This window comes from Coffea arabica, chromosome 4e (assembly GCF_036785885.1).
Source record: "Coffea arabica cultivar ET-39 chromosome 4e, Coffea Arabica ET-39 HiFi, whole genome shotgun sequence".
NCBI lineage: Eukaryota > Viridiplantae > Streptophyta > Magnoliopsida > Gentianales > Rubiaceae > Coffea > Coffea arabica.
The window spans coordinates 15,304,576-15,376,664 of NC_092317.1; the positions used below are offsets into that span (position 1 = coordinate 15,304,576).

The 72,089-nt window shown below is 35.3% G+C and overlaps 2 protein-coding genes across 5 annotated transcripts; one reads left to right on the forward strand and one right to left on the reverse strand.

Annotated features, from left to right (window-relative positions):
* The first annotated feature begins 1,374 nt into the window (after nucleotides 1–1,374).
* Nucleotides 1,375–7,534, forward strand: LOC113741987 (rac-like GTP-binding protein 3). 2 transcript variants are annotated; one of them, XM_027269664.2, is made up of 8 exons: nucleotides 1,375–1,619; nucleotides 2,041–2,128; nucleotides 2,289–2,398; nucleotides 2,485–2,548; nucleotides 3,557–3,621; nucleotides 3,702–3,767; nucleotides 4,768–4,862; nucleotides 7,094–7,534. In XM_027269664.2, exons 1-8 carry the CDS (start codon nucleotides 1,515–1,517, stop codon nucleotides 7,131–7,133), a joined length of 633 nt encoding a protein of 210 aa, XP_027125465.1. In that variant the 5' UTR covers nucleotides 1,375–1,514; the 3' UTR covers nucleotides 7,134–7,534. The 2 variants fall into 2 exon arrangements, with proteins under 2 accessions (XP_027125465.1, XP_071903811.1); XM_072047710.1 differs by lacking the exon at nucleotides 4,768–4,862.
* Nucleotides 7,535–10,916: 3,382 nt separating this feature from the next.
* On the reverse strand, nucleotides 10,917–19,985 carry LOC113741986 (uncharacterized). 3 transcript variants are annotated; one of them, XM_027269662.2, is made up of 6 exons: nucleotides 19,695–19,985; nucleotides 19,080–19,575; nucleotides 16,693–17,064; nucleotides 15,476–16,469; nucleotides 12,165–15,388; nucleotides 10,917–11,554 (listed from the first exon to the last, which is right to left on the reverse strand). In XM_027269662.2, the coding sequence occupies exons 2-5, from the start codon at nucleotides 19,272–19,274 to the stop codon at nucleotides 12,204–12,206; spliced, it is 4,746 nt and encodes a 1,581-aa protein (XP_027125463.2). In that variant the 5' UTR covers nucleotides 19,275–19,575; nucleotides 19,695–19,985; the 3' UTR covers nucleotides 10,917–11,554; nucleotides 12,165–12,203. The 3 variants fall into 3 exon arrangements, with proteins under 3 accessions (XP_027125463.2, XP_027125462.2, XP_027125464.2); XM_027269661.2 differs by having other exon boundaries at nucleotides 11,176–11,554; nucleotides 12,165–16,469; nucleotides 19,695–19,976; XM_027269663.2 differs by having other exon boundaries at nucleotides 11,176–11,554; nucleotides 12,165–16,469; nucleotides 19,069–19,575; nucleotides 19,695–19,892.
* Between the last annotated feature and the right edge of the window lie 52,104 nt (nucleotides 19,986–72,089).

Consider the following 72,089-nt stretch of genomic DNA (forward strand, 5'->3'; position numbering starts at 1 on the left):
CATTGTTCTAAGCTTTTTCTACCAGCAGGCTCACTCAAATGAAAGCTACAAAATAGAGAAGCCAAGGAAAAAGTGCCAATCCCTTCTTCTTCTTCTTTTTTTTTTTGGAAAAACCCTCTTGTAGTGTACAAAATCCTCTTACTTTTTCTGGGAGTATTTAATACGACCGGTTTATTCAATTCTCTCTCCCCACCGCTGTAATTAATCAGAAATCAATATCTCAACCAATATACTCATAAAGAATGCAACTTTCTATGTCTGTTTATACCTTATTTTACAATTACACCAGCCCTATAAAACTGTCAAAGTATATATGTATTCAATTAAAATAACTGAAAATAAGACCCTACTTTTAAAAATAAAATTAGCCCAAAGCCAAAAAGAAAATAAAAAGGATCAAGTAATTTTGGTCCTGAATGTGCAATACACATAAATAGTCCCCAAGTTTTTTTTTTTCAATTTGAAGTTTTAGTGAGAACAAGAACTCTAGAAGTCTAATTTCTGTGTAAAGTTCATATAATTTAGGTAATTGTTAAATATGAACATTACAAAATAGTAAAAACAAGTTAAAACTGTTTCTTATATCATGAATGTGTTTTTTCAATCTCTATTTTATTTTCCAATCAATTTTTTATTACACATATATTACACCACAAAATGACATTCTAATAAATTTTCTAAACAAGAACACATTAAACGATTATCAACTTAGAATTGTGATATTTACCACCCTAAGTATAAATTTTTTCTCTTAATTCTTGAATCGTTTTTGAGAGTTGGTTGGGGATCCAAGAATTATAAATTCTGGGTTCCAATCCCTCTTTCCCCTCCCTATTTTTTAAATCTTACCTCTCTTTCCTATACAAAAGTGAAAAAAAAAAGAAGAAGAAGAAGAATTTTTACCAAAAAAAAAAGAGATGTATATCTATTGTTAGGGCTATTATATAAGTGTATTTGTTATATAATATTGACCAAAGTGCATATTATTTTCTTGTAATTTCTCACCATGTGTAATAGGAATTTTTTTTTTTTTGTGAATTAGTGTAATAGGAAGTTAGTAACTTAGATTTTGTCAATTGGACTTTTCTCAATGTAAATTGGAAACCTTAGGCACTAAATTTGATTTTAAATGAATTTTTAGAAACTAGATATTCAATCTTTGAGGACCAGTTTTGACAAAAAAAAAAAAAAAAAATCTTTGAGGACCAGAGTCACAGTTGTGCGACAGCCAGCAGCAAGAGAGTGACCCTGTGAGAATCATGTGACCTACACACCTATGCTCATGCTCTTTTTTCACTCTTTTCCTACTCTCTCTTTTCTCTGTATTCTTGTTTCATAAAGCCCAAAGGACAAAAAAAAAAAAAAAAAACCTGCCCATCAGTCATCACCCACTCAACCACCATAAACATCATCCCTTTTGTCCTTTTCTGTGTTTTCTTCCTCTTCATTTGATTAGTATTATCAATTCTTAAGGCCTTTCTGCTTCTTTAAAGTTTGAAAATTTTGATGCCAAAATGGCTACAAGTGCTTCAAGATTCATCAAGTGTGTGACTGTGGGTGATGGTGCTGTTGGCAAGACTTGCATGCTAATTTGCTATACCAGTAACAAATTTCCCACTGTGAGTTCTTAACTTCTTTTAACAAGCGAAAAAAATTTATGGGTTCTATCTTCTATGGCTTGAAATTGGTGACAAATGCTTGGAATTGTCTTAGTATGACCCTTTTCCCCTTTTCCGCATATGGGCTTGCAGCTTCTTTGCATTTTTTTTTTTTTGGGTGGTTTTTAAGATTTTACTGACTGAAGGAAAAAGTTCTGTTTTGTGGGTAGGTTTCATGGTTTGCTTCTTCCGTTGTTCTTTTTGTTTGGGCTCTGTGTTTTCCGGTTTTTGGAATGCATGTTTTTTATACTTGTGCCTATTTGAAGAAAATAAATTGAGAAAGAATGCAATGACGGCTAATTGAATATTCTTTTCATCTTTTGTATAATTTGATTATATTGTACATTTCTTTCTGAGTTGTTGAAGATTTTCTGTGAATCAGGATTACATACCGACAGTGTTTGATAATTTCAGTGCAAATGTGGTGGTCGAAGGCACCACTGTCAACTTAGGCCTTTGGGACACAGCTGGTATGTATGATTTGGAAATTGACGTACTAATAAAGTTTCAATCTTTACTTCCAATTTCTGACTAAAGATCATTTCCATCTGGGAAAGTTTCAATTCAATATGTTCCTTAGCCAACAAACTTGATTTAAAATCTGACTGCCTGCTACAATTTTATTGATAGGGCAAGAGGACTACAATCGCTTAAGGCCACTAAGCTACCGAGGAGCTGATGTGTTTGTCCTGGCATTTTCATTAGTTAGTCGTGCAAGCTATGAGAACATCCTTAAAAAGGTAGATTTGCTTGCAATTTTCTTAGTTCTGTATTACAGTAGGTATTCACTTTTAGTTTGATCTCTGTATGAAAATTTCTTGTTCAGTGGATCCCTGAACTTCATCATTTTGCGCCTGGAATCCCAGTGGTTTTGGTTGGCACCAAGCTTGGTAAGATAAGAATTTCAAAAGTCTCCAGGTGTTCGTATCGTTGTGTTATCAAGATTTTAGTCGTTTCATAAACAATCACATTTTACCCATATACTTGTAATGTTATTTTGGAAAATCATTTAACAACCAAGTAAAAATTATAAAAAATACCTTCGAGAATTCCCTTAATCATCCTCCGGTGGAAAGCTGGGACAGAGTTAGTCAGTGTTTGGTAAAATCCAGAAATACTCTACTCCAATTCTGCAGCATTCCTTCACATGTCTGATGTTTGGGTGATTAGTTTTGTGCTTAATTATCCTCCTGTGGCTCGAGCGGTTTATTGTCCTGCACTGGCGAATATCTCCTTTGGTTTCTGTAGCTACTTTGCTGCATCAGTTCGTTAAGAGCAGACTTTCTATAATGGAGATAACTGCCTATAACACCTATTTGTCCGTCAAGGGCCTCTGTTTTGCTTGAAAGGGTAATTACACATTCAATTACCTTTTTCTATTGAAATTGAAAAACCCCTTTCTCATAGACCTACTTCCTGCAAGATTTGTGTTTTCTTCCACTGTAAATGAACATATTAGGTATAATAGAGGCATCCAAAATATAGATAGGCGAAGAGATTTCTGGAGGAACTCAGAGGCTGTAATGAATGAAAAAAGTGGAAAACTAGATCGAACGATAGAATTTATGGAAGCCCCTGGAGTTTTGGGTCTTGCTATTATCAAGTGAAAGGCTTTAACTAAAACTGAAAGTAGAAGGTCAAGACCCATCGATGATGTCAAAACTTTGGCACATGTCACGTGAAGAAGATCCTTTCTTTAACACCAAGAGTTGGTATCTTCTGTATATGTCATATTATACATTATTAAATTGCAAAACAAACCTCTTTTCTCTATCCATTTTGGGTGTTAAAAGGAAATTATTGTCTTCTATTCTTTCAATATGTTTCGTGAAGCATGTCAAGTGTAATAAAGAAAAAAGAATTATTTGGTGAACAATTGCATCTTGATTGGGTTGCAGACCTTCGTGAGGATAAACATTACTTGGCTGACCATCCTGGATTAGTTCCTGTGACTACTGCACAGGTATAATTATCCTCATTAGCTTCTCTATTTTTGGGTACAATCTGATATGAAATAACTGATCATTATTGGTAAACAATTAGGGGGAGGAGCTTCGCAAACAAATTGGTGCTGCCTTCTATATAGAATGCAGTTCTAAAACCCAGCAGGTAGGTAAAGCAGCCTTTTTTTTTTTAATGTAAATTCTTATAGGAATTTATCTGAAAAAGACAAATGAGATTCTAGAGTGGCGTTTGGTGACATTTCATTCTTCTTTACTTTGACTTACTTTTGGATGAGGCTATGCATATTAAATAAGCCAATTTATTGCTTGTCAGCCTCACTGAATTAAAAGAAAAGGATCCTTTTAGAATGAAATTTGTCTAGCATTGTGAACCTACTCTGAATATTTTCTTCTTCTTTAACACAATTACCTTCCCAGAGCTTATGCATCTTAAACGAGATTCTCAAATTTCGGCCATAACAATTGTACCAAACCATCATATAATATAAAGGAAGATACAATATTTTGAGACTTTTGGATTAGGAGAGTGAAGAGATAGTTTTTATGTATACATGATTATTAACTGCAGAGTAAGTATTTAGCATCTATTAGGATTAGTTCTGGTGAAGGAATGATCACTAATTGCTAGAAGTCCAATCTCATAGCTTGAAGCCATTTTTACTAAACCATAACAAGTAACTACAGTTCTGCACAAAAGTACTTGATTCCTCTCTTAGTTGTCTGAGTATAGTAGGTTTTTCAGCTGGCAGTAACATGTCGCAACTTCCATTTGAAATTTTACTTGGGAGATCTTCTATTGTACTTATGATGGAAGATGGCTCCTAGTTATATGGGTCTCACTTAGAGGGTTGCATAGTACTTGGTATTTGAAACAATTGAAATAAATGGTATCATTTTTTACTCGAGGTTTTCTCTAGATTCAGTTTTTGCTTTAATTTTTTTTATTTTTTCTGCTGGATGGGTGGTGGTTTTCTATAGGGATTCTATTAATTAGATATCGTCCGTACCTAAGTGTATAGAGATTCTTTCCTGGAGTTCTTCTCGGCTGGGTATTTCCACTACCTTGCCTGTCTGTGAATTTGTTCTTTAGCTTGTTTGTCCTTTTGTCTGAACTGGGTGACTTGTGCCTCTTCATGTTATAACAGAACGTGAAATCAGTCTTTGATGCTGCGATTAAGGTAGTTATCAAGCCGCCTCAGAAACAAAGGGAGAAGAAAAAGCAACGCAGAGGATGTCTCGTGTTAGTAACTAAATATTTCTGCTTTTTTGGACATTTTCATGTTAAGGGTTGCTGCCCACAAACTTCATTTGATATTCAAATTTGTTTCTATATTTCTTCATAAAAAGCTTGCTTTCCACATCAGCTGCTACTTCTTCTTGTGTTTTGTCTTTCACGGTTACTATTCATTAACTCTATTTGTTACTCTTTTTAAGTTGAAAGCAGTTTCAAAGTGATTGTTTGTTGGATTTTTATCTATGTCAGATGAAAGAAGTGATTCTTTTTTTTTTTTTTTAAAGCGATGAAAGAAATGATTCTATTATACAAGATCTACCCATTAAGAAATTTAAAATTTTATAAAATGAGATTTTTCTGGTTTAAGGTGGTGATGAATGAATTCTTGACTGGGCATCATAAACTGGCCTATGGAGAGTTGCCAAGCCCAAATTTCAAGTTTTCAACCCATGGAAAGTCCCAAAATTTTCAGACTATGAAAAGCATGAATCACCTCGGAGTATCGACTTAGGACAAGTAGTACATGTCCATCTTTAGCACACTATAAATGTGGTAACCAACCATTGGAGAAAAGGCATGACTAAAGACTTCATATACTGTAACACAAATCGTATGGAATAAACTTTTTATTGCTGAAAGACAAAGTCAGTTAGCAGATGCCAGGTAGCAATAGGCTGATGAATGGTACCAAAAGGAGAAGGATACTCAATTCAATCTACAAGACATGAATGATAAATGGGTAACTTTGGGAGTGAGAAATCCTTTGGAGAGAAATATGCAGAATATACTTGTAAGCGTGATATATTCAAATGTGAGAGGTTTTATTTTTTTCATTTTTTTTTAATTGAGTGTCTTGTTTCCTCTGGTACTTGATTTCTGCTTGGACTAGTTTGCTTTGAGACTTGGGGGATACTTTTATTTCAATCCTTGCATCTTAAGTATCTTGCTATCATTGTGATAATGTGCATAATTTTCTGATTGAGAACTTACTGGTGGACATAGAATGTGCGATGAAATCAGCATTTATTGAAGCTGGGTGTAAAGGATAACTACTTTAGTACACTGGAATTTGATGTTTATGGAGGCTCGTACTGGTAATATGGAGATTTCTGGTCACACTTTCTGAATTAGCTAATAAATGTTGCAGCTTAGCGGGCATTATATAGGAGTTTGAATTATGTGTAATCAGTGTATCAGTATGTGTACTGCCATAAATGTTGTAAAAGTTAATTCCCCTGTAACTTTACTGATCAATAGTTTAAAAGTATATAAATAGCATAAAATCTTGGCAATCATTCATCACAACAGATCATGGTGTGACAAATTGAAGTGAAAGAAAGTCCATTCTGTGTAAACTTTTCTTGGAGAGAATAGCCCAAGGAATCATAAATAATTAGTGACAGTAAATTCAGTGAAATCTTCGTATATATCCGATTGCCTATCCATGAAGCTTTCATCGTACTCTAGAAGGTTTAGTATCCAATTGTAGTTTAAAAAAGACTGTATAATACTTTCAACAGGAGTAATGTCAGCATTGGGGAAAACTTCAGATTCACAAGTCTTGTCATCCACCATCTTTAGTGAATGAGGTTGGATTTGTCTGGTATTTGGACCTCTTTTCTTCTTACATACATGTACTGTAAATTCAAAATTCTCCTGTTTGGAGACTATGCAGTGAGGATTAAAGGGACTCGCCACTTTTATTACTTCAGAATTCTTCTGCTTTTATGTGTGGACTCCATCAAACGTCTTCACCATATTACTGCTCTGTCTCTTTCCTTTCTTCCTTTCCAACTTAGGCCACTCAGTTTCATATGTGGTTTGCCCATGGAAATCTTGCATCCTTTTTTCTTTTCCCTTGATGAAATAACCTTGCATCCCATTTCAATAGGTTTATGTCCTGAAATAACAGATACAACTGTTGCTAAAAACTGCATTTGAGGATCAATCTAGACTATGTTGACATGACTCTCTTGTTTGCCTGATAGACTAGAAAGACAGGGTTTCCGTTAGAAGTGAAGCTTTTTTATATAAATGCCTTCCGCGCATTCTTGCTAATTTGCTTGGTTCGAGCAGTTCAGAATTTGAGCGAATCCTGCATCTTTTGTTGATCTTTTTAAAGATATACCTGCCTTTCGCTTTCTGTCACTGAGTTTGACTGCGAGGAAGCAACTTAACCTGTGTAAAATAATACTTTTCTGCCACTGTTAATTGACATTGTTTGTCTGTAATTGCAGAAACATCTTTTGTGGAAGAAGCCTCGTCTGTCTGAAATGAGACCTTTTCTTGGTAGAGGTCAATAAGTTTGACATACTAACGCTATGTGGTGGTGCTTTCTGATATGTTGTTCGAAGTACAAATGCAGCCTGGTAGGACCTCAAAAGTCGTTTGCAAATTTAATTCAGATGCTTGAAGAATGTCCATAGCATTGTTTGTATTCGCATTTATCCAGATGTTCGAAGAAGTTCCATAGTATTGTTTCTTTATTCCTACTCTTCTCTATGTAAAAAAGGCAAGAAGAATTGCAATGCTGATATATTGTGCCTGCTATAGCTTACAAAATAGATTTGCTGATGCTATAGCAATCTGAGTTTAGAGATTCAACAGATTGCCTGTTTCACTATTTGATATGCTAATCAATGAATGTCCCAAGGAAAAGGCACGATTTGGATAGAGTATTATTTGAAATATTATTTGGAATAATTACTGTAATATTTTTTGTGATGTGATGTATGTGAAATGAAAAAGTTGTTGATAATATAAAAAGGTGAATTGAGAAATGTGTTTATGATGCAAGCAAAATATTATTTGGGATAATTTCACTGTCCAAACAAACATTTAACCTAAACAAACCTATTAGTTTTTCAAATAATAATTAACTTACATCATAAGCATATTTTTCAACCTACCTTTTAAAATTTCTATTTATCTTTTTATTTCACATATATCACATCACAAAAAAATGTTCCAATAATTATTTCAAATAATACTCTATCCACACAAATGCAGTATTTCAGAAGCTATTAAATTAAATGCCTCTAGTTAACTGGACCAAGCCACTTGTTTGTTAAATCTAGTCTTTGTCTGTGATTCTTAATTCCAGCTTCAAATTTCAAAGTTCAGTGCTCTGAGAATTGGGTTCTATCCATCCAGCCATCCACACATGAATTTCCTCAATTTCACCCTTTGAATTTTGAAACTCCTTCAAATTGTTGCTTCCAAATTTCTTCAAATTGTAATATCTAAAAATCTAAAGCATCCAGTGCAAGAATGGATAGCCAATCTTTGCTTTTCCTAGGATGACACGACAAGATTTACTCTTGGTTTTCCATTGGAGAAAAGGTACTAATTTGGCTATCTATTTGGGAAATTAGGAAGAAGAGCATGGCAAGAACTCTAATTAAATAAAGAGGGTGCAATTGTTAACACACAATAATCTACTTTTTATAAACCTCCCTTGAAGTTTGTCAAAGTTGTAGCTCACAAAAAAAGGTGCGTGTGAAACTGAAAGTTGTGGACAATTTTCCTCAGGTTCGGAAAAAGTCAAGAAACAGAAGTCAAGCCCCCAAGAAGTTTGTCCCCTAGAAAGTTCCCACCATTTTCCACGCTTCCATCCCTGCCACACACAATACCTCAAACTTCTTCCATGAATCGGTCAAAAGTTCCTGAGCTAAGCCTTCTTCTTTATCCTGACGTCGCGCCCAAAAATTCAGCAATTACAGCTACCAATGAAATCTACCAACATCAAAAGTCAAGCCGCAAAAGTGAACTTTGAGGATTTACTAAGGCTTCTGGGAACAATTTAGGAAGCATCTGAGGAAAAAGTGTGATATCCTCTATTGACCTCAATCTTTTCCTCCCCCCCCCCCCCCCCCCCCCCCCCCCACAACCACAACAAAAACAACAAAAAAAAATCCAAATTTTGCATTTTGCAAGTTCTAATATCTTGTAATCCAATAAATCTATAGGAATACATTTCCACTCAGCACAATAATTTCACAAATTACAACACCTATGTGTTTGATGTCACATGTCGCCTAACAATACGAGTAATGTGTGATATATCTATTGAATGCTTCCATTCACGTAAAATTTTAAAAGTGCTAATTTAGCGGGGAAAAACCTCACAATCACACATCACTACATATAATTAACGACTACAATTGTAAAATTTTAAAGTGCTAATTTTTTTTTGGGTGTGTGTGTGTGGGGGGGGGGGGGGGGGTAGCTCACAATCACACATCACTACATATAATTAAAGACTCTTAGTTGTCAAAGATCGCGACAATGTACTTGTTCTTGCCGCCTGTGAACCTGATAAAATGTAAGATGTAAGACCAACAGGAAAAAAAATGCAAAATATGACCTAAACTTCAATTCATGGCGTCTATATATGTTGAGTAAGGTTAATTCGTGCCAATCCAGGGCAATGTTGTTTACGGGACAGCATTTTGAATTCTGTGGGATGTTTGGTTGACCTTTGTGTGCTTGTTTCCACTATTTACCCGTTTGATCATAAGAAACGAAAATTTCTGTGAAGACTTCCAAGGATGCATGCACCAACGGACTCACCTAGACCAACTGAACCCAGAAAAGCCTTTATTTAAAACAATGAACTGAAATAAGACGAAACTGGAACTGCATTTCTACAGTGCTTCAAAACTAGTATTCAAGTGCATTCTTTACACCAGATCAGCCTCCCAACGGCTGACTTTAACAGTTTGCCTTTGCCAAAAAAGTGTTTAGAGAAATATCCTAAACTATCACCTGCGAAACCATTTGTTGTACAAGGAGAAAAAGGTGACATCGCCTCACCCAATTTCTCAAGACTGTAATCTCAAGCAGAAGTCCTTTTATAAAAACTGGATAACCAACTTAAACGGTGTATTCAACTGTTGAGGGATTGGCATACTTTTAACAAACCAACCATAATAACATTGGTGATTGGTCTATGAGATGACACTAACTGCCCCCAAAATGAAAGTAACAACAAATAAAAAGGTACCCATAAACAATCAGAAGCACCATTTCTCCTACTAGTAACATATAATTTCCGGTTTTGTTAAGATGCCAAAAACAAGTAGATTTTCCGACTCCACTTGGAACACACTTGGCAAAATAACCATTTCCAACAGGTATATTAGCCATACATAATCTCCAGATGTATACATCCCCTTCAATAACACTAGCAATTTTCTGCTAATGAAGTACCCTCTGTTTGCTAAGGAATTCAATTGGACAAACATTATTCTGCATTAACACTGCTAAGGCTACAAAGTATAACTGAAATAATGTCACATATGCAGTCAAACCAACTGAAACAAGGCATGTGAAGAAAATACTTGGTACCTGAGTCGAGTGTAACCCTGTTATTACACAAAGTAGCAGGAGAACAGAAAAACAGAAATCCAGCAGAAAGTACATAATGAACTTCCCCACCAACAGGTTGAGAAATCCCCATTGCAACCACTAGGCTTTTCATGTCTTATACAGCAGAGGCAAGAAGTAAGTGAATATTCCCGTTACAAGTATCATCAATGACTGCTGTAAACAGACTGCAGTTTCAGTACCAGAAACAGCTCTTCCTTTATAAACTGGAAGAAACGATCAACAAATTTATTCAACTGCAACGTCTGGAATCACAAGCGACTTGTGTTGCCATTTTCAATGCCCTAATGGAGAGACGGAGAGAGAGATAGAGGTGGGTGGGGAAAGTAAACACGAAACACACTACTTTTGTTTGTTTCATGTATGCAAAATGCCTAGTACCTCACAGACATATGACTACCAACCTTATCCTTGCTCCAAAAAACCTCACATAGAGAGAGAGAGAGAGAGAGAGAGAGCGAGGGGCCTCGGTGGGTGTTTTCGAGGGTTGCAAGAGAGTTAAGAGAAGCTCTGCTGATAACCATGAACAGAATCATAAGGTAAGTACCAGCTTGTAAGTATTTATTGCAGTCCAAAATGCAGCCACATTCCAATGAACAAAATTCCACTCGAGTCCCCTTTCAATTGTTCCTTTTAAGGAACTAAAACCTTCAATTATCACAACCAAGGGAATCCTAAACAATATTCACTTTGGACAACTTGTATAAATAAGAGGAACCTCTTTTGTTTGCATAGAATACAGCTCAAGGTACAATAAGACCGCCAGCTACAGTTAGAAATTTAAACAAATTTTAGGATACAAGAGCAGCCGAACCTACTAAATAAAGAAAAGCTTTAGTGCCAAAATTCGGTGTCAACCCTACTTATATATATGCAATAGGGACGAGAAAGGACTAAGAAGCAAAGCTGGACAATTTAACAACAAAGCACATACAAAAGCTTTCCTTAATTAGTTCAGAAATCCAACCATAATCCAACCTCCATACCCAGAATAGCTGGATTACCAGAATAGCTGGATTGAGAGACATTGAGACCTATATCATGTGTGATGCATCGTATCAATATCTGCTATCAGCGCATCACAGATTTCCGACAGTTAATATTACAGAGAAGAAAAAGATCTAAACCCACCCAGAAGAGTTTGCTGGGTTGAAGAGCTAGCAAAGCCCAATTGAGCACCTATTCGCCAAGCTTCTGAGCGGCTGAATAGGTCGAGGAAAATGTCCACTTACTAGCTGTCCTCCAGGAGAAGACCCATCCAATGATGATGAGACCATATACATGCAGGTCAGACAGTGTCCCTTTGAGAGCTGCAAACAGCATATAGCAACCAAAGAGTCACTGAAAAGAGCACAAAAAGGCCTGACTAAAGCCAATAGAACTTCACATCCAATTTCCCAAATCCACAAACTTCAATAAAATGCATGTGGCAAAAATGCAAGAAATAGTCACATCATCAGTCCAACAAAGTTACATGAAACCATTTCTTAGGTACAATAACTCCATCAATGAAATCCCCCAGGCTAATTTCATCTTTCTTTCTCCATGTACAGCAATGGTTTCAAATAAAAATTGGGCACAGTAAAAACAGTAGACTATTTACACAGTCAACATGCATGGAACTGCATTCCAAACAACAGTAAAATTCCATAATCTCTTCTTTTTCCTATTTCCTTTATTGGCTTTTCCTTGATTTGGCATTCCTTTCCTTTTTTTCTTTTTCCTTGTTTAAACTGAAGTCGAAGAAAGCAACCTTTACTGAGGACATAAAAACTCATTTGTCTCATTTAAACAGTTATTGTAATCATGCCATGATTTAAGGCGAAAAACAGCAAAGCAAGATGCAAAGCGGTCTTTGACCATTGCACTCACATATGTACTCAACTACATGCGTGATGTAAGATAAGAAAAGAAACTCACTGAGTAAGAAGATTCCTCATTCTGCAATACTTAACAACCTCACTGCCAGGAGGATTGCTTGTACCTGAAGCCTTCACCATCCCACCCTCCATCAGGCTCTTTCCTTTTCAGAACACCACCAGACAGTGGAAACATCCTCACTTGCTCCTCTGCTAGCGCCTGTGAACTGCCAACAGCAAGTTGTCTTTGTGCCAATGACTCCTCTCTGCCTTCAATATCTAACACACCAGGGCCTGCATTAAGGTCCAAACCCTGCCTACTCCACTTCCTATTACTCTCCATACCTCCACTATTGCTACCGTCAGAAACGCTTACCATGTAAGGCCTTGGAAATTGGGATGAAACTGCACCAACAGGTCCTAAAAACTGTGAATTTACAGGGGGAGTAAAAATTCTTCCACCAGATGAGGAGTCCATGAAAGAGTTTGACCCAACAGAAAAAGTAGCAGATGGCAAAGGTAAAGTAGTCCCAAAAGGGAACATTTGGTAAGGGAACGGGCTCGGTGCAAAGGGCACTGCTGGAGACGATGACAACACTGAACCACGGTAAACGTCAGGATTGAAAGGATTACCAGCAGGAGGACCCAATAGTCGTTGCGGTGCACCAGGTGGAATGATCGCAAAAGGCTGCTCCCCTCGATCAGATAAAGCTGAAGGTATAGTAATTGATGAATAAGAAGTCCCAGAAGGAAACCACGCTGAGAAGTTTCCTGTTTCAAGGTTATTTGAGCGGAGACCAGCAAGAGTCGGTAGCGAGTGCACAGACTGCGTGCTTCCCCGACTATGCTGGGTGAATGAAGACTGTTCAGCAACACCATCATCAATACCAGGTCCATTGTTTAAGTCAAAATCCCTTTTGACCTCATTATTCGAGCTGGACGATAATGACTTGAAAGGTACAACAGGAGCCTCTAATCTGCGTATGCTAGTTGTTGGATATTGTGTTATATCATTAGCATCATCAACTCTATTCAAATCGAGATCAAGTCCTCCAGACATGCGACCAGGTGCAGAACCTGTAAGTTCATTCCTCGACCTATCAAGATTAACTGAATGGTCTGGGTTTGAACCTATCTCAGCACTTGAATCTCTACAAGCCATATCCTCTAACAATCTTTCATCTGGCACATTAAGATCAATATCTAATGGAGGCCGACTGGTTTTGCCTGTAGAATCATCAGGAGGACAAACATTTGCAGAACCCAAAGCCAGCTGAAGAACCTTTCTCGGCTCAGCTGGTCTAAATGCACTGGTGGCAGCTGATCCCTTCCAGCCAAGTTCCCCTCTATTTCTCAGTAGATCAACTGGAGGAACAAAGGGACCTTTGAGAGCAGCAGCAACTGTAATGGAGGCAGGAATACTACTGGAAAGCATGGAAACAGTAGTAGTTAATGAGTTAACCACATTGACAGTTGACAAATTGGTAGGTTCCCCATATTTTCCATCATCACTAACTAAGCCTTCATTCAAATCGAAATTCATCTTTGAATCCATATCAGCTGCATGTACAGATGTTAAGGACGTAGCACCAACCACAGTGGATACCCGTTCCTCCAATTCAGCGACTTCAGCATCAGACTTCTTTGCTTCCTTAAAATCTACGTCTCCAACCACCTCTTTCGACCCAACTGTAGGTTCCTCTTTCAGGGCACATGTTCCAAATGCATGGGGTTCAGCGACTTCCATCTTTTCAGAATTGGCCTTTAAGCAATCAGTTTTTTGGTCAGTCGCATCTGAACTCAAACCATCTAAATTTTTATCTTCAGATGTTGAAATCATATTGGTTTTTGGATCCAATGTTGCCCCATCAGACTGATTAACACCACTATCACCAGGATCCTCATCAGCCTCTCTAACTTTGCAACTGTCAACATTTTCTGAAGCTAAATCCTTAATAGATCCAGTAGCTGGCAGCTCTTCGGACTGGGGCTTCTGCTCTGTGAGAACAACATTGTTTGACATTTCATTACTATCTTTCTTGCAATCAATCTCCATTGACGGATTGGATGGAACTTCAGCTTTAGGTTTTACATCTTCAGTGCTTGAAAGGACACTTAATTTAACCTCAACACCCTTTTCCTCAGAAGATTGTTTACCAGAATCCAAATCTCTGTCCTTAGCTACCTTCGTTGTGGGTGACAATGAACTGGAGACCAAAATATCATCATACTTTTCATTCATCTCAGAGTAGCGATCTGTGGTTGCTTGCAAAATCTCTTCAGATGATGCAGCAGCGGCTTTCCTATCTCCAGTGGAGTGGAGTGATGCTTGCTTGGAAAGACATATTCCATCTTTGGACCATGAACTAGCAGATTTACCCCGCTTAAGATCATCACCATCAACATCATTGGGCTCACATCGTTCTCGTACTAAGGTTTCTTGAGGTGATGATTTTGATTTGGCATCTTCACCATTAGAAATCTCCTCCACAGGAGGGCTGCATTCTTGTGGAGAATCAGCAGGTGTAAGCGAGTCAGACTTGTACATTTCTCCAGCAGCAACACTGGCAAGAAGATTCATTCCAACATCATCCCCGATTGACACGGGTGTGCTCGCCTCAGAATATTTTACACAGCTTTCGATCAATGCATTCATGGAACTGAAAGATGCATCATGCAGTTTTCCAGACTTCAAATCATTCCCAGATGATGATGAAGCAGCTTTGGGTACCTCAGGGACTTTTGTACCATCTTCAGGAGGTCTACTTCGGTCTTCCTCAGGAACAGCTGTAGGAGACCCATCACCTTCATCAGACCCAGTATGTAAATCTTTAAAATCATTACTCTGCCATGATTCTGCATTCACATCAGAAATAACATTAGCCCGACCTGCATCAGCCTTTTCTTTTGTACGTTCAGATGGTTCATGCTTATCCGAAACCACAGGAGAAGAAGCACGGCTGCTCATAATAGAGGGATCTTCAAAAGATCCTCCGCTAACACTTTGAGCAGGACTTCGTCCCCGGTTGGGTAGCTTAACTATCAACTTGGGAGTGGCCCCATCAACAACAGACGTCTCAAACACCTTTTCACCCATTGCTACAAACTTCTCTTGAGCAGTGGTTCGGTGGATTGAGGAATTTCTACTTGATCCTGTTTCTTTCTGGCTTCCAGACACCAATGTCCCAGGGAAGCCGTTCACCGACTTCCTGTGCCTTGAGCCACCACTTGAGATCTTATTGACACTCATTGACCCAGCAGTAGAAGTCCTAGCATCTTCCTTTCCTGAGAAAGATTGACTGTAATTGTGAGACTGACTAGAACTACTGCTCTTCTCTTCTCTAGTTGACAAGGGAATATCAGAAGTACTACCAGTGGTAATTCTCGGTTGACTATCCTTGCCTGATGCTGGCGACGAAGCCGATTTTATTGCACCTGGAGATGGGGATGCAGACTTCCCAGCAGTTTCCACTTGTGAAACCTTAATTGACATTGTTTTAGATGCTGAAAGCTGTGTCACCGAGCTCTTCAAGGCAACATCACCAGATCCACCACTACTTCTGCCTCCATGAGCCTCAGGAAGGCGTGATTTGGACGGCCACGAAGTGGCCTGAGTTGAACCAGTATTTGCATCAATCATATTCATTTCAGCCTCAACTCGTTTCTTCCAAGTGTCAACTAAACCCCTTGCTTTCTTTTGGATTTCCAAGTTTTTGTGTGACCGTAAATGATTAACGGATCTGCCAATGTTGCATGTTTGTAGGGCAAGAAGGTTCACAGGAAGCTTATCAAGAGCACGAAGTAGAACCAACAGAAAGTCCTCAGCAGATTTATCACTACTATCACCAATCTTCCCTTTATGGACATCCTGAAGCCATTCATCAAACACAGTCAAGCCCTTCAGCTGTACAAATCGGTTAAGACAGTCAAGCTTATCAGTGGCAGCTACAACACCTGCAAGCATTGAACGGCTAATTAAATCCAACTTCTTATCCACTTTATCTGGTTGCATAAGTAGGACAAGTTTCTCAACAGATTCTGAATCTACAACCCCTCCCTTCTCTGTCATCTTTGCAATCTCAGATTTCAAAAAGCTTTCAGATTTGTACAGGCCAGAATCACTATCATCTGGCTTCAGAGAACGTTCTCGCTTAACAGGGTCAGAGGCCTGGTCTCCACGCTCCCTTTTCTTTCCCTTAGTGGGAAGAGAAGTTGCACTACTCTGCACATTATCAGAACTTGGTTTAAATTGTGATGTAGACACTGAATTATTTGTTGGTTTTGGAGAACGGTTGCCGGACTGAAAGGACGCATCCATCTCTATTCTTGATTTTTGCAAGAGCTTATCTACTTCTTCTTGTCGCTCCTATAAAGAGTTTCAAAAGAAAATAAGCTCAAAGTAGCAAAGAATTCAGCATGAGATAATTGGACAAGGAAAAGCATTCAGCATTATCTTTCCAAGCCCACCCACTACCCATCTGCGAATGAAAGAAACGAAATCTGTCTGTTTAATTTTCCCAACATACAGAAAGGGAAGATCAGTCAATTAAAAAGAATATGAACCAAGACCAATAGCTAACAAAACTCACATTAATATAATCTTGATCGGTTAGCCACCATAAACACTTGCTATCAATGTCATAAACTCGCCGACAGACAAAGGAGGATATCCCTGAAGGAAGTTCAACACCTTTAGGAAGGAATGCAACTTTACACGGATGTAGTAACGATGCAGCTGGAGTCTCATCCTCATGAAAAGAATAAAAGATTTCGTTTGGCGCGGCGTCCGGGAGGATGCCTTTGCCAAGCTTCAACTCAGCCGGTCGATAGAGCCAATTAACACCTAGTTGCAAGTTATTCTCTTTACTAGGTCTCAAACAACGAATTATGCCGATGAACGGTGGAGAATCCTGAGGAGGCTTAAAAAGAGCACAGTCACCCACACTTATTCTGCGACCATCCTACAAAACAAGAAATCAGAATTGTTGTCAACAAATGACAAATAAAATGCCTCAGATAGACTAATAGCAGGCACACTTACAAAGTAACTGCTGGAAGAGAAATAATATGACTAAAAGGGGCAAGCTTATACTAATTGTCCTAATTAATGTCAGAAAATGGAAAAAAATTGGGCCAGCCAGAGTAGAAGTGTCTGATACATCTGCACATAATAAAAAAATAACTAGAACTTGTCCAGTTTATTGATTTGATGCATCCAGTGATCTACTCATGGTAAAGAAGAACACGAGCAGCAAATGCTGAAGATCTCAAAAACTTGTGCAGACCCACCAGATTGTGCACAACAAAATCCAATGCATCTATCTCTCTTGGTACATGTGGCAAATAGTAGCCAAAGAAGCCCAGGATAGATATCTCTCAAACACAAGTAGAATCTATTAAAAAAATATATTCCAGTAGAAATCTAGGGTATCAGCAACTAACCATGAATAACCAAAAAGCTAGGTCACTCAAACACCAGCCTATTTTCTTTTGGTACGTGGACCAGTTATTAAATAGTAATCTAACTTTAATCTTCCAAAAAAATTTGTTCATTCTTTCTTCAATAACAGCGCAGCGCCCACAATATCCTCAATAATTGAGGAGCCATTTAAGATTTCAACATTGAGATTGGACACACAAATGAAGCAAAAGCAAATTACAGACGCCACAAGGGTGCAAAAGTCCAGAATGCTGCAAATTAAGCTTCAGATGTTCCATAAGACTTTCCACCTTAAGAAAAGGTGATAAAAGGACTCTTTTACATATTGTTCATCACTGTGGCCGACACAAACATTCATAGTGAGATGCCTGTCCTAAAAACAAAACCCAATTTTATGCATGATCTGATAGTCATATTCAAGCAAACTTTTCTTTTTGTTCCTTCCCAAGAAACCCAATGTCATACCCAAAAAAAAAAGAAAAAAAAACCCAAAAAAAAACTGAAATTCAAGGCAAGTTCCTCCTGCAAAATTTTCTTCGATGTCCATACTCCCACCAAATAATTCTAGAATTTAGGTAGGGGAAAAAATGCCAACCAACAGTATCTTCCACTCAACAATCAGTTTATCATCACAAACCTTGTATGCAAAATCTTGAGTTTCAGTGTCACAAAATTTCAATACAGATGGAATGACATCATCCTCAACAAACTACAAGCTTCCGAAAGACATAATGACACAGGGAAAACCTGATCAGAGAAAACCATAATTGTTTGGCCTATAACAAATTCATTTTTCAAACACATTTACTCAGATTTTGAGTACATGTTTAACAGCCATTTCCTATTTCTAGAATTAGAAACGAGTATCACATACATTAAAGGTAACATAAGCACTAATCCAACTCAAACTACAGCAATCACAACATCAGAATATGGAGATTATAAGATAATAAACAGCACCTTTCAACCATCAGATACAAGATTAAACTTTCTGACAGCAATGCTTTACAATCCAAATTCATTCACGAAAAAAGAAACATTCTTCTCGGAGTCAAAAAGATACAGGACAAAGAACATAACAAATGAAAATCTGAATCACAAAATGCTAGCTCCTGACAACTGACCGTGCGGGATTAGAATATGCTCCTGATAGCCCAAAGATCAATTAAAGTGCCCCATGAACGTGTCACAACACCAATTGCCTAATATTTACACTCTCCCCTTCCCAAAGAGGGAAATCCATAACTTCTGCCGTAAGACTAAAACAAAATGGCTAAGATAATCAAACCTTGCTCGATCACATATTTTTCACAATCCAAAGAAGCAAAATCCATAACTTTTCCCCCAGGCACAGGAAAGAACATTTCCCTATATGTCTTAATAAGTGAAACCCAAAAAGGAAAAACAACAAATTACCAATAAATAAGTCGCCTTTTAGAATCAATCAAAACAACCCAAAGATGTAAAAATCAAAATTAGGCACTTCCACCCAAAAATAAAATAAAACTAAAATTGAAAAACCCACCAAGGTAGTACCTTGCAGAAGGAATCACTAGAAATTATGGTAATAACAGTAGAAATAAGACTCGAGTCACCGCCGCCGTCAGCTAAACTGTTTCTGGTCGTGCTCAAAGGGACAGACCGCATGTGCTGACCGCCGCAACCACTTTTCCGAACAACAACAATCCTCCGATGATGACTCTCACCTTCCCTCTGTTCCCTCCCATGCATAATAACATTCGACTCGCATTTTCCCCAATAATACCATTAATTCGTTCTCCTCCAGCCACCATCAAATCAACTTCTTCACATTAAGACCTTTCTTAATTCCCCCGAAATACACAAATACACCATCAAAACCAGTCCAATTCGCAAATTCCCCAAGACCCTAAGCAAACCCCCGATTCAAAAAAAAAAACCCTAGACTTTCTCACACACCCTTCAAAGCAACAAAACCCTAGATCGCTCCCAATTTCAATCAAACCCTAATTTCTTCAACCCAATTCCACTCCTGCACCTTCAATTCCCCGATCTGCACAAATCAAATTCCAAAATCCAATATCTCAGATCCAATTCATCCAATAACCACACAAACGCATATATCACGCAAATTATACAATAAAAAAGACATAGCAGAGAAAGAAAGCAGACCTGAGATACAAAATTTTGGATTTAGAGAGAGAAAGTAGTAAGATATAAATAGCGGAGGGCTAAATAAAAAACCGAAGACTTCTTCGCAATAAAAGACTGACGAGAAAAAGAGAGAGAGAAAAAAAATATATAGAATTGCGACAGAGAGAGAGAAAGAGAGAAAGATAGCGAGGATTGACAGACGGCAAAAGAGAAAGGAGTTGTACTTCGGGGTACCCCTCGTGGAGAAGAGGGGGGATTTGGGTACGGGTAGTTGGGGCAGGATTCGGGCAGGATTACGTTAACATCAAACCTTGTAATCTTCTTGTCTTGTTATACACTATATTGATTGTGTGTATGTGTGCGCGTGCGTGTGTTTTTTCTTTTTTATTTTTTTAAAGCTATAATTGTGTGTGTGCGTTTATGCGGCTGTTTTCGAGCTTTTGGGCGTTTTTGTAGGTGGGGAGGAGTTACAAAAATTTATGATGGAGGTTCATAAATTGTAGTACTTATTATAACTACTTGTAACTAGAATTTCTCGAGAATATGAATTGGTGTATGCGTGTTGGTTTGGGGAATATATAGTGGTGCTAAAAGTTGGACTTGCTTATATATGTTCTATTAGAAATTTGATATTGGATACGTTTTCTTTCATCTAATATCGAAGAATTTTTTATGGATCATGTACTTCTCGAGTTATTTCAGAGAGTATTTGAATGTGGACCGACTGTTTGATAAAAGGCAATTAGATTGTTAAACTATTATTATTTTGTTTGGCAATAAAGTAGAAATTTTGATAACATGATTGCTGAAAATCGGCCGGTATGATTTGTTTAACGAAGTCTGAGGAGGATTCCATAAAAATTCACATGAGGTGGCTAATTTGCATGGAAGCTCAAATTGTGTGTCAAGCTTGTTAGTCTACTAGGTTACTAGTCTTATCATTGCAAAGTTTGTGATCTCTAGTTAATTAAAGTTGAAGTCAGTGGTAATGGCGGTGTTAGTTGAGTTAATAAAAGGTGTTGACACTTCGACTCATGAACTTGCTACTTTCAAATCTGAGCTGAAGTTCCTTGATTGTAGAAATCTATAGAGGGATCGTACCTATTAAGTATGTCAACCACAAAAGCAATCACGATGCAGATGCTCCCAGTGAAACAGGTTGCTAATGAAGGGATTTCACAAATAGTTATTCAAAAAAAAAACAAACCAAAACTTGATTAAACCTTTTGAAATCGAGGTCATTGTTTTCTCCATGTGGCCTAACAAGGCCTGCGAGGACATGACCTTATCTTTTAGTTTTGAAACAAGATGTTTATAATCGTTACTTGTCCTTGATAGCTTTCACTCTGATTGTTTTGATCACATCAATTACTGAAATCTTGATAGCTCACATTCCCAAGTTAGACAATCGTAGTAAATTAGGTCAATTTAAACCCCTTAGCCGATGTGACATTCAATACAAGACCACTGCCAAACTCCTAGCCGATAGACTTAAACCTATTTCCACAAATTGTATTGGTAATAATGAATCTACTTTTTTCCGGGGGACAGATTTTTGACAATGTAGTTTTAACACACGAATTCAGGCAATTCCTAGATATTGATTAAGCATGCCCCTGGAAATTGATATGACTAAAGTCTAGAGAGACTTGGAGTAGCCTTTTTCGAAGGGTACGATGGAAAAATTCCGAATTTTGTCAAACATGGGTCAATTGGATTATGGCTTGCTTCTCCTCATTTTACTGCTCTTTGATCTAAATGGTAATAAAGTAGGAAAATGTAAACTATGTAAATTGGATGACTATAAAATTTAAAAAAAAAAAGTTATTATGAACCAGTTTAAAAATATGATTTTTACTAGTTTTGACTAATTCGATCAGACTTGAATGGTTAATTGATTTTCTAGATTGTCTAGTGAATCAGACCGATGTCATGACTGGTTCACGATTCAACTGGTTGAACTGCGGATCCAGTCCAATTTTCAAAACACTAACAAGGGGAACTCTCTCGCTTCAAAATGTATTTCCATAATTTGGCCAAAAGGACACTGTTTAGCTTGAAAGTTCTTGTACCCTTACAACTAAAATGCACACTAGACCCACTTTTTTAACTGTATCTAAAAATCCAAAGATAATAAATACAAAATACATATAAGACGCTAGAATTTGACAATGGATTTGTCAAAATCATGTTTCTGCCCAAATACCTCATATTTCTGCTTACATACCAAACAACTGAAGGAAAAATTTCCACTTTATTCTTTTCCTATCTCCTTTACAACAATTTCTTTATTTTTCCTTCTTGTGAAAGTTGAAACTCCTGTAGATTTGAAAACAAGTTATTGTTTTCTTTCCTCTCTATAAGGGTTTATATCGTTTTTAGAGGAAACTCTAACAAGCAAATAAAAATAATGAGGTTGATGGGCAAGTTTTTGGGTGCTGGATTATGCAATTCATAAGGTATTGATCATTTAAGTATGTTTTTGTTATTGTGAAATTATATACCAAATACTTTTCAATTTAATCCCTAAAGAACCCAAATTTTTGTGCATTACCTTTCGTCATCTTTTTTTATTTTGTGCTACTTTTCACCTAAAATTAGATGCATATAATTTTTCCCCTTTCTAAAGTTTATTTTGCCAACTTGACTATATTGGAATGCGAGCCAACAACTCCTTTAATGCAATATATAGGAGATTTGAGATGCATATTAAGTATTTGATTGAATGTTTGAAAGATGTGATTAGTAACTAGATTGATGAAAATGAGATTAGGCAAGTCGAGTTGTGCTCGATGGTGTAATATTTACGAAAGTTAATGTATTTCGTATAAGAAACGGTGTATTTCTCACTAAGGTAGTGCAAACAAATAAAACTAACATTTACTATCATCCACCATCTTAATAATAAAACGTGTGTAGAGGTTTGGTATTAATAAAAAAGTGTCATTATTTGTTATTCAAAAATATCCTTCCAACATTTACCATTATCCACCCTCATCTAATGTGCAAAATCTCCCACTTCTACATAACTATCACTCATCTTAACTAATCCATCAATGAACATTGCATTACCTTCCAAAAATCTCTCTAACTAATTTTTATTCTATATCTTTTTTATTATTTACATGTTTCTATATGCGTGCCCACACACTAGTATACATTAAAATTCTAAAAGTTTACACCAAATCTAATAAGAATTACATCAACTAAACAAAGTCCGACAAAACCCAACTAGACCCATCTCATCACGGTGGAGGTAAGGAATATGAAATTTTTCTTATTTATTGAGTTGCTCTATTATTATTTTGTCTTATCGTTAAATTGATAGAAATATGTTAACATGTTCCAAATATATATTTAATGCCTTGTTCATATTATTAATTTTTTAATCCAACTAATTCAATTATTCCCCTAAATATGGTTAAAATTTGTAATTCAATACTTTTTTATCTCTTTTATGAACCAATGCATAATGATTGATCATATTATTTATTTAAGTTTTTGATGATTATCTGTCAACATGTGTGTGTGTGTGTGTGTGAAAGAAAGAGAAAAAAAATGCAAAAAGCAGAATATTGTTGCAATAGAAAATGCTTTGCAAAAGAAAACAGAGAGAGAGAGAGAGAGAGAGAGAGAGAGAGAGAGAGAGAGAGAGAGAGAGAGAGAGAGATAAAGAAGGTTGTATTATATGTCATCATCCTGGCCATTTATAATATTGTAATGTTGGAGTTTGTATAACCTTCTTAGAACATTTGAAGTAGTGACAGGGTTTCCAGCTTTTTCATATAATATTAATATTGCCACGAAAATTGTCATTTATAGTGAAAGCATTAAAAGAGAACAAAAACTAGCGCGATGATTGTCATTGATGATTGTAAAATAGAAGAGTTCTCAATGGACTTTTTATTGCTAATTCTTTTTCAAATTGTAAGTAGAGAGCTCAACAATAAATTTTAAGGCAATATATTATGTAGTTAGTTCATTGTTTTGATATTATTTATAAGGGTTAAATGCAAACCCTCCCCCCTAACGAACTACATACCTAGTTACAATTTACCCCTTAAACTATAATAATAGGCATTTTGTTCCCTTAAATTATATGTTTGGACAACACTACCCTTATTATTTTAAATTTTTTTCTTTTTTCTCTATTCTTTTTTTTTTCAATTTTTCCCTTTTCTCCCATTTCTATTTCCTTTTATTTTCTTCTTTTTTCCCCTTCTCTCATGGAACTAGCCAATGTTTCCCTCCAATGTTAAAAGACCTATATCAAAATTTTTAATATTTTTTGAACTACTTTTTAAATTCATTTATTTGTTAAATTTATTCTTAATAATTCATCATAAACTCTTTGTTATTACAAAATATATGAAGCTTATATCGTAAAGTGTACTAATCCAGTAATTCAACAATTTAAGTACTTATAAACCAATTAGAATTTATAATTACTCAACTATTCATAACAAAAGTAACTTACTATATATCATGTAAGAAAGAAAAGTTAACAATTGTTAATTGAAGTGAAATAAAAAGATAAGAATAAACAACAATAGTAATTCATTTTTATTTGTTATTAATACTATTAATAATTGATTAATCAATACCTCGATTTTGTTCTTATATATTTGAATAATTCAATTTCTTAAATGATATTGACTTCAACATTTGGAAAAAAAAAGTCTTCTATACCATAGAATTCTTTTATAAAATGTTGACATGAGAAATTAAGAAATAAACAAAATTTGATTAATCTGGTATGTTAATTTAAACAATGCTTAAGAAAATAAAGAGGAAGAATCTAAAAAGAAAATGATAGGGAATAATGGAAAATAACAATACTTAAGATAAAAGGGGCAGATTTGTCCAACTATGTCATGAAAGGGGGCAAAGCACCTACAAAATAGTTTGGAGGGTAAATTGCAACAAGGTATGTAGTTCATGGGGGTTTTTTGCATTTAACCCATTTATAATTGGTGTGAAAACTAATAGAATGAAAAGTCTAAAGGCTGAATGCCAAATTTTATAATTTTAAAAATTCCTATTGACATCTTCTCTTCTCCTTCTCGTGATTGGCTTCTGTGACAGCCCCACCTCTTCTCAGAGCGAATCCTAAGGATTAGCGGACTGCCTACTCAACTCTCGCCGGGACTCAATCGACTAATGAACCAGAAATTTTAAAAAACTAACAAAATATCTTCAAAAACAAAGGGTACAACCCTTTATAGAAATATAAGTTATCACACCATTTCCCAAAACTTGGAATATAGAGTTAAGTATCAAACTTACAATTCCACACTTAATTTACATAACATACATCGAACTTACAATTCACGCTTACAAGAGTCAAAAGTAAGGTCTTCTAAACAAGAGTTTACAATCTAAAGTACAAGTTCAAAACAAAAGTTAAAGCTATGAAAGTTCTCGACCACAGTTCCATCCACGATCTGTTAAGGAAAACAAAAGGAGTGGGGTGAGTTAAAACTCAGTGAGGTTCCAAATAAATATGTAAGCACATAGCTAATTAAAGACATAATATAAACAATTAACCACCGTATTGTACTATAACTAGTAAATCACAGTTCAATTCAAGGATACGGGCGATTTCCAAAAGCCAAATCCACTTGAACTTGATCATAACAAGAATCCGTTGAATCTCCGTCAACGTTTGCGTTCAAAGAATATAATGTCCGTAGAACACCACTTACTCCAATTTTCGTCCACCAGTCAACCCCCTTACCGGGCCCGAACACCACAAACAGTAATTAGGTAATACTCGAGTATATCGGATCCAGATTCAGTAAACAGTTCTCAGGATTTATCGGCGTTCTCGACCAAGCCCTTGCTAGCTCGATACAACCGACTCACCTATGAGGTTGGTACCCAAACAGTTACAGTAGTTGATGGGATATCACCCAAACAACTCACATACAGTCAAATATAGAGAAATAATATCTTATGATAGCAGTACACAGAGCCTCAGTGAAATTAAAGGAGGTCGAGTGTGATAAAGTACACGCTCACCTTGAATTTGTCAAAACAATTGTTTAGCTCAACCAGTCACAGATCAAGTATTCAGATATTTCGCATAGACAGTTAACAGGCAATGGAACACTTACCTGTCAAGCAAATGCAGATTCAAACGTCAAATTCCTTGGTTACGTTCACCTCCGTTTCCCAATCCTAGGGTAACGAGTGAAATCGTTAACAATCGAAATTCATTTCCAATCCAAATGTAGATTCATTAGCTGACCAAGCGAGTGGTTAAATCGACTCAATTTACCATGCAAGTTAGGCCCAAAATGCAGTAAAAGGTCATAAGAAAACAAGTTTGATAAGTGCAAGAAAGTTAAGCAAAAGAAAAATCTCATTCAAGTTCAAAGTAGTCTTCGCGGGTAAAACAGTTGCGCCCGCGCAGTTTCGGGAAAACGGTCATATCTCACTGTAGGAAAGTCAAAATCATGTGCCGTTAGTGGCATTGGAAACTAGACTCAAAGGGATTTCTAATGGTATCAAACACAGACTCTAGTTCCTCTCCTATCAATACCAGTGATCCGGGGAAGTTGGCTGATTTTTCAGTTCTGATCAATTTAGAACCCTAACAAAGTCACTCTATTTCTTCTTGCCAATTTCACTTGTTTTGACTCAAATTCACCCAATTAACCTCCTAGAGTCCATATACAGGGGATCATGTTACCTAGTACCATTGGAGCTCAAAATGCAATACACATAATGATCAAGTGAACCAAAACAGTCTAGCCAACAAAAAGAACCAAAACAGTCCACTATTTGCCCAAAAACAACCACTTTACTTGTTTCATTTCCATCTCCACTCACACATAAACTTAACTAATGTTTAGCCAAATTCCTTAGGCTTAATTAAGGTGCAAATGAACCACACAATCAAGGAGAAACCTCCCCTCCAAAATCGGTCAGCCAAGAGAAAGCAAAACAGCCCACTAGTTCACTTGCATCACCAACTTTCATCCTTTCATTATGGTTAACTTAAATATCATACCAAGTGTTATCCTTAACTCAAAAAGGGTCCAAAACATGTTAATACATCAAGTAAACCATAAACAAAGCTTAAACAATTAATCAAACACATGGCATGCTAACCAACCATCCCTACTACCACTTGTTTAGTTCAAGAAATTTAACCACAAGTATCATCCATACAACTAGTTTGCCATCAAAACTTTAAATATTTGATATAACACCATAAAACCAAGAGTTAAGGATCATATACCTCTCTTATATGAAGCGTGAATCACCAAAAGCAAAGCTCCAAGCTTAAAACACACAGTAGGGTTGAAGGTAGTTCACTCACTAACTCAAGTTCTTTCACTTTTGATTTTTGCTCAAGGATCAAACTAGGGTTTAAAAGCAAGAAGATGGAGTTTTCTCTCCTTCTCTTGGAAGCTAAGAGGTTCGGCCAAGCTAGGGAAATAATGGAGCCAAGAATGGTTTAAATTTCCTCTAATTCCTTTGGTCAAAAAGGTTGCATAGCTAGGGTTTTGCCACTTGTCTCAATCTTGGCCATTCTCTCTCTAATCTTTGTCAAATCATGTTTCTATCCTCCAAATATTTCCAATATCTTACAAACACCCCTAAACTATCACATAAAGTTCCAACCACAATAAAAAGGATATTTGGTCATAGAGTATGTGGTGAAATAAAATAATATCAAGTCAAGAAAAATGTTTTAATTCAAGTAAAAGGTAATGAAATACAATGCAAGGGAAATGTTATAATGTATGTAGAATGCAATACAAGGACATGTTATAAGTGATTTAATCTTAGGACAAGGTAAGTAGTTTAGGAGAATTTGTACTTTAAAGTGAGGGTTCTCACAGCTTCCATGACAGCATTTCTCGTTCTTTTTGGGGTGGCTTCCATGGGGCTAATTACACTCACATATAAGTTCCACATACCATACATGCTAAGTTTTCAAACCACAATCAATAACACACAAAAAATGAAATATCAACTCATTTTTTGGTGATTTCCCTTTCTGATAGTCCTATCCATGCTTGCAGATGACTAAATTTCTAGTGTCTTTCTTTTAGTGACGTTTATGGTGGTTGTGCATTGTTTCGTACAATCATACATCCACATAAAATAGGGAAGACATCGAGGAGTAAAAAAGAATGGATTTGAAATGCCATTTAATTTGGGTAGATTTCAATTTATTAGTTTAATTCTACAAGCCATTCAATGAATTGGTAAATGTTTTCTAAATCAGCTAAACATGTAGAGGATTTGAAATCCAAATTCTTTAAAACTTCTCAATACAAACACTACCCTAGAATATTGTTCTATAAAAGTTTAAAATGACTTTAAATTCATTTGAACGAAACCATATTTTTTTATAGTAGTATTAATCAAAGGTGAAAATCTAATCAATAAAAATAAAATAGTTTTAAGTTTATAAAAGAGAACACATTAGTTAATAGTTAAAATTGAAAGAATAATTGAATGACGATTATATTTCAAAATGAAAATTCATTAAATAACATTGTCTCATTTGTTAACAAACATACATGCAGTATAGTCTCTGTTCCAACTCTATGAATATGTACATGTAGGGGTGTGTATCGAATTCAAAATCAGTAATTTGGTATTTTTGCTCTGGACAAATCCTACCTAGTTTGCTTTCAATTTCATTTTCTTCAAATTTAAATTCGATTCAAATTGAATTCGGAATTTAGTAACCAACCAATTTCACCAAAAAAGAAAAAGAACAAGCCAACATTCATTCAATTGAATCAATCCAAATTTCAAAACTTGAGAAGAATTGGTTTCTATATTTTTAAAATGTGAGATGAGTACCTGGTTAACATTTGAGCACAAATAAAAGCCAACAAATTATTTTTGAAATTTAGAACTTTCAAACAGTAAATTTAAAATGCAAACAATTTGGCTTCACAATGGACACAAATGAATTTGCAATTCATCAGCCAATATTCAACAATACATCTATTGATGGCTAAAGGGTGATGTCAAAAAGACAATAAGTCGTTTAGGACTAGAATGTCAGTCTGGAGACTCACTTGTGGTCCTATGGTTGTGGATGGTAGCACGTTTGGCAAGAAAGGGAGAATGGAGCCTAAAAGATCACAAAATCAGTTAGTAAATCAGTAATCAACTTTTTACACACCCCTATGCATATATATGCATTTGAAGTAATGAGTATAGGATTCATTTAATAAAACTAGGGTCACTGGGTAACAAGTTTGATAAAAAATAAGGCAAAAAAATCTAATAGGAGAAAACACTAATTTAATACTGTTGTCCTATATAGAGAGAAGATAATAACACTATAGAACAACAAATTTTGTCAAATTTTTTAGAACAACTAAATCTAGATTACCCAAGATTTGTACAAATCTAGGATGAAGAGCTATTTTTTTTTTTTAAAGAATAGGTTGAAAAAATCCATGAAAACCAGATATTTTGATCATATCTTAGTAGAAATCAGACAAATTGACCATGTATTGTAAAGAAAAATTCTATTTCTTGATTTTCATTGCAAGTTGCATTGGTACATGAGAACAAATAAAACAAATTGAGATTGCTAGTGAAATGTGAAGAAAAAAAATCTTATGAAATAAACCTCAAGTTGAAAAACCAAAATTCAAGAGCAAAAAACATTGTAGATTAGTGAGAGGGTAGCATTCAATGTTCAACCTATAAATTTTATCACAAATTTATCCCATATGTAAGAAATTTGAAAGTGTTCACCCATGGAGCTGTGATATTATAGTTGTTATTATTTCAAATGTGATCCAAAACCTAAAATCCAAGGAGAGGATCAAAATTTGGGTTAACTTTTCCCAAAGAGATAAAAACATCTATAAGGGATCTTATAGTTTTGTCAATTTACCATAACTATCTATTAAAATATTAAATAGGAGGGCTATCCATGTGCGCTTCATCTAGAGTATCTATTAATATTACTTGATGTATAGAGTCAAGCAATATTTTAACCAGTATTCATGCTCATATGTTTCTAGTTAAAATCTATAGCTTTAATTATATCTTTCAAATACTAAATATCTAATTATTTTTAAAAAATAAAATGTGTCAAATAGAGTAAATGAAACATTATATTAGCTTTACAATAATAGTAAATTTTCTCTTAATTGGAGATATCTTTGAAGAATTAAAATTCATTTAGAAATATTTTCTCAATATAATAGTACTTTTTGTAATAAATGGGAAATAAAAAAACTAGTTAAAAATTTGTTCGCCATCAGGTTAGTCTCTTTAGCCAAATAATGCATGGATCTCAATGAGGTCTGAATGTCTAAAATTTATTTTCAATCAAATTTCAAAAGCAAATTTGTAAAGTTTGTTAAAAAAGCACATGGCAAGTAACTTATAGAAAAGTACAAAATATTTTTCTAGAAATTGGTGCATTTGATTGTCAAAAACATATGTTAGAGAAAATGAGAACAATTAAAGTAATTAAATAGATAATTGATAAGTAAAAGATATCATTGACATATTTTCCTCTTATATATGAATTACTTCTTTGTTTATATATTTTTCTCTACTTATCATTAAAGAGCTTATCTTATTACCCAATTGCCATACAAAAGTTAGAAGAAAACTTAAACCTTTATCAAAACCTTCTTAACAAAAAAGAAAAACCTTACCCTATAAATCCAGAAAGCCATTACCTCTCCCAGAAAACCGAAATCCAACTCCTGTCCAATACTCATTAACTTTACCAGTAATTATTTGTTGCAAAATTTTCGCTATCTTCTAAAGTGAGATGTTCATCCCACTATCCCTTGAGCTATCTTGTGAATCTTGTTATGAGAACATGAGCTGCAAGTTGGTCGGTGCATCCATGATTTGTATAATATGTCGTTGCTACTATTGTCATTTGTTGGAGGATTGTGATTATGTTATACTCAGAAACTCGATCTATACTCCATTTATAGATTTTGTTTGCATTGTAGGTGTCTTGAAGGATTTTGATTTTTCTTCTATAAGGGCATCAGGGTAGGTTGCCTTAGAGTAATAGAATTTTTGAAAAATTTTCCAATTTGGAGTTGGGTTATAGGATGGTCTGGGTATGTTGAGTTTAGCTATTTGGTTAGAAAATGAGGCTAAGAATTCTGGAGTAGATTCATTTAAAACACAAGCTATTTGTTTAAGAGGTTGGTTAGCTAATGCAGGAGATTCTGGTGATGGTTCTTCCATAATACACGTCAATTGTTTAACTAACAGAAGATTGATTGATATAGAGGATTCTAGTTTAGGGTTTTCTAAAGTACATGCTGACTGTTTGATAAGTTGGTTAACAAAGATCAAATCTCATTCTACTATATTTTGTTTGTTTATAGGAGTAACAAAGGATTGTTCAATCTTGGCTATTCTCCTTTCAAGTCCACTCCTAAGATTGTTTTGGAGCTATTTGTGGAATTTATTTGATATTTCATAAGGTCTGAATAAAGGATTAGAAGAAGAAATAGTTGTGGACGAAGAGGTTTTCGATTTTATAAGAAGGCATTCTCTTAGTTTGTAGGTATTTGTTGGTATAGTGATTTTTAAGAATGGCAACGGGGCGGGTTTTGCGCGGGGGATCCCTCCCCCATCCCCCTCTCCCTCGGCCTGGTTGCCAGAAAACTTTCCCGCCCCCTCTCCATCCCCAGTCTCCGTTCCTCCCATCCCCCGCTTTGCCCCACCCCACTTCCCCCACGGGTGCTCGCAGGTGCTAATTTGAATTTTTTAGAAACCTTTATTCAATAGATCAAATCCAAATTTAAAGAATAAAATAAAATACTGAACTAAAAAAAGTGAAACAAAAAAAGTATTGAAATAAAACATTAAAAAAATTAAGAAACTCAATTGAATTGTATAGATAACATCTAGAAATAATCATAGAACACGTAACACGCTTGTGCAAAATATTAATTAGGAATTTGGATAAAAATGAGATAAAAGTTATGTTTAGTTGTAAAATATTCTAAATTTGTCATTATTAGATTACATAATATATTACATTTATTTATATTAATAAATTGAAGCAGGGAACGGCCCCTGTCCCTGCCCCATTTAAAATGGAGGGAGAAAAATTACCCCCGCCCCGCCCCATTATTCCCCCTGCAGGTACCCGCCCTCGTTGCCATCCCTAGTTATTTTGTTCATAGAGTCCCTGTATATCTTTTGCATCTACAGGATCTCTTTCTTGATTTTGTTCCTAAACCAATTGTCCAGAATTTCCCGCAAGAAATTCCTCGTCCAAATCAAACTAATCATCCATGATAATTATATCCTTTAAACAGAAACCCTCTTTGATATTGGAACTAACCGTAGTTGCATCCAAAAAAGACTTATTCCCATCAAATTCTTTGAACAAACTAAGGATGGACTCCAAAATGCAAATAACTCAAAATTAGACATCCATTTCAAACTTTCAAACGTGATAATCCAATTTTCAGCAGTTTCAATCAAAGAAACCTTCATGTTAGCTAAAGACATTTTACAATATCATTCTAAGAACATCCTTCATTTTGTCTCTTGGTTCTTATTTAGTTACTCATAAAGGAATTGTTCCGGAAAATCTTGGCCCAGAAACCCTTCTTTCTTTCTCCAAAAAACTAAAATAAATTTAGACCTTCAAAAATATGAGCCTCAAACAAATACTTAATCTAATCAGAAAAGTTTCTTGTTTTCTCTTCATTTTTACAGGAAAATGTCAATAGGAGAAAGCTTAGCATCCAAGTCTATTCCAGGAAATGAAAGTCTTACAAAAAGAATTAGTAATTATCCAGTAAGACTTTCAGACGATGCGATTTTGCATCTTGTAATCGACCACTATTTGTATCAACAAGAATACAAGGAAGACAGAATCAAAAATTATGTGTTGTATTTTACAATTCTGAGATTGGTGATCGAATCCCTTTATATCAGGGGTGACAATCGGATCGGGTCACAAGTTGGTAGGTCGGGTTGAGACTCAGGTATTGTAGCCAACATGTCAACTCAAACCCGATCCAGAAATTTAAATGCGTCAACTTTCTTGACCCAAACACGATTCATTAATTCCGTAGGTTACCTGAACCCGACCTAAATAACCCGTTTACTTAACTTTCTTTTTATTTTTTTAACCTTCTCACTTTGGTAGTATGGTGATTTATTTTATAATGGAGTTTTCATAAGAATATAGAAAATTACAACCCAATCTTGTAGTAATTTTTTGGTTTTTCTTTTTGTACAAAAAAAAATAAATTATGAACAAAAACAAAACTACGACACTTTCACTATTAAAATACCTTATTTTCGCATAAAATTCATGATTCCGTTCTCATAATACTAATTTATAACCTTAGTTAGTTTTCTTTTTATTTATTTTATACCTCTAATTCATTAATTAAATTATAAAATTACATATTAAATGGGATAGATGTGTTACGCGGGTCAACCTATGTTGACCTGAGTTTGACTTGTTTGCTTAGCAGATCATTCGGGTCTAACCTAAATTTGATTCGAACCCATGAAGAGTAAACCCATACCTGTTAATTTCATGTTATGTTCGAGTCGTATTTTTCAATCGTATGGAGATTTGCCACCCTTACTTCAGATCTTATACATAAACACAATCTGTATGAGACCAGCAAACTACACAGTTCTAAGCCTGAAGGATCAGGCAGTTGATCCAAGAAGAAAGTAAAGAAAGTAAAGAATAAGAATATATAGGCAGCTTAACATACCATTCGCAAGATAATATATGCTTAACTGAAATTAATTGAAGAAATTTAGAGGCTTACAAGGTTGAGGAAAGCTTAATCTTCACTTGATCAAAGCTTGTTCATAAATTATAGCCTAAACTAGTCTATATTCTAGAGAGAAGGAGAAGGATTTCTTCAACTTAAAGAAAGAAGTAAGTTGAAGAAATGGAGTATCTACGATGGTCAGTTTGATGGGTATTTATAGCAAAATTTTTGTTCTGTTACAGTACCCACTACAATGTACAGTACCGCTATAGTACCGCTATAGTACCGCTATAGTGCTTGTACAGTGTGCGCTACATTATATAGTTCAATTTTTTGTGTCATGTTTGCACAGTAATTTGTCGGATTGTTACAATATTTTTGTGGCGCTATAGGGAATTTTGACAAAAATTATTTTTTAATTGTTTTGCTATTTTGATTGAGATTTTTTAGCTATCTTGGTTTGAATTTGAGTTTATCAGGTAGCAACTGTCTTGAAATGCTCCTTTGTTGAATTCTTAATTATCCTTTAACAAATAGTTGCAAATAATTCTTCCAATATTTCTCAGATCATTTCATCATAATACAGTGCCTTGACTCCCTAGTTCTTCATCAATAGACAGGGACTATATATATATGTATATATATATACATGTGTATGTTTATATATGTGTGTGTATATATGTATATATGCATGTATTTATGTATGTATATATGTATATATGTACAAAAGTTCTTGATGGTCAATGCAAGGCAAAGTCGGACAGAAAACTGTGTTCTGATGAATGAAATGTCATTCTTTTCATTGTCAAACATTTGAAGAGAAATTCTTGGAATAAGAACTCTTTATCCTTAATAGTGGCAAAAAATAATCTTAGTAGAGATAGTATGTTGGCAATGCTCTCTACATATCAATCTTGTACCGTTGCATAGTCCCTCAGTAGGATTCTGTGACGGCCCCATCTCCCTCTAGGGCGTATCCAAAGGTTTGGCGGATCGCCTGCCCAATTCTCACCAGGACTCACTACATTTACTATAATCAATTCTTAAAATAACCGTTCAAACCTTCAAAATAACATTTGAATTCTACAATTCAATCAATAATTCAAGTTTAATTACGAACCAAAAGTGAAATGTAAGATACAACATCAAATATTCAAAATACATTCTATCTATCAAAAGTATAAGTACAAGAGGTTATACACACTAGTGCATACTTATTTGCTTCGGACCTCCACTTGTAAGGAAAACAAATTAAAGGAATGATCTAAAAACCCAGTGAAGTTCCCAAACAAGCATTCAAGGAGTAAATCACGGACATATTACATTTAACAACAATCAATCAAGGAAAATATTTGGAACATTCAAGTAACAATAGCATATTCAGTAAAAGGATACGTGCTCACTTGGAGCCATTCATTCATTCAGTCATTCAATCTCCTTCCATTTCTTCCTTATACCTCTAACATTTGAAAACATTTGAAAATAAAAACTCCAACAGTGATCATTTCATTCAGTCAATTATTTCATTCATTGCATTTCATTCACTGGTCAGTACTCTACCTGACTTCGCAGTCATATTCGAGTATACCAAAACAGTGGCTCAGGGTCACAACCTACCCAACTGAATTCACTTCTGATTTGAATAGGCTAGCGACGAAGGGCAAAGGTCCAATTCAACCAATACAATAAAGTACACATGGCTTACATTCATGCACAAGTAACATTCAATCATTTGATCATTGAAAATTCATATTCACTTAGGTCGAGTGTGATAAAGTACACACTCGCCTATTGAAAATCCATTTAACAATCATTAGAAAGCATTTAACACTCAAACACTCATTCACAAATATTCAACATAGTTATTTATTGCACAAACATGCAAGGAACACTCACTACTTGACCACAATCGTTTCACTTCAACCCTGGTCCGTCCTCTTGGACAGGTTCAAATCCTGTGGTCATGTAATCCATCAAGAGTCGAGCCATTTAAAGCCAAGATGATAAAAAATATGAGATTTGAAACTTCGCCTAACAACCACAGAAACTACAGGTTTAACCCTAATATTAGAAGACTAAAAGGGCCATGTTTCTAGTTTAAATCAAGTTCTTATTAAGTTCAAATCAAGTGAAATATTTCATGCATGCTAAGGTTAATATACCACTAATTATTTCAAATCAAAATATACAGGATTTAACCAAAGAAAGTTAGGTTTAAAACCCAGAAAAGTTTTTTCAAATCCTACTCAATCCATTTGATAAAATTTTCAACTTTGGCGACATTCTTTGAAAAGATACAACTTGAGTTCTGTAGGTCAAAAAATCACAAAACTTACACCGTTAGAAAATAAACTCGAAGCACTACTAGGTTTTAGAAGACATTTTCATGAAATTCAACTCATAGATTAGTCAAATTTCAATTTAAAACTCACTGCTATCACAAGTGCAGAAACAGAACAAACATGATTTTCAAGCAACTTTGCAGATTTGCTGGAATTTATAGAAATTGAACCAAACCCTGAATTTTATACCGCTGAAAGCTCTATGAGTCTAGTTTGAAACGCAAAAAATGAAACTCAATTTTGACTTTCCTATACGAAATTATAGCAAATTTCCAAAAAATACACAGAATTTCTTGCAAAAATTTCTAGATTTCTAACAATTTGAGAAAATGAAACTCTTTTTAATAAAATCTCACTCCTTTGACTCAAATCCAACATACATATGAAAAGCAAAATTTTAACAAATGTCTTGAGCAAGAGTATGTCAAAATCACCATAAAATGGAAACTCAAGCTCTCCCTCACTCTATCTACCAACCAAACAAACATTTTCCAGCAACTTGTCCCAAATTTCTCTATTTAAACCTCCAATTTTCAACCCTATTTCCATGAAAAATCCTCACTAGATCATGGTTAACACCTCACGAGGCATATAGTATAGATTCTTGGCAAAGAAATTCATCACAATATAACATATATATAAAGATTCAAGTAACTACATCAAGGTTGGAATTTTGCCTCTCAAAACTGGAAATTGCATACCAAGACTAGAAATCACATATCAAAATTTAAAATTTCATATCAAAGTTAGAACATCTCTTGTGAAAGCTGAAAATTGAACGTTAAAGCTGGAATGTAGACACCAAAATTTCAAGTTTATTTAATTCAATTTTAGCTTTATTTTTTGTTATTTATTCTTGCTTTTATTTTATTTTATTTTATTTTAGTTGATTAAGTTTGAAAAATGATAGTTAGTGTTTATTTATTGTAGCAAATTAAGTTCATCATTTTTTCTTTTTAAAACATTTTTGCATTAAATTTCTAAAAAAAAGGAAAATTCTCAACAAAAATCTATTTTTAATTTTTTTAAACTCAATTTCTTCCAAATAAAATGATATTTTTGTAAGACAATCTCAATTAGGAATTAACATTTTATTTATCATAAATTGATTTTGAAAAATAAAAAAATAACAAAATAAAAAGAAAATAGGTGGAGGCCATGCAAACTAGTTAAGTGGGATGGGTAGACATTAGACAAGTGTCCTTATTTCTTTGACACCACAACATGCAAGGATATAGGTGGTTAGGACAGGTGGAGCTTTGAAAAAATCTGAAAAAAACCAAGGGGGGGGAAGCTACGGGTAGAAAGAAAAAGGCAAGAAAAAGGAACAAATGGGGTTTTTCGGCTGAGAAAAAGAGAGGAGAGACTGTGGCAAAGGAACAAAAGCAAGAAAGGAAAGGCTGAGAGAGGAAAAAAACCAGGAGGAGAGCTTCGGGCAGTGAGGGAAAGCAAGGGGAAAAGGAAAGAAACCAGAAAAAAGGAAAAGAAAGAACGAAAGAGGAAGAAAATGAGGGTTTCGGCAGGAAGCAAGGGAAGAGAAAGGAAAAAGAGAGGAAGAAAGGAAAAGAGAAGAGAAAGGAAGGAGGAGGGGAAATCTAGAAATCAGAAAAAAAAAATAGAGGAGACAACGAGATAGAAAACAGAAAAGTGCAGAATTTTTTTTGCAAAAAACCCATTACCAGGCTGGCGAACCAACTCACTTTCCGGTCACATTCTGACCTAACCTCCAACCCTCAGAGCGAGATTTCATTTTCTGCACCATCTATGGATACCCGTGAGCAACTTTTGTGAAGAAATCGCCCAGCAAAAACCCCTCCAGGACAGCTAAATCAAAGCTCCAAATCATGGGTTCGCTCTTTCTACACCCCACTGTGACGAAATTTGCTTAACTTCATCTCACGAACCAGTCAGTATTTCTGGGGATATTTCACGTTTGTTTGATCCCACAAATATTCTCAGGTAACCTTTGCTTCTCCTTTTGTTCATTTTTCAGTTTTCATGAAGATTCAAGCTAGTTGTATGCGAGTTCTGAGTTTGTTTTGTTGTTGTCAACAACCATGGTCATCTTTCTGGTTGTGTTGATTTGGTTTTTTTTTTTTTTTTTTTGTGAATTGACTCACCAACTGATTTGGAACAAGAGTATGTGACTCGAAACACAAAAGAAAAAAAGGATATAACCTGGTGGTTGTCGACTAGCTCATTTTACTAACTCCAACTTGCGCAAATCCATGTGATTCGTATGGAGTGCATTTCACTTCATTGTTGTCACTTATGTTGGGTGATGCAAATAAGTGTGTCAATCAAGATCCGAATGTTGTTCTTACCTCACTGGTTCATGCATCTACGGATGTGCAACATGATTGGTTCATTGTTCTATCTCCCGATGGGCAAGTTGTGCCAAATCAACAACAATTAGGGTCAAATTATATCACATTGCACAACCAGATTCGAGATTTTTCTAGCCTCAATGAGCATCATTATGAAGATCCTTATCTTGTGCACGTGAATAGTAAGCTATTGCATCATTTTATACCTATGACTACTAACTATGTGATTTATTGTGTAGATGACAATATGACAATCCATGCTCAAAGGCTAATTAGAGAGTTTTGGATTGCAACTCGGAATTTTCACAAGCCTTACACAAGCTCTTTCCTACCTTGGCGCATGTCCTTGTTTGAGAGCCTCATGAAGCTGACCAAACGGCATTTAACTTGGCTCGTGACCCTTCATTTATTTCCAACGTGGCTGTCCTCCAAGCGCACTGTCGATTTGGGGACAAATCATTTTTAAGAGGAGGGGAATGATGCAAACATGATGAACCAGTACCCTTCCAAAAGAGTTGCAATCTGCCTAACTCGTATTGATCACTTTGCTCTAGCTTATTGAGTCAAACGAAAAGTAGTTTCATTAGTAATTTTCGAAGTTATTAAATTCATTTGTTTAGTCTTGTTAAGCAAGGTATATTTGTTATTTATCTTGCTAATTTAGTTATTAATTTTAGCTTAATATTTTCGGCCAAACACTGCCTTATCATGGCCGAACCATAGTCCTTAATTTTAGTGTCTAGATTGAGTCCAATTAGTTTTAGGTTTTAGTCATTGTAAGGCTATATATATAGCCCTAGTCTTATTCATGGAAGGGGATCAGAAATTTATTATAAATTTTCGTGAGTTATTCACTTTCTCTTATCCAAGAGAGTTTCCTTTGAATACTTGAGAATTGTCTTAAGTTATTCATCCGAACTTATCAATCAAGTACCTCCTTGGTAGTGGCATTCTTCTACCTTCAAATTTGGTTCATTAATTCGATTAGTTACGGGTTGAGATCGTATCAATATTGTTCGTAACTCGTAGGATTATTAGGGTCAAGTTTTTCTGCAGCCAAACCTTCGGTGTTAGTTGTCTAGATCGTGCGCGTGAATCACGGGTTCCGTCTTCTTCCGAGTTCGTTTCACATCAGTTGGTACGATAATGTGATTCCTTGATCCACGAGAACCAAGGAGACAACACGCGGAAGCAAACCCTAGATCTTTAGAGGACACGTTGCGATTTGATGGACTCGACCTCCAAACTTGGACCACTCAATCTTGAATTCGATAGTAGAAGACGCCACAATCAAGTGTGGGTGCTTGATTGATAAGTCAAGAAACACCTAGGATCAACTCTAGGATGTTCAATTTAGCTTTCACAAGCTAAAGGAATTTGCCTCAATGAAAGATGAAATTTTGAAATTTTATTTAATAATCTCGAAAAAAATCGAACGTAAAACATCACTTAAGACTATTTATAGTCTTGACTAAACCCTAATAAAGCATGAAAAATATTGAGGAAATTCGACCGGCCTATTTCTTTCTCTTGGCCGAAATCTAACCTACTAATTAACTAATTTAATGACTAACTAAAGTACTATTGGACCTAAGGCCCACATGGCCGAACTACACTCAACAAGAGCTACTTAATCGTGGTCCAATCCACCATTTGGAGCTTGATCACTTGTTCCTTCAATTGTAAGCAATATCTTGGTAGTCTTACAAGGATCCTACATGTCAAGTCCTTCAATGCTTGGTTTCTCTTGAGCTTGAATGGCATGAACCAAGACTTGAAGCAACTCTTTGAATCTCTTAACTCGTGCACGTGTCACTGGGTCTTGGGGTACCTTCATAAGGTCTACTTGAACACCATGGGTCTCTTGCTCAACCGCATCATTCCCCTCCTCTTGAAAAGGATTTGCCCTCAAATCGTGCTCGTCCTCTGCCAGAAATGGATTTAGATCAGCAACATTGAATGTAGCACTTACATTATACTTACAGGGTAGATCTAAGCGATATGCATTGTCGTTGATGCACTTAATGACTTGAAAAGGCCCATCTCCTCTTGGTGACAACTTGCTTTGTCGTTGTTTTGGAAATCTCTCCTTGCGCAAGTGTAACCAGACCCAATCATTAGGTTAAAAAACAAACTTGCGCCTATGCTTGTTAGTTTGTTGGACATATTGGGTCTAGGGGTGTCAACGAATCGAGCTGCTCGCGAATAGTTCACGAGTAGCTCAATCAAATGATCGGCTTGAGTTCGGTCAAATCGAGCTCGAGTCGATCTCGAACTATTCGAATATTTCAACGAATGAATTCGAGCCTACAAATGTTATGCTCGAAAAGCTCGCGAGCTTTTCGAGCTTTAGGTATATTTAAATAAATATAATTTTATATTTATAAAATTACTTAGATATACATTGTTGTAAGCTTAATTACATTTTTAACTATTAAAATTCAAAATATAATAGGGGTATTTTTGTCTTTCAAAAAAAGAAATTCACATATTAAACTCTAATTAGGTCAAGGAGCTTCAATCTTGTATGTCCACCGTCTTCCTTCTTTGAACGAATTGAGAGCTTCCTCACCTCAGTGGCTCAGTCCTTATTCCTTAATCCCCATTCCTCACCTCAATCCCTAATTCCAATTTCAAATCAAACCCATTTGGGTTGCTAACTCCAGCAGTCCAGCCGTATCATTTCGCTGTTGCTAACTCCACCCGTTTGTTGTCAAAATCAAACCCATTTGGATTGTGCAGCCGGTGCAGCCGTGCGGCGAGTGGATTGGATCTTGAAGCAGGTGTAGTCGTGCAGCATGTAAGATGTTATCCTTAAGTAACTACCCTTTCTTTTTCCTTGCATTTTTATTTTTGTCCATTTCTCGTATCTTTCCCTTAACAAGTAAAAACAGTGTAAAGCTAATTAGGAGGACTGCTGAATATGGCTATGCTGCAGAGTATTAGGAATACGTAATTCTCATTTACTATTGCTCTACCTATCACACCGTTGATGACAATAATTAATTGTTGAATGAAAACGAAATACATACGCAAACACAATTAGTTTACTAGCTCTTAAACTTTTTTCGACCTAATAGTTCAAGAAAATGTTTTTTTTTTTAATTTTTAGTTCAACCAATTAATTGAAAAGAAATAATTTGACCCTGTTCTTTGATCTCTGAAAAGAAGCTAATTGTAACAATTTTTTTTTTGGGTTAATTCCACTTTGTCCCCCCAAACTTTGGACGATTACCCACTTAAGTCCCTAAATTTCAAAATGGGACACTTAAGTCCCTAAACTTATAAATACTTCCCACTTAAGGAAAATTATTAACAAATCCTGAATGCCGTTGGTGGTCGAAGTGTCCCATTTTATAAGGGTTTAGGGATTTAAGTGTCCCATTTTATAAGTTCAGGGACTTAAGTGGGAGGTATTTATAAATTTAGGGACTTAAATGTCCCATTTTGAAGTTTAGGGATTTAAGTGGATAATCGTCCAAAGTTTGGGGGGACAAAGTGGAATTAACCCTTTTTTTTTTTGAAGATGAAAGCTTTTCTTTGTGTGTTTTTGTTTCCTTTTATCTTATAATGTAGGAATTTGTTTTTCTTGTTAGGCTGAGACAAAAAAAAAACTTTAAGATTTCTTAGTTCTTACCAGCAGCAAGAATGTACACAATTGTATCAATTTGGTAGCTGACATAAGATGGAGAAAGATCATTCTATGAGTCTTAAGGCTAAAGAATTGCCTCTCCTTTAAAGCATTGCTCCTAAACTTGTAAAGATTAGTCTCTTTTAGGTATGTATGTATGTAAACACGTCTAATCCTTTTTTATTTCAAAAGTAAATGATGTTAGTATGTTGCTCTTTCTCTAATATCTCTGTTTAGGTAAGATAAGGACACAGATTAAAAAATGATTGCATCTAATCTAGAAATCATTATCAGTGATTTTATGCTAAACTTTGATTAAACACAAATTTTTATTAAACACATCCATCATCATGATCAATGACAATTTGAAGATTCTTAGTTTTTACACTGTTGCACAGTTGCAATTTGAAGATTGTAATGCATGTCTTTGCAAAACCAGTTTTTTAAGTCCTGTGTCAGTACTCTATTAAGCATTTTCCAACCTAACACATGTAATAGCTGGTCCAACCTTCACATGCACAGCTTTTGCCAGGCGAGTTTAGCTTCTTTGAAACAGAACAATAGAAAACCATGCAAACTAAAGCTGACAAATTTGGTCTGGCATGCATGAGGACTAATATTACTTCTTCTGCACGAAGAGTCGAGCTTGTTACCTGCCAATTCCAACCTTGTAGGCCATGATCACAAACCTAAAATGAGAACCTTTTCAGCAGTTCTCTGCCACTTCATGCATGCAATGACAACCAGTTTTTCTGTTGTAATCTCAAAATTTTCTTGTTTTTGGGAAGGATATGTTACCTGAATTCAAACTGGAATTCGTTGTACTAGTTAGAATTCGCTCTTTTTTCTCATTCAAGTGCAGCTTTTGATTCAAAAATCATCTAAAATTTCTTTGTTATAATTTTCAGGTCAGCCCATAGCCCCACTTGAATCTTATTGCAATCGAATTATGTCAGGGAAAGATTCCTCTAATGCAAATAGTGCAGAACAATATTTGGTAAGAATGGAAATCGATCCTCAAAACTCACATAATATTAATGAGGAAGGTAATGAAATAATAAATCAAGAGGGTGACGATGACCAACAAGCTGAAAATAGAGAAGATGGAGATAGAAAAAGTGGGCAGCAAGGTACGGAGGAGGCTAAAGAAGGCAGAAGAGCAAAAAAGTCTAAAGTTTGGAATGACTTTCGAGAAGTTGTAGTAAAAGGAAAAAGAAAGGCATAATGTATTCACTACCTAACCAAATTAGCCCGGACTGCAACGGGAACCACTTCTAGTATGATAAGACATAGCAACAGTTGTGTCAAGAGAAAGATTCATTTAAGACAATTATCACAAGTTTCTCAACAATCAATGCTCAATTTTCCACCGGCTGATGCATCTATATTTCCTATTCCTCCACTACATTTTGGAAAGTTTGAGATGGAGATGATGAGGGAGGCAGCTGCTAAATGGGTGTTGATGCATGAACACCCATTTAGAGTTGTAGAGGAAGAGGGGTTCGACTACATGCAGAAACTAGGGATGCCGGAGTGAAAAAAATTTACTCGAAATACTTGTAGAGCTGATTGTGTGAAGATTTATGAAGCTGAGAAAAAGATATTGAAAAATCAGTTGAAGAATGTTGAGAAAATAAGTTTAACCACTGATTTGTGGAAGTCCAAGAACCAGAATGTCGAGTATGTAGTGATCACAGGGTACTGGATTGATTGTTCTTGGAAGTTACAAAAGAGGGTTTTGAACTTTATCAATCTTCCTCCACCTCGAAGAGGTATTAACATTTCGGATGCTCTATTCAAATATGTCACAGAGTGGGGCATCAAGAGCAAAATTTTTACAATTTCGATCGACAATGCCTCAGCTAATGATGTGGCTGTCCGGTTACTAAAGGACACGTTTTCGAGGCGTAACCCCTTAGCTTGTGGTGGCAAAATTTTTCATGTTCAATGCTGTGCTCATGTGCTAAATTTGATGGTGCAAGATGGTCTCGGGGAGATTGTAGACATAGTAGAAAATGTTCGTGAAAGTGTTGATTTTGTGGGCCGAAGAGAAAGTCGACAAATTTTATTTTCAGAAATTGTGCAGTAGTTTCGACTCCCCGGAAGAAAGCTTATTCATGATTGTAGGACACGGTGGAACTCTACATTTGAGATGTTGAACTGTACAATTAAATTCAAAGAGGTTTTCCCAATGTATCGAGAACGAGACATACAGTATTATTGTTGTCCATCCGAAAAAGATTGGGAAAAAGTTGAAAAAGTATGCAGCATTTTAGAGACATTTTGGGCAACTAAGAACATCATTTCAGGTAGCGACTATCCAACTTCGAATTTGTTTCTTCAAGAAGTGAAGAGAATAAAACTAGTTTTGGATAGTAAGGCTAATGATGATGATGATTTCGTAAGAGCAATGGTGAGAAAGATGAAATTCAAATTTGATAAGTATTGGGGAGAATGTAATCTATTAACGGCTGTGGCTGCTGTCTTAGATCCTCGACAGAAAATGACTGCTATAGAATATTATTTTTCTAAACTTTTTCCACCTAGTGAAGCTTAGCAAAATATTGAAAAGGTGAGAAATGCAGTCTTTGAATTATACAATGAATATTTGCAAGCAAATGAATTACGTGAGGGTGGAAATAGAAAGGATTCTCAGGTTTCTTCAAGTAGTGTTTCTGAAAGCAGTGCTTCTGGTTCGGGTTGGGATGATTTTGATGAGTATGTAAGGGAATATCAAATTGGAGCGCCTCAAGAATCTGAATTACTCATCTATTTGGAAAAGGGTCCAATCAAGATTGATTCAAGTATGCCGCGACATGAATTTGATTGTTTGAATTGATGGAAGAATAGCAGGCTGACATACCCAATTTTATCCAAGATGGCAGCCGATATCCTTGCCATTCCTATTACTACAGTTGTTTTTGAGGCTACATTTAGCACTGGAACAAGAGTAATTGACTCTTATAGAGCCTCACTAGCTCCTGAAACTGTAGAAATGCTTATGTGTGCTGGAGATTGGTGCCGAAACCTTCATGGAGTGAAAAAAAAAGATAAAAGTAAGTTTATTTCAAATTCATGTTATTGATACAAAATTAGTTTATTACTTATTGTTATTCTTATTATTATTATTATTTTGCAGCAATTGAAAGCAGCAAAAGAGATTCTACTTCCCATAAAATGAATGTGATAATTGGAAAGGTATATAGTTTGTGTTTAACACTTCGATTCCTCTTCAAATATCTTGTTTTAGATTTTACTACTACTATTTTATTACTTAAATTATTTTTTTTTGTGATAGGGCCTGCAGTTGAAATTGAAAAGTTGGAAAGGATTATCGTGGAATGGACAAGAAGCTGCTGTTTTACTGCTTCAATTGCAAAATTTGTTTCATTTTTTTAAGTATGGTTATTTCTTGACAATTGACATTGCCTATTGAAGACCTGCACTTGAATGTTGACACTTTGTCTTTGTTTTTCCTATTTGTGTGACTTGGTGAATGTTGATTGTCTGACTTATCTTTGAATTTTGATGCTTGTTTTGATGTTAAAATATGTATGTATGAATTTGGATATTGGTTGGCATAACGGTTGCAAAATTTTTGACAGTTTGATGCTTTGGCTTTAAATTGATATTTAAAGGTGGCTTGTATATTCCATTTTCAAGATTGTATCAAGTCTATCCATCTTTGTGATGCATATGCATTTTGTCTCGATGTAACTTTACACATAAATTGAGATTTATACTCTTTGTTTTTGCATTTGCATTAGCTTGTCATTTCCCCGGCAAAATTTGTTAGGAAATGTCACTGCCAAAGAGCAAATCCTGCTTACTAAGGATAGTAGATTGTTTGCTTCAGCAGGCTTTAAACGAGCACAATTTGTAATGGTTCGAGCTCGAGCTCAATCGCAATTTAAGCAATTTCGAACGTGAGCTCGAACCTCGCTGGAGTTCGAGCTCGACCGCTCGAGTTCGAGCTCGATCGCAATTCGAGCAATTTCGAACACGAGCTCGAACCTCACGAATTTCTTACGAATCGAATTCGAGCATGTAAAACTAATATTCATCGATCTCGAGCTCGATTTCGAGTCTTAAGCACTTTGTCGAACTCGAACTCGATCAAACTAGTATCCGATCTCGATTCGATTCGTTGACACCCCTAATTGGGTCTTCCTCCTCTCGATGTTGGTACGGATCTTGTCATGCAATGACCTCACAAACTTAGTTTTCTTCTTGCCATCTAAGTTCACATGCTCAGAAGAAAATAATGGCAACAAGTCTAAGTGCGTTGAGGGGTTAAAACCATATACAACTTCAAAAGGTGAAAATTGTGTAATACTATGCACAGCCCTGTTGTATGCAAACTCTACATGTGGGAGACACTCTTCCCATGTCTTAAGATTTTTCTTTATAATTGCACGTAAGAGTGTCGAAATGTTCTATTTACTATCTCAATTTGACCATCCATTTGAGGATGACTAGAAGTAGAAAACAGTAGTTTGGTCCCCAACTTACCTCACAAAAATTTTCAAAAGTAACTCAAAAACTTAACATCTCTATCAGACACTACAGTCCTAGGTATGCCATGCAAATGAATAACTTCTTTAAGGAATAAATCAGCAATATGCAAGGCATCATCAGTTTTATGACATGCAATGAAGTGAGCCATCTTGAAAAATCTATCAACTGCAACAAATATAAAGTCATGTTCACGTTTAGATCAAGGTAAACCAAAATCCATGGAAATGTCAACTCAGGGATGGCTAGGTATGGGTAAGGGAGTATACAAACCGTTTGGGTTAACCCGGAACTTAACCTTGTGGCACACTCCACATCGTTCAACAACGCGTTCCACATCCTTGCGCATGTGTAGCCAATAAAAATGCTCTTGCAACATAGCTAAGGTCTTGGTGACACCAAAGTGTCCTATTAAACCACCACTATTTGACTCTCGAACAAGTAAGTCACGAATAGACCCTTGGGGAATGCATAACTTAGTTAGATAAAATAAGAAACATCATGCACATAGAACTTTTCAAAGTTAGCCTTCCCATAATTCTCATAGGAATTCAAAAAATCCAAGTCATTTTTATACAACTCCTTCATAAGCTCAAAACCTAGGAATGTAACATTTAATGCAGTTAGCAAGGTATGTCTACGAGATAAAGCATTAGCTATAATATTAGACTTACCTGTCTTGTATTTGATGACATATGGGAAGGACTCGATGAAGGCTACCCATCTGGCATGTCTTTTGCTCAATTTTTGTTGTCCCTTTAGGTGCTTGAGAGACTCATGATCGATTTTGATGACGAATTCTCTTGCGTGTAGGTAGTGTTGCCAAGTCTCCAAAGCACGTATAAGGGCAAGCAACTCTTTGTCATATGTCGAGTAGTTGAGAGTCGCGCCATTTTATTTTTCACTGAAGTAGGCGATTGGTTTCCCTCATTGCATAAGTACGGCTCCTACTCCTACACCTGATGCATCATATTCCACTTCAAAAATGAAATCAAAGTTAGGTATTGCAAGAAGTGGTGCATGTGTGAGTTTATGTTTGAGCAATTAGAAAGCTTTATCTTGGATTTCCCCTCAAAAGAACTTCTCGTTCTTCTTCATGACCGCGGTGAGAGGTGCGGCAATGGTGCTAAAATCCTTCACAAAACGGCTGTAGAAACTTGCTAACCCATGGAAGCTGCGCACTTCACTTACAGAGGCAGGTGTTGGCCATTCTTGGATGGCCTTAACCTTCTTTTCATCCACATAAATGCCCTGCACACTCACAACATAACCTAGAAACACCACACGATCAGTGCAAAATGTGCACTTCTTAAGGTTGGCATATAGCCTCTCCCTTTGAAGTACTTCAAAAATAATTTTGAGGTGCTCAAGGTGTTCCTCTAAACTTCTACTATAAATCAGAATATCGTCAAAGTAAACCACAACAAATTTCCCAAGAAAAATTCTCAAAACACGATTCATTAAACACATGAAAATACTAGGTGCATTAGTTAAACCAAAAGACATTACTAACCACTCGTATAGACCATGTTTAGTTTTGAAAGTGATTTTTCATTCATCTCTTTCTTTCATTCTTATTTGATGGTAACCACTTTTCAAATCAATTTTAGTAAAGATAATGACACCATGCAGTTCATCTAACATATCATCTAACCTAGGGATAGAGTGACGATACTTTACCGTGATAGCATTGACTGCTCTACAGTCGGTGCACATTCTCCAAGCGCTATCCTTCTTTGGCACTAGAATCACTGGCACAACACATGGACTGAAACTTTCTCGAGCCCATCCTTTCCTTAGCAATTCCTTCACTTGCCTTTGCAATTCTTTCATTTCCTCAGGGCCCATTCGATAGGCCGGTTTGTTAGGCAATGGGGTTCCCGAAATGAGGTCAATTTGGTGCTCGATTCCCCTTAGGGGTAGCAGTCCATCGGGTACGTTTTCAGGGAATGTGTCCTCAAACTCCTGCAAGAGAGATAAAATATTGGAAGGCAAAGAGTTAGCAGGAGTAGATGAAATGACCAACTCTTCTTTGCACACAAGTACAAGTAAGAGTTTGTTGGAAGACAAATCTCGCTTTAAGTCTTTGACTTTTACTAGCAAGCTCAGTTTCCCCTTACTTTCTTCTCTCATGGCTCGGCCTTACCCTCTTTATTTTCTTCCTCACTTTTCTCTTGTTTTTTCCTCTCAAGTTCTAGCTCATACTCCTTTTGAAATCTCATTTGATTTTCATACACTTGTTTTGGAGTGAGGGATACAAGAGTGACTTTTCTATTACAATGAGTAAAGACGTATTTGTTGGCTCTTCTCTTGAATTCAACGTCTCGATCATATTGCCAAGGTCGTCCGAGTATGAGATGACTTACTTGCATTGGCACAACATTGCAAGTCATTTCGTCTTCATACTTGCCAATTTGGAATGGCACTTTGACTTTGTCGAAATACACGGACTTCCTCTTCATTGTTCAACCATTGAAGGCGATAAGATCTTGGATGTTTGATGACTGGGAGCCCTAACTTTTCTACCATGAGTAGACTAGCTACATTGGCACAACTCCCACTATCAATAACAATACTACAAACCTTGTTCTTGATATAACACCTCGTGTAGAAAAGGTTGTTCCGTTGCACCTCTAATTCCTCCTCCTTGGCTCGCGCGGTAAGTACCTTTCGAACCACCAAACAGTCGATCTCTTCATGTGTAGGTAATTCCTCACTCGAATCATCCTCTTACTCCTCAAAGGACGGCATCCCTTGGTACATCTCCTCTTCATCCCATACAACCTCCCCATTTGGCAATAATAGCATGGTTCTTTGGTTGGCGCATTGGGAGGTGATATGATCAAAGCCTTGATACTTAAAGCATTTTGTGTCTCGATTTCGTGGCTTGGGAGTTTCATTGTTCGCCTTTGGTTCGCCCATTGCCTTCATCTTTGGAGGAAAGGCATTCGATTTTTAAGGGTTAGGGGGAGCCGTGGTTCTCTTCTCCCTTTTCGGTTGAGACGCGCGCCAACTTCCAGCTTGGTACGTAGTGCCTTGACGTGCACTACCCCTCCTCTTGAGGCGTCGTTCAACTGTAACCATTTTTTTCAACATTTCATTCATGTCAAGGTAGTGTTGGAGCTCCACTATTTCGGCAATCTCGGGTCTCAAGCCATGCAAAAATCGAGTCATAGCGGCTTCTCCATCCTCACGTAGATCCGCTTTCATAATGGTCATCTCCATTTCCTTGTAATAGTTCTCGACTGACAAGGAACCTTAGGTGAGTGATTGTAACCGCCGGTGTAAGTCTCGACTATAGTAGCTCGGTACGAATCTTTTCCTCATGAGGCTCCTCATCTCGTCCCAAGTCTCCACGGGCCTTTCTCGATTTCTCCTTCGGTTTAATTTTAATTGGTCCCACCAAATGGAGGCGTAATTGGTGAACTCCACGGCTGCAAGTTTCACTTTTTGTTCTTTCGTGTAAGTGTGGCACTCGTAGACCAATTCGATCTTCCTTTCCTATTCCAAGTAAATTTCGGGATCCGACTTGGCTTGGAAGGAAGGAATTTTGAGTTTGACACCCTTAATGGCATCATCCCCTCGCCTTTGTGCACGTTGGTCAGTTTGGTACCGCCTCTCAAACGGATACTCTTCATCATTGGACTACGCCGATTCTTTGTCTTTACTCGAACTAGGTGGTAGCCTCGAGTTCTCCAACTGGTCAATCCTATCATGCAAAGGCTCGATTGAGTTTTTAAGCCTTCGCTTGAATTCTCTCATCATGGCTTCCAGTTGTAGTTTAAGGTTCATTGTTTGGTCACTAACTCCACTGGTCATGCTTAGGTAGACCTGCAAAAGAAAATAAACAAAAAAAAAATAACTTCCTTTTTTTTTGTTTTTTTATACAATGTATAAATCACTCTCGCTCGTGTTTCACTCAAGTGTATCACTCTCTAATAATCTCACCAAACAATTCCTTGGCTTGCTAGTTGTTCGGGTTGAACAAGTTAGGTGTCACCGTAAGGCTCGTTCTTGACTAGTCAACAAGTAACACGAGATGGTAGCAATGAACGGACAATAATGGATGACCTAAAATGGGACCTAAAACTCAGATTAGGACTGACTACGACTCAAAAGAAAGCCAGAAAAATGACTTCAAGGCTGAAATTTTGAAAATCCTAGAAGTACCCTACCCGACAACCAAAATTTCTGGGATTGGTTGAGCTGCTGATCCTCGGTCTTTTGGTCAGGTTTTTGAGGTATTTTGGGTGCTGTTTTGATGTATAGGTCAACCCTTAAATTGCATGCCAATCGGATCACAAAGTGATGTTCAACCGATTCAAATTGCGGGCTGGTTTGGCATGTCAAGGTGTAGCAGTTGGCGTTTGGTTTTGGAGACTGGATTGTGTAGTGAGTGGGCTGTTTTAGGTCGGTTAAGGGTGGTTAAGGATTTGGAGGGTGATTTGGCATTGGTCGAATGGTGTCTTGGCAGCCTCTAATCCAAAAGTAACTAGGATTAGTTGTAGTTCAAAGTAAGACTTGGTTCACAATTAGGAAACTAGACCCAATGTCTTTCTTGCTTTTTTTTTTCTTTTTCGTTTCTTTCTTTCTTTCTTTTCGTTTTTTTTTTTACTTTTGCTGGGTTGTTTTGCAACCCCAAACGACACAAGACTTCACAAGAATTATACTATAATCTAACAAAAAACAAATAACACACGATGAACAGAATTTCTGGGCAGATTGCGACTTAAGAAAAAAAAAACAACTTGGGATGCGGAAAAGAGAGCAAGAAACCCTAGTTTGCCGCCACGACTTTTTTTGTTGTTTTCCTTTTTGGACAAGACACGGATTGTGAGAACCCTGAAAATGGATATATAAGCTAGTGCATATTTCATTTGCATTTCTTTTATTCTTTGATAATTTTTAGTATTACTTTTACTTGTTTGCAATTAAGTACGTAAAAATAGGTTTACGTGAAAAATAATATAATTTTTCTAATTTATGAAAATTTCTTGGTCTTATTAGACTAAATTAATATCTTTAGGGTTAGATTAATTTTTTCGCCTTAATATAAAATGTAGGAATACTTAATTCCTTTATACTAAATTAATGGTACTTGAGTCGATAGACTTACTATCTTAAAATAAATTGTTTAAATTTCTATGATTAATTCTAAATAGTTGCTAATGTTAAATGTTAATAAGAATTTCCGCGTTAAGATAAAAACCAATGAATTTTAGATAAATATGATACTAATATACTAAACATACTTAAGGCGTGAAAATTCAAAAAATATATCCTTATCTTTCTTTGTTTTCAAATAAGTGTGTAAAAATAATTTTATGTGCAAATTGACACCCTTGGATTAAATTATTATTCCACTTGATTTTATATTACTAAATCAATGAATTTCGAGTTAGACTAACTCTAATTCTTGAGAAATAATAATTGGAAATTCTAATAACTAATTTAATCGCTAAATAATATAAGAATTACTAGGAACCTTAATATTCAAGTTTAATTGATAATTATTCGATAAAAATGGGTTAGGTATATTAGGATATATTTAGGCGGTTGAAAAACGCTTGGGGACAATTTTTAGAATTAAGTTGGAATTGAGAAATTAAGTTGAAGATTAGGGAACAAAGTGAAAAGACTAAAATACCCTTACCATTCCATGCAAACCAAACAAGACTCCTGACCGCAAGTCCAATCACTTTTGTTATTACCAATTCGATACGCAACCAATGTTATACACAATCGATCCTTACACGAAAACCTCTGTCTCTTAAACCACGGCACCACCATACGTCCTCTCTATCTCACGGCTAAAACCACAATACCATCCCCTCTATTTCATGTTTCATTTCATAAACACAAACCGCAATTCCAATTTTTCTCTGCACAAGTAAACCACAAACCGCTTCTTTTCTTGATACCGAGACACCACCTTCACCAAATCTCATTTCCTTCTCTGCACAAACTCACCGAAAACCATTTCCTCTCCATTTTCACCTCAGCCCCAAACCACAACAACATTCCTCACCTTGTAATCATCGACCGAGGGGAAGGAGAGAGAGCGGCATTCTGTATATGAGAGCAAGGAAAGAAAACTGCGAGCTGCCACATTTTCGGTTCTGTCTGCGAGCTTGAGGGAAGAAAGAAAGAGACACCGCGTGAGTTCAATCCTTTTCTGCACCTTCACCTCCACCAGCTGTGACCATTTTCTTCACCTCAACCAGCTGCACCCGTTTCCAGCAACTCCACCGCAACTGCAACATCCAACCAGGACCACCTCCAGTTCGCGTGTGAGCAAGAGAGGGAGAGCTAGTGAGCTGCGGTGCTGCAACAACCAAACCCCAAGAGCGATAGCAAGCTGAGAGGAAAATTTCTGCAGCTCATTGTCGTGTGAGCTAAGCCTCAAACCGAGGTAACCTCTGGCCCTAGACTAGCTAATATTAGGTAGATGATGCTGATTAAAAGCTTGCATGTAACGGTTAGCCACTTGGATGATGGGTTAAGGCACCAGAAATTCTGATTATGAAAAGAAAATGGAATTGCCGTGAGCTTGAATCAGAAATGCAGACTTGATCATTGCTTAATTGAAGTAATCTGAGCTTATAGCTGTGATTAACTAGCTAATTACAAGATGTTTAAGAGATTGCATGTGATGATTAAGCACTCGGATGATGCAATCAAGGCATGAGAAAATCTGATTCTGGGAGAAAATGTTTCTGCCGAGAGTGGATTAGAAATTGCAGCTTTATTTTTGTTCCCCTGTGACAATCTGAGCTTAATTCTGTGTTTAACCAATCATAAACAAGAAGATTAAGCTAATTAGGGGCATGCATGTATTGTTTATGCAGTCGGTTAACGAAATCAAAACTCTAGAAAAATCTGTTTTGCAAACAAATGATGTTGCCGAGAACTTGTCCTGATTAATGCAGCTTAATTCGGTTTAATTTGGTTGTTCTGAGGTTGTAATCATGATTAACTAGTTAATAACAAGATAATTAAGCTCTGCATGTAGTTAATTAATGGGTTTATGTCAGAAAAATAAAAATGAAACAGGAACCTGCCACATGCATATTTCATCCGAGACTTGTTGGAAAATTCTGGAATTTTTGGAGGACTTTTGTCGTTAATCGAATTTAATTCCTGAGCTAGATATGTTAATTAATTAGTTAAGTGCTGGCATGTGGAATTGGAGCCTTAACATTCTGTTTTAGCCGAAGGAAAAACTAGATTAAGAACCTCTAATTGCTGGAAAATTTTGTGAAATGCCGCGAGGTTTGAACCTGGAAATTTTGATGATGAGGGCTGTGATTTGAACTCGATTTCTGAACTGGAAATGTTTATTTTCTAGCTAAGTAATTGCATGAGGAAGTTGAGAGTTTAAAAGCATGTTTTAACCAAGAAAATAAAATGAAAACAGAAAGTTTCTTCATGCATGTTCATCCGTGGCTGATGGACAAAATTTCTGGATTTTTCTGGATGATTTTAGTTGCTGAATGAATCTGGTTTTGAAGTGGAAATTTTTAATAGCTAGCTAAGTGTTTAAATGCTGAATTTGAGTACTTAAAACCATGTTTAAACCAAGGGAAAATTTGATTTAAAGTATATTAATTGCTGGAATTTCTTATGTGATAGTCAAAGGTTGAGTTGGAATCTTAGCTCGATTTTTAAATGTTTCCTTGAATCATGATGGATGGAAATGCCTGGAATATGTTGTTGTGGAGTTCTATAAGAAGTGTATGGATGGTTTGAATAAAAACATTTTTGTGTTAAAAGAGAAAAAGGAGTTTTCTCAAGTGAAAAATTGAAATTTCAGATTTTCGGATGTCCCTGACCAGTCTTAATAAAATGTTTATATCTTGGAGTAGAAAAATCCGTTTAAGGCGCCGTCAGTGGCATTTGAAACTAGAATCATAGGCCTTTGTCCTGTAGAAATTTCATATTTTTCCTCCATGTGTACTGCTGTTTGTGAATCCTCAAAGTAGACTGTTTTGTATGAATATTCTGTTTCTTCGTGAAACTGAATTTGGATTTGGATTGAGATTTTAGCTTACTTGTGGTTTAAATTCTTGATTGAATTGTGGTTGGAAGTGATTGATGTTGTCAAGGGCTAATGATTGATGAAGCCCTTGGCCATGTGAATGATTTTATAAGTATTACTGGGTGATGAAATTTAATTGCTAGAATTTCTTGGAGGCCTTGCTTTTATTTTTATTTGTTTAAGCTGAGCTTGCTGAAACCAAGTGCTAATGATTGATGAAGCCTTGGTCATTCATTTTATTTTTATCAGAAATGCATTTGTTGAAATCTAGGGCTAATGATTGACGAAGCCCTAGTGATTTGCTATGTGATTTTGCCATATTTGATCCATAATATGATTTCGAAACGGAATCGGAGCTGTGGAAGTCGTTTCGACCTTGCGAACTCGGGTAACTGTGATCAAACTAATCAAAAATATTTTTCGGCTAGTATTAGATTATAAAACTCAATATCTAGTGTTTTGCCTAGAACTTTCCAACCCGATAATTTCCTTTAGCTCAAACTAGCCTTGATAGCTATAGTAAATAAATTCTATAGCTTTTGAAAACCCTAAGTCTTATTTTAATTCGTTTTCTTTCATTAAGTATTGCTCTTGGCTAGTTAACTATATGAAAAGTTTCAAAATACGAGTTTTAATGAATTTTGTGAAATGCCTGGGAAACTTGCTCGGCAAGAAACCCTATTTTAGGAAAAATAGTTTTTAGGGATAATTTTTGCAAAAGCCGTAACTTTAGAGAAATGTTCAAAGTAACTTTCTAACTCTGATATTAAGAGGTTTGTCGACTTATTTCAATAAAATAATACTAGTTACCCTTTTTATAAGAAAAGTAACTCAAGGAAAACTATAGGAAACATTTCTTCTACTTTTGTCAAGTTTTAACCTAAGGGACTCTTGATTTTTCTAAGGAAAAGTGAACTAATAGTATATTAGATATACTTCAATGTCTATAAGCTTAAAAACTAAGTAGAAACTTATAGTTTCAAAATTTGGTTTTTAGGGTATTGCGAGGACGCGGAATTCAATTCCCAACTTGATATCTGAACTCCACTCTTGGTGAGTGTCCCCGCCTGTTCTATGCTTACCTGTTTAAAGTACTTTCTTGACTCGATATGTGATAATTTGCAAAACTGGTTTTTGATCCATCGAAATGAGCTGTGTGTACTTTATCGCACTAGCCGTTCGAGTGGTGACTTGTGCAAAAACATTTTTCTCCTGAATCCTTGATTCTAAATGTAGTTGCGTCGTTGGGTGAATCCCTCGACTTTTGAATCCAACTACCATGAGTCTAAACGTAGTTACGTCGTTGGGTGAATCCCTCGACGCATGAATCTAACTACAATAATGTCGTTGGGTGAATCCCTCGACCAATCATCTACGGGTATATCTCGAGTATACTGCGTCATTAGTCGGCGAGCGGGCCCGGGACAGGGGTATGAACGGTGACAGGTTAGGATCAAAATAAGACGCTCTACATGGATTATAAGTAGTGAGAGTTGACGGAGGGTCAACTACGATAAATGGTGATCAAGCGAGGAAAATGGCTCCTGAGAGCCCATGTATCCTACCTTGTGCTGTTATCCGCTTTCCTAACTGTTTAAATTTGCTATGTCTTTAACCGCTGTTTGTTATTACGTGATTGCATGTTTTGGGGCACCACTGAGCTTTAACTCACCCCACGTTTATTGTTTTCCTTAACAGGTTCTGGAAACTGAAAGCTGGATATTTACTTATGTTTTCCTTTTGGATTGTATTTGAATACTATGACTTATTTTGTGGGCTGTAATGCGTTATTTGGGGATAATGTACTTTTCTTTTGGATTGCCACTTGAAGCTGGAGAATGTGTAAACCCTAATTCGATTGCTTGGCTTGTAAGTTTGTATTATGGATTTATGTGTTTATCTATCCGATTTGGTACGACTTTATACTTTGGTACGTAGCACGTGGGATGTTTAAGAGCCTCGACTGGCGAATTTATCACTGCTATCTCTGAAGTTAATGTGGATTTAAGGAAGAACTTATTCGAGAAAATTTGTTTTGTAATAGATTAGGTTTTTATTCGAATGGATTTGGGTTAGTATGCTTGCGTGAGTCCTGGCGAGAGCTGGGCAGACGGCCCGCCAACCCTTTGGTTCGCCTTAGGGGGAAGTGGGGTCGCCACACGGATAACCAGCAACAAGACATAATGCACGATGACAAATCTAGACAGAAAGATTACGGACAGCAACTACACAACAAACATGACAACGAAGATAACAAAATAGATTTTGGACTTGACAAGACCTTAACACTTAAGCTACGAATTTAGAAGACTAAAACAGACTTAAAACAAGAAAAAGAGATATATGTGATACCTCTAACTTTGCTTTGATTATCAGATGATGTGATTCCTTGATCCACGGGAACCAAGGAGACAATATTCGGAAGCAAACCCTAAATCTTTAGAGGACACGTTGCGATTTGATGGACTCGACCTCCAAACTTGGACCATTCAAACTTGAATTCGATGGTAGAAGACGTTACAATCAAGTGTGGGTGATTGATTGATAAGTCAAGAAACACCTAGGATCAACTCTAGGATGTTCAACTTAGTTTTCACAAGCTAAAGGAATTTGCCTCAATGAAGGACGAAATTCTGGAATTTTATTTAATAATCTCGAAAAAAATCGAATGTAAAACATCACTTAAGGCTATTTATAGCCTTGACTAAACCCTATAAAGCTTGAAAAATATTGAGGAAATTCGGCCAGCCCATTTCTTTCTCTTGGCCGAAATCTAACCTACTAATTAACTAATTTAATGACTAACTAAAGTACTATTGGACCTAAGGCCCACATGGGCAAACTACACTCAACAAGAGCTACTTAATCGTGGCCCAATCCACCATTTGGAGTTTGATCACTTGTTCCTTCAATTGTAAGCAATATCATGGTAGTCTTGCAAGGATCCCCCATGTCAAGTCCTTCAATGCTTGGTTTCTCTTGAGCTTGAACGGCATGAACCAAGGCTTGAAATGACTCTTTGAATCTCTTATCTCGTGCACGTGTCACTGGGCCTTGGGGTACCTTCACAGAATCTACTTGAACACCATGGGTCTCTTGCTCAACCGCATCATTTGGTGATACTCGATCGTTTTTTTTCCCTTCGGTCATTCGATGCAGTCTTGGTGATCCATTGATGGGATAGAATAGGGAATAAAAATCATGAGAATGACCCTGTAACTAGAAGTCAAAATCTCCATTTCCTTTCTCATTATCCTACCGTTCCTTTTAACTTGAACCTGAGTTGCATAATCTTGTGTTGGGTTTGGAGTTTTTGTGGCTGGTTGCTGTGATATTGAGTCTAGCTTTCGTATTTCATGGAAAAAGGTTTTATTTTTCTTTTCTACACAAGATCAAATGATGGTTTTGGATGTTATATTTACTCCGGATGTTGCTGGGTTTTTCATACCAGTCATATCAGAAAGTTGTAGAAATGATCCGGAATTGCAAGCTTTTTATTCTGAATTTTTGTGTTTAACACAAGAGTTTTATGTGAGAAGAATACTTGGTTGCGTTTGAACAAAAGGAAGTCACGCTTGAATAAGAAAGAGGTTGCATTTGAGAACCTAGTTACGGAGGAAGGAAACCAGCGAGGAAGAAAGCTCCTGCAAAGCATGTATGGAAATTTTCTAATAAATTGCACTTTGACCCCTGCATTTTCATATAATTCTGCTATGGCCCGAAATTTGGGAAAATATAATCACTTTTGTCCTTTCAAAATTTTAAATTTCTTTGGCATGCTTTAATTTGATTTTTGGACACAATATTTGTGAATTTTACGATGAAATTTGAAAGTTTAATAATTTTTTATAGATTTATGGTTTTTGATTTGGATTTTTGTAAAATATTTTAGATTTGGGTAATATTTTTTGTTTAGGGTTTGGTGAGAGGGTTTTGATTTATTTTTGTGAATTTTATCATTTGATTTTGGTATGCTTCATCTTAAGCCCTTAATTTTATTTTATTTTAATTTAGACCCTTAATATTTGTAATAATAATGATTTGACCTCTCAAATTTCTTTAATTCTTTCAATTGGGTCCTCGCTTGTGTTTAATTTCTTGAATATGGGTTGTTTATTTTCATTTAAATGATTTAATTATTCAATTTCATGTTTATTCCCATCTCTTATGATTATTTTTGTTAATTAAAGTAGTACCTTAATCATTTTCTTTGTGATTGGAGGGAGAAAGAGAGAAACTTCATTTCATTAGGTCACCAATTCAAGGAAGGTATACTCTACTCTTTATTTTGATTTTACTTGATCTTATGTGATTTTATGTGTGTAATTGCATGCTTTTTGAATGTTTTTATTTCATTTATTTATTTAGTCACTTTATTTGTTTTGGTTTAGTATATTTATTTTAATTTAATTTTGATTATTTGAGAGGCAATTAAATGCCAAATTGTAATAGTTAGATTATTATTTTATTTTATTTCATTCTTTTCTCTTTTAGATTGTAATTAGGGTCCCCAAATATAATAGTTAGGTCCCCATTTGCTTTTATTTGTTTGTGTGTTTTGCATGCTTGTGTGCTTATGTGTTTATTCACTTTCTTAGAGTTTTTGTATCTAGATATCATGCTTATGTGCTACGTGTTTTATGTGATATTATGTGTTTAATTGTTTTTATTATATTTATTTGATTTATTTAGTCATAGTAAATGCATGACGTTACCACACTAGTCCAACGCTAGTTGTGGCTCTATTTCCTCAATTTCTCACTAATCCAATACTAGTGAGAACTTATAGACATGGGTTAGTCCAATACTAGACCCTTAAGAGTCGTCCACTCTCTAGATTATGTTTGTGTGACAAATCACTATATTTCATGCATATTTTTTACTTTTTAGGATTTTTACCATTTTTGCATGATATTTCTCCCTATATATATATCCCTTATCCCATATTTTTCCTATATATACATGTTCCTTATCACATGTGTGAAACATGACATGTAGATTTGCATTCCATTTAAGAAAATTAAAACTAACTTAGATCATTTGGTTGATTAGATAAGAGAAATACCTCTCAAATATAGGACATGGACAAGTATGACTCTCTAACCTTAGCACGCTCATATTCCCTCTATTAAAGGGAAAATCAAAATCACGAATATTAGTTCCCCGCACCCATTATGATGCATTCCCTTAGGTCATGTATATTTGTATATTATTAATTTTCTTCGAGTCTCACTTTTGCAAATTTCATGACCTCTTCAAAGAGTCACTTTTGGACATCGCAATTAATGCGATTTGCACCAATCAAGTTTTGAAGAGATATATTGACCCTTCCAATACACATTAGGTCTAGGTTTGCATTCATATAATGACATCCAAATGTGATAAATTTTTAGATTAAAATAAGAAAATATTTTACTAAATCACGCAACTAGTTTTGACTAGATTGAAAGGGCATCTTGGATTTTATCCTAGCCTTCCATTTCTTCAACCGTGACTCTCGAGCTCTTTTCTCTTGATTTGCGTAGATTTGGAGTCGTTTAAAAAGAGTTTTTCTCTACTTTTTTTTTTTATCTAAAATTCATTTTAGGTGATTTGGTACACCTTAACTCAATATCAAGTGGCGACTCCTATTTTTCATTAAAAATTCTTTTTAAACTATTATTTTGGGCCAAAATCATCGCACTTTTAAACCCCATTTTAGGCCCCTTTTTCTTTATTTATTCTCTACAAATCAAAAATTTATTTTTAATTCAAAATCAATCAATTCATTTTTATAAACTCGTAATTTTATTTTTCATTTAAAAAATAGGGCGCGACATGAAAATTGACCAAACCCTAGCAACAATTTCACTAATGTTGACCTTGGTCCCTAACTTTTGATGTTTATAAAACAATGGATAATACTAATATCTCTTCAAGAAATACTTTCAGTTATGAAGCAAATCAGATTCAAAAATCAAATGTAATTGAAAGGGACAAAGGCTACTGAAAGCTGTCGGACGCTTGTGAAGTCAGGATCGGACGTCCGATACTCATTGCACAACTTCGGACGCATGAAGAACTCCATCACCGGTCGTCCGAAGGAAATAAGACATTCCTCCTAGCTCACTGACCTCGATCGGACGCAAGTATCGGACGTCCGATAGAATCCTTCAAACTCTTTGTCTGCTATCAGACGAAAGTACCGGACGTCCGATAGAATTGAAGAAAATTTTTCAAACTCACTGCCTGCTGTCGGACGCAAAAAAACAGGAGTACCGGACATCCGACACTCCCAACGGCTAGTTGACTTTTCAACTACTTTCTATCCGTTGGAAGTCTTAATGAAGCACTTTCTTGGTTTCTTATAAATAGAGCATTGTCAGAAACTCCAAATAACTTTTGCACACTGAAGATACAAAAGATCTAGAGTAGTTTTAGTGAGAAAACACTCTCCAAGGAAGGTTTGTAGTTTTAGTGGTGTAAGGTTCATTGTAAGCTTTTCATTTGTGAGTGAATACTTCATGAGTGTAGCTCTGTGAGGGTTGTCCTGAGAGATAGTAAAACTTCCTAACTTGATCGAGTGGAGTTCGGGCCAAGGAGGAGGTGAACTTTCCTTTGTACACAAGAGTAATTGTAATTCATCAACTTGAAGAAGTTTATTTGAATTAATCTATAAGTTCAAGAGGAGTTGGGTAGTTAATTGATTTGCAATTCTTTCCTTTTTATTGTTACGTTTGTGATCTTTACATTACTTATCTCTTCTACTTCTCTAAAGTGATTTTGTTTCATTCATTAATTGATTCATTGTGTGATCACTTAGAAAAGAGGGTAAATTTCATATTGAACAAAAAGTGCCCATAATTTAATTAGGTTTTTAATTAACCTAATTCACCCCCTATTAGATTGTCTTCGATCTTAACAACTAAACCCTAGCAAAACCTTGAAATTACCATAAACATACTTCCTTTAGATTTAAATATGACATATCTTGCATAAATCTCAAGAAACAAGTGAAAAGAGATGTTTTCTAGAAATTTTATGTCAAAATCCCAAGTGACAAGCAATTCAAGAGTTTTTCTCCTCCAAAAATCTACCAAAAGCCTCCCTTCAAATTTATCTCAAGGTTGATCGCTGTGGATTAGGGTTGATCTTTGGATTTTTTCACAAATCAAACAAGGAAATTAAGATGAATTTTGAAAAATTTTCTCTCTTCTCTCTCTTTCTTAGGTTCGGCCAACAAGGAAGAAAAATGAGGGGTTTTTATGGTCAATTAATAAGATAAATACTAAGAATAGTCTTGGTTAAGGCATGATTAGATTAGTGACACTTGTCGACTTATGATTTTATTCCTATCTCTTTGTCTCTCTTGTGTTTCTAATCACTCTAATTACCTCTAATCACCATCATTTCTTAACTTTTAACTCTTCTTATCCACCAAATATAATACGCACATTTCACTAATCGGTCAAACTACCATAATATTCTACTAAACTTAACATGCACCAAATTATAAAAAAGGAAAAGAGAAAAATCTTGACTTAACCTTTAAAATCAGCATAAAATTAAGGCAAGTAATTAGGCAGGAAAAGTAAAATAAAAGAAAATATAAATTAATTTTTTTAAAAATAAGAGAAATATAAAATAATTTTCGGATCCTTACAGATTCGAATTTCGTAAGAGCATAATCGGGCAATTTTCTATCAATAATAACCTATGAGAAGGAAGTTCTCATGAATTTTAGATTTGAAGAAGTCTTCATAATCATCTTGGTGCCACTGATCAAGAGTTTTATCTGAATTAATGTAGGTTTGCAAGTTTCCAGAAAATCTCTTAATCATTGTATCATTTACCTCATCAACTGAGCTATTTTTTGGACAAGAATACATTTATTTATCATGGTATAAAGATCTGTAAAGGTTTAAATTTGGAAAAACATATTCGATTAATCTATTTATAAAAATAGTTAGTTAGAATGTATGCATCTAAAGTTCAAAAGTAAACATTCAATACACAAAACATAACAATACGTGATTTCTAACCTATATAATGACTCTTCTTTATCATGATAGGGAATGACTATATTTCTTTGCAAAGTTATTTAGCCATCCTTATGCACAAGTTCTTTTCCCCGCTAACTCTTAATAGAAATTGTGAAAATGTTGGATAAAAAATAGCTCTCGTATTCTCTGTTAGCCTCAATTTATGTAATTTAGGCCATAAAGGAGAATTAGGAAAACTTGATTGAATAAGAACTTCTTTCGGTGCTTGCTCAATAACAAGTAAAGTTTCACAAAAATCTCCAATGAATATGACAACCTTTCCTCCAAAAGGAAGGTTAGTCTCCATTATATCTTTAAACAAGATGTTGAATACTACCACAAACCAAGCACTTTCGCTCTTTACCCAACAATCATTCTCAGTGTAATTTATCTTCTCACAATATCCATAAACCAAACGAGAAGCCACTATTTGGCCTTCTCAAGGAATTTTTACTTGTTGTCTTTTTCCTACCTGACTTACTTTTGTAGAACGTTTTTCCTAGTGTTCCTAGTGTTCATGGTGGGTAAGGTGAAAGGTTTCCTCTTCTAACTTTGGAAGGTGAAACATTGTCTCTAGATTTCTCAGACTTACTACTTGACGCACCCTTTTCCGTACTTGAAAAGTTTTTACGTGCGCCCTAGCATTCTCAACCCTCTGGACTTTCTCAAGGGCTTCTGTAAATGTATTGATTTGAGCCGCCACTAGAGACTCCTGAATTTTTACATTCAATCTCTGTATGAATCGTTTTACTATCCTTTGCTCCGTAACCAATAGTTCATGAGCAAATTTGAATAATTTAGTAAATTGAGTTTCATACTCGAATACACTTAAAACTCCCTAATGTTGTCTGATAAAATCGTCCTCTCTCTTCTCTTGGGCTATAGGTGGAAGATGTGTTTCATTAAACTCTCTTGTAAAGTTAACCCAGGTTCACACGTCTGTTCTCTTTTCCACTTAGTCCTAATCATGTTCCACCATACACGAAATAGTCTTTCAAATTGAAAAATGGCAAAAATCACCTGTCTTTCCTCCGTATAATGCAAGGCTGCAAAAATATTAATCATTGTCTCCAATCAATTTTCATCTACCTCCGGATCAAGCCCTCCAAAGAATTTCGGTGGAAAAAACTTTTGGAAACGCTCTAGGGCCCCGTTTTCTCCTATCTCAGGGGCCCTAGATTGATTAACAGACGCTTGACCTTGTTGTTCTACCAATCCGCTAAGATATTGGTCATTTGGTGTATAGTCATCACTACTTGGTCACCTGTTTTGATCCTCGATACATGATCTTGCTCGACCGCTGCTTCTCTTTCATTCATTGGTTCTTGCGATTGCCTAACCCCACTCCCACGATTTCGTCTTTTCTTCATACCCTTCTCCTTTTTTTTGTCAAAATAGGCTATATAGTATATAAACAAAATAAATCGGCTATAGCAGCAAAATAAAGATATTTTCAAATCACAAAGCCAAAAATAAGAAAACACACTTAGTATATTTATAACACACCAAATTCATATATCAAGTTACAAAGATACAGTACATATCAACCTGATCAAAACCAAGTGCATAAGACAAAAACAAGTACTATACACATTAGCATTGACACGTTAATAGCAAAAATACATACAGTGACAACATTCCAACTACCTTACTCACGTCTTACAATCTCAAATCTCTTCCTAAGTCATTATCGAACCAGTTGATTTTACTTCTCCCTCAGGCGTAGGTTGCCCTTCCTCATGCTCAAGATCAGATTCGTTAGGATGTACATTCCCTTGACCTTCCTCTACTACATTCACTTGTACTACCTCATCCACAAGTATCCTCCGCACCTTGTCTTTTGCCATCCATAATTATCTCAAATTCACTCGTGATATCGACTCTCATTATACAGGTATCAACTTTTGGTACTCGGATACAAGAATTCGAAAATATGATAATTCATTACTAATCTCAAGTAGAAATCAATCACATTTGAAATTTCTGCTTGATATACATATCTATCTTCTCTAAGTATCACGATAAAAAATTTACGTCTATAACATTTATGATTCACAACTTATGCTCAAGAAGTGCACTTAGTCATTTATACTTATTTACGTAATCAGGACCATAACATATAACACCACTTGGCCCAAACTCACCCCTCACAGAGACCACGCGAAACAGTTCTGATACCACCTGTGACGGTCCCACCTCCCTCTAGGACGTACCCAAGGGTTTGGTGGACCGCCTGCCCAACTCTCGTCAGGATTCACTATATTCACTACAATCAATTCTTAAAATAACCGTTCAAACCTCCAATATAACATTTGAGTTCTACAATTCAACCAATAATTCAAACTTAATTACAAACCAAAAGTGAAATGTAAAATACAACATCAAATATCCAAAATACATTCTATCTATCAAAAGTACAAGTACAAGAGGTTATACACACTAGTACACGCTTATTTGTTCCGGACCTCTACTTCTGTAAGGAAAACAAACTAAAAAAATGAGTTAAAAACCAAGTGAGGTTCTAAAGTTAGGTTTAAAACCCAAAAAAATTTTCTAAAGTTTTTCCAAGTTCTACTCAATCCATTTGATAAAATTTTCAACTTTGGTGACATTCTTTGAAAAGATATAACTTGAGTTCTGTAGGTTGAAAAATCACAAAACTTACACCGTTAGAGAAATAGACTCGAAGCACTGATAGACTTTAGAATAAGAACTTCTTTCGGTGCTTGCTCAATGACAGGTAAAGTTTGGCAAAAATCTCCACTGGATATGACAATCTTTCCTCCAAAGGGAAGGTCAGTCTCCATTATGTCTTTAAACAAGCTGTTGAATGCTTTAATTGTCTCTCATTTTGCTATTAAAGCATCATTCCACAATGTAAGTTTAGCTTCAAAAAGTAATCTCACAACACTACTTTGCTTACTAAGTTGGTAGATTTATTTTTTTGAAAAATTTAGGGGTATTTTAAACCGCAAGTGTGCTATCCTTTCTCCAGGAAGGATAAATGCTGCAATTCCAGTTGTTGCCACTATGACCTAAGTGTAGCAAGCAGGGAATGGTATAAGAATGTTTTCCCAATACCACTGGGACCATCAACAAAAATGGATTGATCCTGAGAAGAGAAACATGTTTGCAAGATCAAGTCATAGGCAGCTTTCTGCTGAAAATTTAACTTCAGTGGCAATAGTAAATCCTCATATGCTACTTCAATATCAATCTAGTTTCTTGCTCCTTTGTCAATTGTTCATGATAGGAAATGTTAAAGTCATCTGAAACTAAATGATAGTCAGCAATGTTCTTGCTCATTTGCTCCGATGACCTATTAATATCTTGCAAGGCCTTTGTTTCAATCTCAGTAGGAGAACAACACTTATTTTATTTCTACCGCTAAAAGTGTCTCGAGAATTCCATTTCAAATTTTTCCCACAGCAGCTTAGCATTAGTTGGACAGCAATAAACAAGAATAGGAGCAAATAGGTGTCTCGATGAATATGGCATTCGAAATTCTGCTGCTTCTTCAAGAGTATCCTTTATATATGAATCAGACCGCAAAAGTTCAAGTGCTAAAGCAGCTCATCTTTTGATCGTTAACAGTAAAAAAAGTATCAAAAGATGTTGGTCCACCAACATGATTTGAAAGAAACCTTAGACAGTATGCTCTCTTTCTCTTAGAAAAATAGTAACCAACTTGCCTATAATCTTTGGGCGCTTCCTCACAATCCAATGCTTATGTTTAGTAGACCAAACAAAATGTTGAAGAAAATCTCTATAGAGTCATTTTAGATTTTCTGTTGATTTCGTTTATTTTGAAAAACTTAGTCAACATAGTTTTTGAGAAATCAGTTAGTTTGTCTTTTTGGGTAAGGAATATAATTTATTGAAATCCATCAAAATGGTTCAAAGAAAAAAAAAGAAATTTGAAATTTACATTAAAAATGGGTCGTGGACCATTCACCAAGACTTAAATCAACTTGAGATCTATACAATTTGGATCATATAGCCTTTGATATTTAGTTCATAGGGGTATCATTCTTGTCTAACAAGAAATTCACCCAATAAAAGTCCTCTAGTTTAGTCTTAATTTGAGTTCTTGCTAATTTCAAGAACTCCTATTTCCTTGATCCCTCTTCTTTTCCCTCTGACATGACCAACTAAATGGCCCCTCTAGGTTTGCCCCTAATCTTCCAAACTTAGTTCTAATGTCATCATTTATAATATATAGTAGCATCAAGAATAAAAGATCCTGCTGCATTCAGTGGGCAAAGGTGGTGCATATCTAATTTTTAAAATTTTTAATTCAAAATTACTAGTTCACTATTGAGAATTTTTGCTATCTTGTACTAGTTTGGAAAGTTAGTTGGTTAGATTTTATGTAACTAGAAGAATCACGGAAAGGCATATTAAAATTTTGATTTTTCCCGACTGATGCCCTTTAAACCTAAACCTCATAAATATTACATGCTATATCGCCCCCCCTTTAATCTCTATGAATCGCTGCTGCACACCTACTAATTGCAACATTTTAAACTTTGAAGTGTTAGCAAAGATTAGGAATAGTTGTGAATTTACTTAGGGAAATGTCAATTGTTATTTATACGTGGAATGATCAGTTTTGAGTATGAGTGAAGAAAATTGCTCCAATTCTTTTTCCCTTTTTTCTCTAATAGTTTTTCTATTTAAAAGCCATTAATTGTACTTTTACTAACAGTAAAGAATGAGATTGTTCAAAGTTACAATCTCAATCGCAGTCGTGATTATCACCATTCCATATCAGTCGTGGTGGAATTGTCATGGTTGTGGCAAAACGCATATTTAGTATAAAAATTATTCATAAGTTATACATATATTGCATCTTATATAATCATTTTTTATTTGTTTAATAACATATATATTTTTAACTCATCTTAGTGTATATTGATGTCCACCAATTAAATATTTTTATGAATATTCAAAATATCACCAAGTAAAGTTTAGTTAGAAGTTTCTAATTTTCCTTTATTGTTAACTATAGGATGTTAATTGATATTTTAATAAAAATTATATATCTCAAACCACATTAATTATTAGGTAAGTATATTTTTGTATGTACCATATGAAAATAATCAAAATTGCTAGAGGAGCTCATAAATATATTTAAAAACATTTAAGTGCCATGACTCAGGATTTAGAAAGTTTTAGTTTTCGTAGTCAATTCTTTTATATGTCTTGCTTTTGTTTTAATTTAAATATTCTGTTTCATAGATATTCTACTTTAGTTATGGGAGTTCAAAAATTCAACTAATTCAAATGTTGATATGGTACTATGTCAAATACAAAATGACATTAACAAAAAATTTTATTTTATTTGGTATTAGTGGTATTTCTTTAATCTTCATGATGTTGACCATAATTAAGATACATTTATCAATAAATAATCTAGTGATTGAGTATTGTACATTTTGATAAGTTTCTTACATACTAAATTTCTAATTCAACAATTTCTTCCTTTTTGTGATTATGTAGACATTATTTTAAATATCTTAAAGCGTGGAAGAGCTATGAACAGTGGAATTCAATTGATTGGTCCAATTATCTTGCAATTTTTGAACTATTTTTATATTTTGTCGTCTTTTCTCAATTTAAAAATTTTAATTGGGGACGCTTTGACTTGCTTTGTCTCAATTAACAATATTATATTTGGTCTATTTTCCCTTTGTACCCTTTTGTTCTAATTATCACATTATTTATACACTAATTTTGTCTTTGTTGGTCTTTTTATCATCACATAACTTGATTTGGAATTTGACTTTGATGGTATTTGATTAGTTTTTCACCCTATTTATGTTTATTGACACATGCTACTTGGATTTTTTGGGTATTTAAAGACTTTTTATACACCCCCGATGCCATGTTCGAATATTTCATAGTTTTTCTATGTCTTTTTTTAAAGGTGATAGAGAAGAAAGCAAGTTTCTTCTATTTCTTTTCTTTTTCAAAATATTAACTCCTTTAATTTGTTATTCCAAATTTTTGCTAGCCACCATTTCCATCTACTACAATAACTACCATTGCTATCACTTTATGCTTTAGGCAAATCTTCTACTAGTTCTCATTTTGTTCACTTTTGTTCTTTTTTATTTAGTCTATAAATTCAACTAGGGTTCAATAAAAATCTACAAAAAAATTGTATTTAATGCCTGATTGTCCTCATATTTAGTTTTAAATAACTCTGTATGCTGGACTTTTGGTATTCTTAAAGTGTTTTTTTCTAATTTCATTAACCATCAAATTTGTAGTATGTATTGATTATCATCGTTGAGTTTTAATTTATTTTTCCTATATTAACTTCGTTGCTTTCAAAGTACTTGCCATTATATTATAATTTTATTGCTATTTATACTAAGGTTTTTAATCATTGTCTATTGTCTTCTCGTAGGAAACATGTTAATCACAATCTTCATTGTCATTCCCTATTTTCATTGACTAAAAATTTGTGTGCAATCTTTTTAATGTTGACTAAGTCTAGCTTTACATTTTTACCTTTTTAATCCATCCATATGAATGGTTGTCTTAATTCTTGAAACTAATGTTTCAAAAATCAAACGGATCGCTTAGTTCGACTAGTCGAATCATGTACCGCCTTGCCTCTAATCCACATCAATGATTAATCCAAAAATTCAACTGTACCGATAAAAATTAAGAGACTTAACCAGTATTCACTAATTTTTTTTTATTTTCTAAAACAAATATTTCAGTTTATTCAAATTTTTAATACTAAAATAAATAAAGAATGATTAAACCTTTGAACCAAAGTTAAACCACGAATTGGAAGCTCTTTTCGTTGACTCCATGGTCCGGATTAAAAAACATTGCTTGAAACACATGTATATACATTTTGTAACACCAAGTCATCTGTCTTCAGTTGTTCTCCTAACTGAGATAAGAAAAATGCCTAATTATCTATTTATTTCACAGAATTTTGTTGAAATATAAAACTTTAGGTGAGTGAGACTTGAGACCTAATGCAATTGTACGTTTGTTTGCCAAAATCATTAATCGTCCCAAAGTTGACAATGAAAAGAGTAAAACATGCTCTTAAATCACTTAAAAAATGCAAGGATATTTAAGTAGCTGCAACAAATAAAACATTTTCCTTCCCTCCTCCAAAAAAAGGAGAAGTATGTGTATTATTTTTAAAGAACTTATAAAAGACCAAGAGGTTTTTATAGTTAACTAGTGGTTTTCCTAAAAGAGACAGATAACTTGATTTATAGTTTAGTGTCATATATTCTACAACAGAAAAAAATGCATCTGTCAAATTTTCCTTTGAGCTACTAAATAAACCTAATTCTTATCTACCATGAATTTGATATTTATTTGGGCTAGACAAAATATCTTTCATAAATTATCTCATTTCCGTCTGTATTGTATCTTTTTCATTGGAGTTCTTCTCTCAAGAGTTTTTAATCCAACTTTTACTGGTGGTGGCTCTCATTAATATATACAAGTTCAAACACTTGTGATTTGTAATTAGCAAATAGGTATAGGTTTTTAATTTTCGGCCATTTATTTTAATACTTGTGCTTTTTCTTATATGTGCTGAACATAACTTTAGTATGTCCAAAATCAAAATTGGTCCCATTGTGTATAAGATTATTCTGTCATTTGGATGTCATACTACTGATTATGGCCTGCATATTGTCTCAAAATACTACAAGCTGCTATCACTTTATACGGGAATCATAAATTCTTTGATATGAGATTAAGGTATTCGGATGCATGGAATTGTTATTAATGATTTGTATCTACTTAGCATACAGTTTTGCACTGTAATCTCATAATATGCGTGAAAAATAGACATGACATGGGGAGAAGAAAGGCCTAGTTTGTTTATTACTACTATTGTTTACTTAACTCAATTTATCCACTACTTACAAATTAGAGAAATACAATTTTATGTTTGGGATAATTTTAGAAACCTTTCATGAGGTTTCTGACAACATCACTTGATACCAAATTTTGAAAAATCTCATTTGCTTCCCTTACTTTAAACTTTTTGTAGCATTTGAAATCCACTTCAAATTCTTTAAAAACCCATTTTGTGTGAGAGACAATATAATCTCATTTCAAATTTACCCCTTTTATTGTCTTACTATTTAGTACAAAAACTTTTTCCTTTTGCCAATCCTTTATTTTATCAATTTATAAAAATAGAGGAACGAGAGGGATTAAACCAAAACCTTCAATACACGTCGATAAAAAAAATAAAAAAGTGTACTACTCCCTAACATATATGATAATTTAAAAGACTTGAGTATATTAATAATAATTTAGAGACAAAACCCAAAAGCATAAAGGTTCAATTCTAATGAGTGTGCTTTTGGGATACAAACAATTAATATATCAAAGTTTATTTGAAGTTTTTGCCAATTACAGAAGTATTACCACCCGTTCGGTTCAAGTTCCGAAATGGCAATAACTATAACCCCTCAATGACAATGGGTTTTTTAAAGATTCCCTTTGGTGCAAACACATATTTGGCAGTGATTGTGTTGCTATAGGAATCAATTTATTTTAAATTTTTTATTTTCCTGCATCATCTTTGTGTCTCTACTATTTCAAGAGATTTTCCAGGCCTTTCTCTTAATCTACACCAAGTCCTTCACGAATTGGTGATGATGGACTAATCTTAAGAAATTCCATGATCATAATTCAAATTTCTCATCCAATTTCATGTGATATGATATATTAAACAAACCAAAACTTTCCTCTGATTTGAATATGGATTGCCAGCAGATTTGCCTTCCTCTGAAACCCATCATGGAGAGAGAGAGAGAGAGAGGAGATTTGCCTTTCTATGGATTGGCAGCAGAGTTGTACAAGTTGCCTAAACAAATAAAACAATTTAAGTGTAAGAAGAGTAATGGAGAGAGAGGAGATTTGCCTCCATCATGGTTGCAGATTTGCCTTCCCCTAAGTCAAATATGAATTGGAAGAGGAGCAAGAGTAGTAAAGGAGAGAGAGGAGCATACATGGTGGAAAGAGAGGAAAAAGAGAGCAAAGACGACAGGGGGAGAAAGGGAGAGAAGGATGAAGGTGAAGAAGATGACGAACAGTGAAATTTGTTAGTCTGCTAAACATGGCTAATTGATTAGAATATTGGTATAAAAAAGAAAAGTCAGACACTTATGGATCTGACAGAGGGGGTGTATAAAACTATGGGTGCCAAGCTGACACAGCCCGGCACCTGGCACCCAAATTTTTTTTTTAAAAAAAAGCCCCATGGGTGCCGGGCTGTGTTTGACATCATTCTTTTTTTTTAAAAAAGCTGTCAGGTGCCGGGCACCTGACATCGAATCTTTTGCCAGGTTCCAGGCTGACACAGCCCGGTACCTAACCAAATTTTTCCCACTCAACGCATGAAAAACCAAAAAAAAAAAAGTGTATAAGTCGACAACAAACTGTCCGCGAGTAACAAAAAATTCTTAGCGTACGTGACTCCAAGTTTTCATAATCATAATTCAATACTGCATAAATTACATCTACATTCATTTCATTAGTCTCTTTAAATTAATCCATTAAACAAATTTAAACAACTAATTAAACTACTTAAACTAATTCTATCACTAAACTAATTCAACTAAGCATGTACCGTGTTATTAAACTAATATTAGCTAACTTACGTAAAAAGTAAATTACATTATTTGTATACAACTATTCTACAATAAATTAAATATTTATTTAATAAAAATATTAATAACATAATATAACAACAATATAAAATATTTATCACCAATTAACTAACATTATATAAAAATTATAACAATTGTCAT

Excerpts from the sequence above, each read along its gene's own strand:
- LOC113741986 (XM_027269661.2), bottom strand. The coding sequence starts at position 19,274 with ATGCATGGGAGGGAACAGAGGGAAGGTGAGAGTCATCATCGGAGGATT. Across the intron at positions 17,065-19,079 it reads CTAGTGATTCCTTCTGCAAG|GATGGTCGCAGAATAAGTGT; the intron begins GTACTACCTTGG and ends CTTGTTTTGTAG. Across the intron at positions 16,470-16,692 it reads CCGATCAAGATTATATTAAT|GAGCGACAAGAAGAAGTAGA; the intron begins GTGAGTTTTGTT and ends AACTCTTTATAG.
- LOC113741987 (XM_027269664.2), top strand. The coding sequence starts at position 1,515 with ATGGCTACAAGTGCTTCAAGATTCATCAAGTGTGTGACTGTGGGTGAT. Across the intron at positions 2,129-2,288 it reads AGGCCTTTGGGACACAGCTG|GGCAAGAGGACTACAATCGC; the intron begins GTATGTATGATT and ends TTTTATTGATAG. Across the intron at positions 3,622-3,701 it reads TTCCTGTGACTACTGCACAG|GGGGAGGAGCTTCGCAAACA; the intron begins GTATAATTATCC and ends GTAAACAATTAG.